At 39.2% G+C, this 54,804-nt stretch overlaps 5 protein-coding genes across 6 annotated transcripts in view; 3 read left to right on the top strand and 2 right to left on the bottom strand.

Annotated features, from left to right (window-relative positions):
* RB195_016803 (uncharacterized protein) overlaps positions 1–4,444 on the top strand; it is a gene marked incomplete at both ends in the record, with an annotated part of 5,409 nt that extends 965 nt beyond the window's left edge. Inside the window, 5 exons of the mRNA XM_064183510.1 lie at positions 1,142–1,298; positions 2,759–2,882; positions 2,960–3,115; positions 3,183–3,278; positions 4,211–4,444. Coding sequence (XP_064039391.1) covers positions 1,142–1,298; positions 2,759–2,882; positions 2,960–3,115; positions 3,183–3,278; positions 4,211–4,444 — 767 coding nt within the window. The remainder of the gene's footprint in view (positions 1–1,141; positions 1,299–2,758; positions 2,883–2,959; positions 3,116–3,182; positions 3,279–4,210) is intronic.
* A 22,892-nt stretch (positions 4,445–27,336) lies between these two features.
* Positions 27,337–27,796, top strand: RB195_016802 (uncharacterized protein; the record flags this gene model as incomplete). The annotated part of the gene is made up of 3 exons (XM_064183509.1): positions 27,337–27,420; positions 27,558–27,631; positions 27,733–27,796. The coding sequence occupies 3 exons, from the start codon at positions 27,337–27,339 to the stop codon at positions 27,794–27,796; spliced, it is 222 nt and encodes a 73-aa protein (XP_064039390.1).
* Positions 27,797–28,835: 1,039 nt separating this feature from the next.
* On the bottom strand, positions 28,836–40,150 carry RB195_016801 (uncharacterized protein; the record flags this gene model as incomplete). Of its 2 annotated transcripts, XM_064183508.1 has the most annotated exons (16): positions 28,836–28,931; positions 29,554–29,646; positions 29,936–29,990; positions 30,065–30,105; positions 30,481–30,549; positions 30,630–30,773; positions 30,873–30,984; positions 32,308–32,369; positions 33,630–33,779; positions 34,347–34,442; positions 34,545–34,638; positions 36,222–36,340; positions 36,841–36,945; positions 37,095–37,229; positions 37,303–37,366; positions 40,104–40,150. In XM_064183508.1, 16 exons carry the CDS (start codon positions 40,148–40,150, stop codon positions 28,836–28,838), a joined length of 1,482 nt encoding a protein of 493 aa, XP_064039388.1. The 2 variants fall into 2 exon arrangements, with proteins under 2 accessions (XP_064039388.1, XP_064039389.1); XM_064183507.1 differs by lacking the exons at positions 37,303–37,366; positions 40,104–40,150.
* Positions 40,151–44,048: 3,898 nt separating this feature from the next.
* Positions 44,049–45,409, bottom strand: RB195_016800 (uncharacterized protein; the record flags this gene model as incomplete). Its single annotated transcript, XM_013444861.2, has 3 exons — positions 44,049–44,408; positions 44,469–44,756; positions 45,188–45,409. The coding sequence occupies 3 exons, from the start codon at positions 45,407–45,409 to the stop codon at positions 44,049–44,051; spliced, it is 870 nt and encodes a 289-aa protein (XP_013300315.2).
* Positions 45,410–54,091: 8,682 nt separating this feature from the next.
* On the top strand, positions 54,092–54,584 carry RB195_016799 (uncharacterized protein; the record flags this gene model as incomplete). The annotated part of the gene is made up of 3 exons (XM_064183506.1): positions 54,092–54,111; positions 54,297–54,406; positions 54,487–54,584. 3 exons carry the CDS (start codon positions 54,092–54,094, stop codon positions 54,582–54,584), a joined length of 228 nt encoding a protein of 75 aa, XP_064039387.1.
* Between the last annotated feature and the right edge of the window lie 220 nt (positions 54,585–54,804).

Below are 54,804 nucleotides of genomic sequence, written 5' to 3'. Positions count from 1 at the left end.
ACTATTACTTAGGTCTAGAAGTTCTAGGATGAAGACAAACACATAGTGTTAGTACATAGTGATAAATAACATTAGTTCGTAATTTTTAGAGATTTACTACCACCACGTAAAGCGCATAAACTGGTTGTAAATCAATCTTTGCTTGAGGATAGCGATAGTTTTCATCAGCTGCTTTCATGTTCAGTCGAGCACCCCTAGTTAGGAGGGAGGAAATGATGACGGAGTGAAATAAATTGAAGATAAACCACCGTAGCTATAAGTTGTGTTCAATCTACAAAAAAATAATCGAAAAAGTGCTGCTTAAGTAACCGTTATTTCCCACTGTTCAGTAAATGCACGAAAATATGCAAATTATGAAAATGCAGAGGATTTTCTCAAATATGGCCGAGGTGAAGTGGATTCGATTAAGGCTAACCGCACAAGTTTTACCATCGCATCCCGTATAATCGTAATAAATTTTGATTTATACGGTTTTTGATTTATACTGCAGAATTTTTCCGGTCCTCCTATTAACTTTTTTCAAAATTCGACATAAGAAAACCAAGAAAAAAAAAACTTGACATAGACAACTAACAACTTGTTTAAGTTAGTTCTAGAAGAGGAATTTCACATTAAATAAAGTAAAATTTAGATTTTTGATCTAATTTAGAATTTTTTTTTGTTTTAAGTTTCGATAAGATTGGGATATTCCTGTTCTATAAAAGAGGAAAAATGGAGGAAAATGTACGACTTCGCTCTCTTCCCTCCCAAAAGTAACTAAGACTTGGTGATATTCTTGTTTTATAAAGAAGGAAAAATGAGGGAAAAATGTATGATTTTCGTTCTCTTCCCTCCCGAAAGATACAAAAGGTAGTAAGATTTGAAATCACTCCACTTCAGCTGAGCTGAGCCGTTTTCCAATTGATTATAGAAAACAAATTGTCACTACTTAGTGTGCAGGAAAGCTTCAATTATTTTCACGGTTGTATGGTTAATAGAGGAAAAAGCTTCCTGATAAATAAGTGAGCTAAAAACAATGAGAAGAAATTGAACATTGGTCGGGTAGAGATTTCATACGATATATAAATATATTTCTTCATTATACCTCCTATAGACCCATTATAGATTGATTATGATGTCTACACCTATTATTCTTTTGCAGATGTTCCGTTCAATTACAATCCTTGGATTATCGTTCCATTAGGTGGACCATCGGCAGCATTGATGAAATCCGGTTGTACTATCACTACCGCTATAGCTATCGATCGTGTACTAGCTTTGTATTTTCCCGTGCAGTACTATAAACAATCGAAACGATAGTAAGTGCCAGTGTTTATTTCTTTTTTTAAGGATCTTAAGAATTTTATCGTTTCTGTGCTGAGTTAAAACCGGTATCGCTTAAACTCTTAAACAGCATACCATGATGCGGAGAGAATCTTCGCAAAAAGCTGGAGATTGGGTGGTAGAAAATTTAAATTAAAATTTGTAATATTTGATATTTGGGAAAAAATGAGGAAAATGAACGAATGAAGGTAAGAATGAGTGTAAGAAGTTTTAGGAAACACTTTTGTGTTGAAGCAGTTAAAGTTTTTCAGTTGCTACCGTACTACATATTATGATATCCGTTCTCATCCCATGTAATCCCACCCTATATTTAACGTAAATGGCGGTTCAGTGCAAATTAAATTATTAAAAATTAAATTAAAATAATCAATTAATAATTAAATTATTAAATCAATTGAATGATTGTTTACATTAACATGAAATTAAAGCGCTTTTGAATGTTTATTATTGATAATTTAAAAAAAAAAGTCAATCCATTAAAAAATTTTATGGTTTCTGTGCTGAGTTAAAAACAGTATCGCGACAGTATAGTTAGAATATTTAAGTGTTTATCTTTTGTCAACCTAATAATTTGCAGTGATGCACTCTTTAGCGAAAAAAAAATTTCCGAATTATTGTGTTCTTTCTTTTCATACAGAGTATGTACCTTGTAAGTACTCGTTGCTAGCGGCCGACCTTACCAACCTGTACTGTATTCTACCGTAAGCACTGATGTAGTGAGAGAGCAGTTGAAAAAAAAAATTAAAGGTAAAATCACGGGAAAAAACTGATGCATTGTTCGAAAAAAAGCTAGAGATTTCGAGAAATTTCTCGCGTTCTACCATAAAACTTTTTCTGTTGTATACTACGTTACTAATCTTCGTATCATTAATTCCTTGCAAATGGAATTGCGAGAGTTCCCAGAAAAGAGGCTTGGAAAATATCAGGTTTGAAAGTATAGTGTAATCAACGATAAATTGTTTATTTTCTCCAAGTTTATTTTCATCCAAAGTAATAGGGAACATATGGAAAGGATCCGTGACCATTGAGCGGGGTTTCTTCAAGTCCCGAAATTTGAGACAAGGATCACATTTTTTTTGCAAGTTTATTATGACATAGAACTACTGCTTACAGTATAATTGGAGGGAAATAGCGAAATACTAATGAAGTACAGTAGCAAATACTTTTATGAATATGGTTTGTTTTGCTTTATTTTTACTGCAAAAGCCTTTGTCGATGTGCTAATTAGCAGAATTTCATGAAAGTGCTGTTTCTAGGATGTTATTAAGAGAATTCTACAGATAAAGGCGCGAGAATAACCTTGGCAATTGAATAAAAAGTTCATAACTTTAAAAAAATTGTGTTTCATTAAGTGATCATTGCCTGAATGATCCCTGAAGGTGTACTGATGTTGTTCGCTGATGCCAGGATACTTTAACAGCATAACTATTTTCAGTTGGTCCATCGCTGCATTCATATTCGCACTGTTTCTTGCTTTTATTGATTGGTTGATCCTACAACTTACCGTAACTATAGTCCCAGTGCCTGGTTGTAGTTCGTTTGGTTGTTTCACCAATACTGTAGGTTTATTGTACAATATTTTTATGGTGTGTTTTAATTATTTCTTTTTTTTTGCGATGGAATCTTTACATCTTAGGTGTTTCGTGCATATTGGGGCCTATCGAATATGATGATGAATTTGTTCTCATGCTTACTAACCGTGGTGATTGTTTACCATCTATTCAAGAAATCGCCTAAAGTTTCTAAGGCGGCTGAAGTTGAAAGAAATAATCGGAGCAAGATTGACAGAAGTGTGAGTTAATTTCTGGAGGATTTTTCTTCAACAGGCATCGCTTTTTTGACTAAACTTTTGATTTTAGGCTAACAGAGTTGCATTGTATATTTTGCTTGTCTCAGCATTAATTGGAGTTGTACCTGGTTGCCTTAATGGTGTTGGGACTATTGTCAGCTTTCCGGTAACTTACATTATCCTTAACAACGAAATCATGAGAACTAGGTACATAGAGCCATAGTCTAAATACACTAGCTGCCAACGCGTTCAACCGGGCTGACGCAACGCGTGCGCTATGAAGGCGGGCATTGGTGCTCTGATAAGCATATGAACGTAGTTAAAGGCAGCACTCCACGAATCTGAGGTGGTACGGATTTCAGGTGGGGTATTCGTATACGGGATAGCAGATTGTGAAGAGGGGATGACTCCGTCTATTTCTTCCTAATTGCCGTAAAAAACGGCCCGGAAGATACGCCTTCGGGCGTACTGGCGCACTATTTTCTACAAGGAGTTCGACTGGAGCGTGCAAGCCTTGTGCGGCGCCGCATCTTCCGGGCCGTTTTTTACGGCAATTAGGAAGAAATGAACGGAATCACCCTCCTCTCCACATTCTACTATCCCTTATAAGAATATTCTACCTGAAATCTGCACCACCTCAGATTCGTGGGGTGATGTCTTTAATATACCAAATACCAAATATCGGTTGATGACGCAGCCGGAAATCCCTCCCAACGCATCGCTTCAGACCGAATATTTGAGAGAGTAGGGTGAAAACAAGACTATCTGAGCTGCTTGGAGGGATAAGATTGTTTAGAACGTAGATGAGAAGACAATTCTCTCCTCGTGCTCAGTTCAGCGCTATACTTGAGTCAAGGCCACCTGAAACTCGATGCAGTTGCGTAAACGGCTGCGCTCGAAGTAGTGCGGTGGTATTTGACTCGACTATATCAAATGTCCTTGTGAACTCATATCACAATTTGTTTAATTTTTGGTTTCTACCCATCCTGCTACACAATTCCTGCTGTTCATGGATTTATAAGCGTAAGAGAGTAGTATGTAAGTAAAGAAACAAATGAATGAATGAATATTATTGAATTTTCTACAATTTGTATTTAGCTCCTTGCTGAAGTTTCCTTCTTTGTCGGCACGTGTGCAACACTATCCGGACTGTCTCATGCCTTCATCTTCGCTATGGCTCATCGTGAAATCAAACGCGCCATAGTGAAGAACGTATTCAGATTGGAAACTGGTGATAGATTCACTACTCGAGTGGATCCATCAAGTGTTGCGGTGGGAGTAAGGAGATATTCAAAGACGAACATCAATCAGAGAAAACAGTGTTATACGTAAATTTTTGGGAATTAGCAGCATTACGGTAGCTATATGAAACGGGTCAAAAACGACGTGTATCTTTGCATCACAATGCTTCTGGCTTTAGTATAGTGTTCTTATGTTATGTTTCTGCTTATTATGTTGATGTCCTAGTAAGTTGCTCCGTACCACATCTGTCATTGTCCTTGTTTGAATGATCTGTCTATCTGTCATTGATTGATGACTGATGTCATTGACTGTCTTGGTTGTGAAGGACCATAGTGTACTGTCCGCCGTCTACTGTTTGTGATTGCTAAGTGTGGAATTTCTTTGTGTTTATACAATTTCTATTATCCTACGATCCGTTTATCTGGATAAAAATAAACTGATGTTTGCATGATTAAATTTTAGACATCTTGTCGACGACATCTTCAGGTCCTAGTCGACCCATACCAACCGATAAATATTTCTATCTGTAATTGCTTATTGTTTTTTCTTGATTTGATTGAGTTGCAGCCAAGATTGGTATTGATCTTTTCCAACAGCTAACTGCTTATTGTTTGGTTTTCTGCTTTTATTTCTTCGTTGCTGCTGTATAAATCAGGGTAGACGGGCAGCCGATCGAACGCATAGATGAGTTCTGTTACCTGAGCTGTATGCTGAAGAATAACGGCAACTGCGATAGTGATATGCAGTATAGATGGGCTGAGGAATGATCTGCATTCAACTCCTTAAAGAAATTCTCGTGGTCTACCTATCCGCAATTCGCCCCAACATAATGTACGGATCGGAGACTTGGGCATCACCAACTACGGTGATGAAGAGCCCTGAATGCATGGAAAGGAAACTGCTTAGACGGCTGTTTTGCTACTTTTGGTCTACGGTATACCATAATGAAAAACCTTACGCGGAATTGAATGTGAGGCGGATGATGTGGGAACCATCAGCAGCTGACGTGACCGCCTAAGGTGGCTACAGAAAATCTTCCTTGCTTTGTCGGTTATGAGGATTAAAGTATACTGCCTTGTTCAACATGCTCTGGAAATTCTACTTGATTCAAGTTGGTAGGGTAACCTGGGGGAGAACGGGCATTTTAAGCTGAGGTAGTGAAAGAGAACCTGAGGACTCTCGGCGTTGATAAGTTCAGGCAAGACTTAAGGTTTCGCAGAATATGGAACGATGACGGATGGACTGATTCTATGCAAGTGTTTGCTGAAGATTAAGAAGGTTAGGTAGAGGTTTGCTCAAGGACCACACATCTCGACGAGATGCGAGCATCCGCGTCATTCGATAATATCAGTCCGCCGATTATGTAAGTCAAGTCATTACTGAAAAAAGGAACACCCAGCTTTGCGTCGCTATCCATTTCGAATCTTTTCCTCGAATACACAACTCGCCTTGACATTCCGGAAACTAATCTGTTACTATTGTAATGAACTAGGATTGGAGCCGACGTAAGCAAGGGGCAGAGCTGTGTGTGAGCGTTTGATGGATTGTCGACAAGCGTACATTGGTTCTAGGTTTTTCGACGGTACATCAAACGTCAATGCATTTAATACATCGAATTCTCCTTTCAATCACTACATATCGGTTATGGAGGTAGACTTATCATTTTTCGACACGTACTATGCTAACGTTCCAACATAACACATGACCTTGACGTCCTTCGGAATCTTCCACTTCTTCAATTCTTCCACAAAGATTACGTTGTTCACATTCTTTTAATCATGGGTTTAATCTTTTCTTGATACTTTATTTCCTTTCTCTCTATATCTCTCCTCTCTCTGTCTGCTCTCTAATAACCTTTTTTTGTTTTGATCCTTGATCCTCTTCAAAGTAATGTCCTGTCTATTTGTTGCATGAGAAACATTTCATTTCTGTGATCGATTCTCTCAATAGAACCATTGCCGCAGGCAAGGTATTGCGTTTTTCAAGTTCACCGCGGGCGTATTTTGGCTAAACAAGACATAAATATGAGTGGAAGTGAACTCGGAAATGAACAATCGGGTCAATACGACATGAAGCATAGTGCAGTTGCGTAAGCAGTTGTTCTTGAAGCGGCGAGAAAGCGGTTGAAATCGGGTTGGCACCACCCCGAACTTCAGCAATGGACATTGGTAACAGACATTGGTCCTCACTCGCGCTCCTAACTGCTGCGCTCGACCGCACCGCTTCGAGGGCAACCGCTTGCGCAACTGCACCATGCTTCATGTCGTTTTGACTACTATGATAACATGATTACAGCCCCACTGCGCGGTACCGTCCCATTTAAAGGCAGCATATCACGAATCTGAGGTGGTGCGGATTTCAGGTGGAGTATCCGTATACAGGGCCGTAGATTATGGAGACGGGGTAGTTCCGCTCATCTCTCCCTGAATCACTGCAAACAGCCGCCTCCAGAATGCTGCTTTGTGCTATGCCATCTATTGCAACGCTCCACCCCTTGCGCCGCCTCCGCTCTGCGATTCGTCGAAAACCAATTCGGACTGCCCCGATAGGCAGTAGAGGACGCTACACGTGCAAAGGTGGCGCGCTGCAATAGAAGACATGGTACAAAGCAGCATTCAGGGGCCGGCTGTTTGGAGTGATTCAGGAAGAGATGGGCGGAACCACCCCGGTCTCCATAGTCTACGATCCCGTATACGGATACTCCACCTGAAATCCGTACCATCCTAGATTCGCGGCATGCTGCCTTTAAATGACCCTCATTCCATCCTGTTCGTTTGCTTTCTCTTGTCCCTAGTGTTTGAGCGGACACGTGAAAAACGTATCGTATGATGTCGGAAATATTTTCTAGAAATATTCGTCGTGAAGTGGTACCTAAAACATGGTGAATTCCCCGCTTACAGCTAAAACCATTCAAAGGACTTCTTCCAAATTGACGGGTATACGATGTTTAAAGCAGTGTTTTCTTTGATTCAATCTTTGTTCAACCATGCATATTAGAAAACCTAATATTTCCGAGTTCATGAATTTTTCAGAAAACTACGAATTCGGCATATTCTACCATTACAGTAAACACAAATATACCTTTACGAAGATAGGCAGTGAATTGGTGAAGCACTCTGGATTTCCGAATGATATCAGCAACATCTTCTGTTTCTAGGAGTGGTCACTTTCTCGTTTGATTATGTGTACTGTTGTTTTTCTTGATCTATGAAGATTATGTTTACTCCTGTAGTTCAAGATTTTTGGAGTCTTGAAACCTCGTTACCTGTACTTTCTGTTTGTATTCATAAAATATTTGTGGATGAAATTTTATTAGACATCTGGCATTAAGACACTTAACGCCCGATTCAGAGGCCCAGTTACAGATTTTGATTGAAACGATCTCATCGTGACCCCATAGATGGGCGACTGAGTGTTCCAGGTAATTTCAGAGCATGATTCAAGTGCTCGTCTGAATCCCATCCTTAATCCGATCTTCGATCATAGAACATAACGAGAAATTCAGCAAAGGTGCTGATTTTGAAGTATTGGAGTAGCTTTCAAATCCAGAGATTTTCCGGATAGGATTCCATTGTTTTAAGATGAAGATTTCGACGAAAAAGAGTAAGGAGTTAGTGAGCAGTGAACAGTAAAGTAAATAATTAGCGCATGACACGTCCGTGGGGCTTCCCTGACTCAAAGGCATCACCCCTCGAATCGTGGTACGGGTTCAGGTGGGTTATGCCTATACGGAGTCGTAGATTATGGAGAGAAGGGTGATTCCATCTATTTCTTCCTATTTGCCGTAAAAAACGGCCCGGAAGGTACGAATTCGGACGTTCCGGGGCGCTGCAGTCTACGAAGAGTTCGATTGGAGCGCGCCAGCCTCTTGGACGCGCCGCATCTTCCGGGCCGTTTTTTACGGTAAATAGGGAGAAATGGACGGAATCACCCTCCCCTCCATAATCTACGACCCCGTATAGGAACCTTTCACCTGAAATCCGCACCATCCCAGATTCGTGGGGTGATGCCTTTCAGGTAGGTACTGTACTGAGTAAACTGAAACTTGTTCTACCGATCGAAAAAATTTCCGACACGTTTTTGTGACACGCAGGTCCCACTATCAAGTACATATATGTGGAACCCCGAATGTGGTCATTGCGAATGTTTTTTTTTACTCATTTCCACACAGTTATTGTTCTGAATCTTTGAAAATATTCAAAATTTGGCTAAAGCGCTATGTTTCAAATCCAGAAAGGATCGGATCGGATCGGATCACCGGGACAAAGGGTGTTTTTCTTTGCAAAACCGCAAGAAAACTATTTGCTGTGGAATAATCTCGTTTCTTGTCATTCTAGTAGCTCATTAGAGCTCATTTCTGTTTTCTGCGACAAAAGCTACAATCTCGATGTCTCCCGCTGAATCGTAGTGGGATTTCTGGATGTTTTTAAAAAAGTTACGAAAGAGACTCACGTTCTGCTAGTGCAGCACCTTATAGGAGGTATCTTTGAATTGTTCAGTATTTTTTAAAATAATATATCTATCTAACTAGAGGTCAGGTTTGAGTCTGTAAAAGGGGGGACTTTTTATCTATCCATCTCTTTATCCATCTTTTTAATTATCTTCACTCGTTCATTTGCCTCATTTTTTCTCGAATATCAAATATTATAAACTTTTTGGGGCGGCTGTAGTGTAGCGGTTAGAGGTTCTGCTTCCTGCACGATCGATCGGAGGTTCGAATCCGCCCTAGTGCTCACCAAGGCTTTCATCCCTCCAGGGTCGACAAATTGGTACCAGTCTCGTCTGGGAGGATAAAAACACTGAATCGACACATCGGCTAGCCACCGCAGGTCATTGTATAGGCCAGACACACGTTCGTAAACCTCAAACGATTCTGAATTGAAGTGAACGTGGTGGCGCATCCCATGCGGATTGATTAACGCCAGAAACTTTGTCCTTTATCCTTTAATATAGGATAACAAGTCTCGTGAAAAGTCAAAGTCATCTATTAAAAAATTGTGGAGCATTGCTAAAACAATCAAAGTTTTAGCTTTATAAACTTTTTAAGAAGAAAGTTTCCTATTGAATGGTTCTAAAAATTCTAAAAAAACTCTAAAAGTTTTTCTATTTCATCAAAATATTTGCGCGGTCACAACTGCGGAGGTCTCGTACTCCGTTTTCGTAGGTCACTCAAGTTTTTATAACTCTTCTTTCCGAGAATCTTGTAGATCAAGAAGGTGTGGAAGGTGGATGCTTATGCGCCATCACCATTGCCTCAGGATGCAGAGAAAACAATCATGGAATTGTACGAATAACGTAGTGTGGCTCCAGAAATCCATACTCCACAACGGTAACAGACGACCAGGCGTACACTTTGAGCACGTGTTGTTTCTTTGTCCTCTAATTCATCCGTATGTCCTGAATTTTACCCGATGATAAACTCCTGAATTGTTTCTTCACAGTAACCACCTTCGTATGAGAAGATAGATTCCGAAGTGAATCTTGTGAAACTGAAAAAAACCCTTGTGAAACTGTTGTTGTTACTGTTAAAGAACGTTGATCTGATTTGAGGAGATCATGAATGAGTTCCAATCAATTGTTGCTGATCGATAGCAAGTATTCGAACATTTCTGGCGGCACCGGTCACTTCGATTCCTGCAATTTCACCACAGGATTCATCAAACTCTTGCATTCTTACAGTTCCTAAGCCTTCCCTATATTCTTATCCTCCAATGTTGTTCACTAGATGGAATTTATCATGTTGTCCGGTTAAGTCATAAATAACTCCTGCCTAGGTGCGTGGTTCCCATTGTTATTGTTTACGCATACTATGGATTACACAAACAAGGAATTTTTGTTGTCGCTTCACAGGCGGGTGCTTCGGTAAGTCTAGACAGCAGTTCAGTGTTGTGCATGTTACTTTCTATTTTTTTTTGTTTTCCTTAAAAACTAAGAATTAAAAAATACTGAGATTCTTTGGAAATATGGACAAGGTAACACTCCTAAATCCTAAAAAAAGAATCCTAAAACCAGTCCAGCAAAAAATGTCCGGAATGTATGGTGAGGGAATGATATTAGTGATATATGATATATGATTAAAAATTGGTTTATCAAATTCCGACCGGGAGATCTGGCTTTAAAAACAAATCTAATCGGGAGGGGTAGGAGGGGGGAGGGGGGGTTCTCCGAGTTTTATAACGTTATTTTGATCCCAATATTATTTACTTAATTATTTATTAATTTGAAAACGCCCACGAGTGTGCCATGAAACAGAAAATAAAAAATAGAAAACAATAAAAAACAAATAAAAATAGAATACAGAAACAAGAAACATCTTAACTCATTGGAATTTCGCCAAAGTTATATGCAGAACGTTTAGCCGTTCACAGCACCTTTTGTGATGGGTTTACTGGTCATTCTCCTGCTGGAGAAGGTAAGAAATCCTCACAAGAGATCCTTTTCCCAAACCCAGAACGCTACAGTAGAGAAATGGTCAAATTTGAGTGACCAACTCAACCCATAACGGACGAGTCCATCAAGGGCCCAGGGCGAATGGGTGTGGGGACGTCAAGCGAAGCGGAAGGCCTCACTAACTTTGGTCGTCCGTGAACGGCTAACCACCACTAGGACCAATTAAGTAGAATAAGGACCAAGTATAGGGAAGAACTCGAAAAGGAACATATTAAGGTAGAATTCCAGTGAGATAGTGTCATAAAAGAACAACACAAAGAAAAAAGAAGCTTGACTTTGAGCTACAAATACGGATGGACCAATCCTTATTGTGGCCGTTGTTTGATGAGGAAATTGCTCGCACTCGCTGAAATAATGAACTCTAGCCCCTCCCCCTTCCCTCCTCCGCTTCATATCTAGAATATTGAGAACAATAAATTTAGATAAACTATTTTTTAACATCCTTGAGTTATTTGAACAAAATCCACGACAAAGAATGAGAGTCTTAGCAGATGAGCTGAATACGTCACAGTCAACTCTTTACCTCCACCTAGAGACCTCAAGTCTTAGGGTAAAGTATAAAGTTTCTGGCGTTAATCAATCCGCTTGGGATGCGCCCCCACGTTCATTTCAATTCGGAATCGCTTGAGGTTTACGAACGTGTATCTGGCCCATACAATGACTTGCGGGGGCCAGCCGATGTGTCAAGTCAGTGCTTCTATCCTCCCAGACAAGTCTGGTACCAATTTATCGACCCCGCAGGGATGAAAGGCTTGGTGAGCACTAGGGTGGATTCGAACCTCCGATCGATCCTGCAGGAAGCGGAACCTCTAACCGCTACACTACCCCCGTTCCAAAAAGTTTATAATATTTGATATTCGAGAAAAAATGAGATAAATGAACGAATGAAGATAAATAAGTAGATAGATAGAGAGATAGAAAGATAAAAAGTTCCCATCTTTACAAATTCAAACCTGACCTCTAGTTAGATATATTATTTTAAAAAAATACTGAACAATTCAAAGATACCTTCCATAAGGTGCTGCACTAGCAGAACGTGAGTCTCCTTCGTAACTTTTCTAAAAACATCCAGAAATCCAACTACGATTCAGCGGGACACATCGAGATTGTAGCTTTTATCGGAGAAAACAGAAATGAGCTCTAAGATTTGACATTGTTTCACGATCTCAACGGTGCATTGTGATGAATTGACACATTTTTCACAAATTTGTCTCTTTTTTTCCCCAGCTTTGTTATAATTTCTCTTGATTGCGCTCATTTTTCAAGAAACTCAGATATTCGAAAGTTTCAGAAGCTCATAATCCTCCTGGTGAGACATTTTCAATTAAAAATTCTGTTTTTCTCTGTGAAACGTTGGATCTTAGTGCTCATTGCGTTTACAGATCCTCTCTTCTATCCGTATTTGTGCGATATTCATCCAGTACCATCTTGATTCTATAAAAATTTACCTAACATTTTTCTATTTAATTATTGAAATTATTTATCCGTATCACTTACTTATTTATATTATTTGTTTATGTTATTCATTTATATAATTATTTCAAATTATTGTAACATTTGCAGTACATGACCAAAATAGTCCCTCCCGTAATTTCTTCTTTTCCTTGTTTTGCGGACTTAATGACCCACGAAAAAGTGTAACGTACACTTTACATCTAATGAAAACTGGAATTAGCAGATTAAATAGTGCACTATTCTTGACAGAATGATTTTAATGTTTGTTTTAAATGATTATGAGGACTACAACGGCGCTACTGTAAAAGTACACCTTTAGGTCTAAACAGGCAGTGGTTCATTTTGTAGAAGATATAATAAAATGCATAAGTGTATTAAATTAGTTTTTTTTTACTCTACGACTTAATATTTAAAGGCTTCACCCCACGAATCTGAGGTGGTGCGGATTTCAGGTGGAGTACCTGTATACGGGATCGTAGATTATGGAGAGGTGGGTGATTCCTTCAATTTCTTGCTAATTGGCGTAAAAAAAAACGGGAAGATGCGGCGCGTGCACAAGGCTGGCGCGCTCCAATCGAACTCGTTGTGGAAAATAGCGGCCCGATCGCTCGAAGCCGTATCGTCGTCCATGTGGTTTTTTACGGCAATTAGGAAGAGATAGACGGAATCACCGTTCTCTCCATAATCCACGATCCCGTATACGAATACTCCACCTGAAATCCGTACCACCTCAATTTCGTGGGGTGATCCCTTTGTGGACATCAATCAACTCGTTATGACGAGATCTCTCCAGCTAGCTTATTTTGAATTTGATTTGATTTTTGAGCATTTTGAGCATTGAAGAACTTCTTTGGGAGCATTTATTTTCAAATTACCAGCGGCTACAAATTACTGCATCAAACTCTGAGATTATTGCGATAACTGAAGATATATGACATTTGGTGCAAGTAAAACGAGAGAAACATAAATTTATTGTAAATTATTCGTAAAGTAGGGATTTTCGTGAACATTTTGGTACCGCACTCATATATAGGAAATGTTTGAGCTTTTCAACACTTAGTATCTAAGGGAAAAAATAATTTGTTCGTGTTTTCAAATGATCAAAATATGTAAAAAAAAACAAAAAAAAACGAAAAAAAAAAAACAATTATAGCAATAAACATGTGAAATCTTATTTCTACAGAGTCAGGGGCTTGCCACTCATCCTTCTCCTTCGTGTTGTATCTTTGGCATCAGATTCACGTTCATCTCACCGTTTTCTCCTCTTTTCCCTCTTCATTTCCTTTTTTCTTTTTCTTCTTTAGAGTAGATATTAGAGAGCGCTGGATTTTTCTGAATTTTCCGTGCCGGATGTGACACATTTCAATTATATTATAAGATTATAATATAATTGGATTATAAGGCGATTGTCGATTATAAGACTTCCCTTCCCAGTTAGGAAAGATTTAATGCGAAATTTTATCAGAGGAGCATTTATTTTCGACAACATTTTGGTTCTTGAGGCTTTTCTACGGAAAATACGAGGCTTTTTTGAGATCAAATACACAACTCTGCTGTCTTTCACTATTTAATCGATTTTCTTTAGTAGCTTTAACAACAACATGGTACTTTCTAGAACCTCGTTAAGATGCATCCTCGAAATCAGCGAATTTTCAGAGTTGAGGGCGGATTTTAAAAATCAAAACTAGCCTATTTTTGTCAACTTTAATTTCCTCCAATTAATTAATTAATTAATTTAAAGTGATAGAAGATCGCTGAGCTGGCTGGAATATCTGTGGTGTGCACGGAGAAAATTTCCATGGAGGTATGGAAAATTTTTAAAAAATTAAGGGAGTCTTGAAGAACGTGAAAGAAAACATGGAAGAGAATATTGAAGACCGGACTTAGCGGAAGATAGCAAGAATTAGAAAAATTAGAAAATAGAAGATTTTTAAAGGATTAGAAAATAGGACCTATGAAATCTTTTTGAATATCCTGAGCTACATAAGAGTTAGCATAAATATTTGTGCTATTTTCTTCAAATCAGAAAATAGAGAATAAAATAAATAAAGTCAAAGTCACTTTATTTATTTTATTTTCTATTTTCTATTTTTTATAATAGAAAATAAAATAAATAGAATAAATAAAATAGAAAATAAATAATCGTAAAGATTATTTAAATTTTTTGCCCCATTCACTGGCAGAATTGACTGACGATAGTTTGGGAGAAAGTCGTTGAAAACAATGGGAAGAGCTACATACAGTGGAGAGTTTGCATGAGGTTGTTAATTGATTTCAATTGTTTTTTTTTTTTGTTCTCAGAAAAAAAAGAAGACATCAATTTTCTTCCAACCCACGACAATTGGGTCAAGAGGTGTATGGATCCGTTTTCGCGCTGAGAATCCCCAATTTTGAAGTGCAACGTGGAGCGCGGAGCGATATTTTCGAACTGTGCTCCTTCTCCATGAACAGCAGCACACAATCCCAGTTTCAGCAGCGCTCCCATCGTCTCAGTTAATTGCATGAAAGAACAAATAGGTTTTAAAAAATAGGAACAAAAATTAGAACAGGCTTGGCACTCCATGGTTCTATGATCTGAAAAGAAAAGATGTCAAGAAGTTAAAATAACAGAATAACATAGTATATAGATATGTATTGTAGAGTAAAAAAATTCTCATTCGAGCGTATATAGTATTTTTTAAATATTTTTTTTACTTCGATGTACATCTTTCACTTGGAAAAAAGTGCTCAGAAATAACAGAATAACAGAGAATTCTCTTTCGAGCGGTATATAGTATTTTTTTAAAAATATTTTCTATTTCGATGTACATTTTTCTCTTGGAAAAAAGTGCTCACGATTTACTACAGAAAATTTTATTATCCAAGTCATTTTCCTACAGCGGCACTGATAAAATCCCCAAATTATGTTGTCACGTTTTTCTTCCACAAGCTAACGGGAAAAATGTTTGAGCTTTCGAACATTTTTAGTCTCTAAAGAGAAAAAAGGAATTTATTCGTGTTTTTAATTATAAAGGTATGAAATAAAAAAAACAAAAATAAAAAACAACAACAATAATAATCGAAATCTTATTTCTAGTCACGGGCTTGTCACCGGATCCTCCTCCTTCTCTTTCCTTCTTGTTGTATCTTCGGGATCAGAAGCACGTTCACCTCACCGTTTTCTTCTCTCTTTCGTTCTCTCTTCCTCTTTTTTTCGTTTTCCTTTTTCCCCTGTTCTTTTATCTCCGGGTTTCCATCATAAGAACGAGCTTTTATATTGATGAAATTCCATCCGATTCTCATCTGTGTCATATCATTTTTAATTTTTCAATTTCAATTCAAATTTTTCACGAAGACTACGGTGAGGTTAGCTGATGCCGCAATAATTCACAAAGATGCATATGGTCTTTGATTATGGCTCGCATTTTCGCTCTTCATCGTCTCCGAATCGTTGATGTGTGAAGTGCGATTGTAGCCGGCGACCAACGAATCATCATTCTTAGCGCGGCATCGCTCCGGTCCGCTTTTGCACAAAGAAAGAAACCACCGACCCCGATCAACTGACCTTTTTGTTTACCCGAGTACAAAAGTGCGACAATGAGAGAACGATATTCGAGCGCGAGCGATTCCGCCCCCTTCGCTCCGTTTCTTTTTTTTTTGTTTTTGTTCTTTTCGGTCTCAGAATTCCTTTTCAGAAATTTAATGCTACATTTTTAGTTTTTTCTCTGTCAGAAGAAATGATTCGAAAATAAAATAGCGTTGGAGACAGCGGTCAAGATTTTTCAAATATTAATTGAAATTTTCTTTGGTTCTTTCCTCTATCGTATGTGAGTCGGAATGTACTTTACAAGAATTTACTAAAATACGCCGACAATACATACATAGGAGTCCAAGAAATAGGTAGATCAAAAAAACTGGAGTGATCGTTTTGCACGACGAGACAACTTTTTACACTCGCACCAGAGTTGAAGCAAAAGTACCTACATTTGGTCACTCGAAAGCATGTACAAAAGTGGCTTATCGGGTACCCTGATCGGGACCGGACACCTTTGATCCATTAACTATCTGAATTTGTGGGGAGTGTTTCGTTTTCGAAGTGATACTTACATATTTACTTTTAATAAATAATTTTTCCTTCTAGTAGAATGAGATCTCTGAAAATTTCCTCAAACCCCTATTATAAATGGCTACTTTTCTCCCTTATAAAGGTAGATTCATTAGTATCATAATGTAAATAATGTAAAGATTATATTATAAGATTTATAAATAATATAAATAAGTATACAATATATTTATAAATATACATTTAATATATAAAAACGTTGACCAGTGAAATAAAAATGATAAAAGTTAGGATTGAAATGCAAATATCAATTTAAGCAACTAGCCACAAATGATTACATGGTATGCTTTAAACGAATGATTTTTTTGAAAATGGAAATTATCACCTACTAGAGTACTTACCTAGTAATTATACTTACCTAGTAATTTCCATGTTGTTATCGCACCTACGTCAATAAGTAGACGTCTTTATGTGTCATAATTCTGGGAAATTTCACACACATCTTACATTCATTATTTATTTTTCAACTTATTATAGTGAGGCGTGTGTATAACACGCATTCTCGGGTAATCTAATCAGATCCTGGCGTTCCTGACTTATCAGGATTTAATTTCTAAAATTTTTCATTATTTTATGCTATTTTATTTTATTTCAATGATTTATTTTTTTTTATTCTGGGAGTATCCCGTTTTTACAGTGATCTCTTGCAGAATACCATTAACTACCGGACTATGTACCTACAGTAATAGTAGTATGTTATCCAAGTTATTTCCCCAAGTGTGTGAATAAATAGGCCTCCACAAAGATGTGAATTACAATTCTTGGGATTCCCAATAAAATCTCCTGATCTTTTACTTTCTAACTCCATATAATTGACAGAATCGCTAACTTTGTTGAGAATTTTTCTCTTAATTAAATCTTTGGAAAATTTCGCAGCATTTTATTTCGTGAAATTGTGAAAATATCGTTGAGTATCTGTCCTTCCAACATTTTTTCCATTTATTTGTTTACTATTATTGTTATATTTATATATTATTTATTTACTATTGTATTATTATTATTATATTCATTTATTTACTACTATTATATTATTATATTATTTACTTATTTATTTACACATATTCCAATGATGCACTAGAAAAGAAAGACAGAAAATGGAACACACTTTGTCTGAGTCAGAAAATCTTATAAACAGAAAAAAATTTTATCTCTTTTCTTCTCTACCAATGCTTACGAAATTTTCACTCGTAAGGGTACTTCCATAATTCATTTTCAGGAGAGACCTGTGCTTCTTCCCCTTAAGCCTGTTACCCTCAAGATCCCCTAGATTCTTTCACGTTGTCCTTTTCACGGCGTCCTCGTCACATTGTTTTTTCACGCCTCTCTTCTGGATCATGTGCGTAAGACGAGTAATAGTTGGTTTTTGGGACGGGTGGTCGACGATAATCACATGCACATTCGCCGCTTCCTCCACTAATAAATGGTTTTTTGGGGATCATTTCACCGCCGGGGGGCCAGCTATAAACAGCACTAAAATCAGTGCTAAATATATGGATATGTCGCGGCGGAGGCGAACTCCCAATGTGGCCCACATGCACACTCCATACATCTTCTTCGCCAGAGTTGTTATTGCTCCGTGGTTGCCCCATAAATCTCCACTTATCGGCCGAAGTACGTGTAGAACCACGTGAATCACGTTTTATTTTTCGTCCGGAGGATTTTGATTGTTTTAGAAGTGCTCCACAATTTCTAGGATAGATTAGATGGCTTTGACTCCTAACGAGGATTGTTATTCTACATTAAAGGATAAAGAATAAAGTATTCGGAGTTAATCAGTCCGCTTCCGGATGCGCCATCACGTTTACTTCAATTCAGAATCGTTTGAGGTTTACGAACGTAAAGAGGTGCCTATAAATGTGTCAAGTCAGTGTTTTTATCCTCCCAGACAAGTCTGGTACCAATTTATCTGCCCTGGAGGGATGAAAGGCTTGGTGGCCGCTAGGGCGGATTCGAACCTCCAATCGATCGTGCAGGGAGCGGAACCTCTATCCGCTACACTACACTCGTCGCTATTCTACATTATTGTCATATTATTTATTATATTCACATTATTATTATTATTATTATTATTATTATTATTATTATTATTCCCATCTAATAGACATGTAATTTGATGCAGATACGAGTGAATACAGACGTAGAAAATAGTATAGATATAGATATTAAATGGATAAGTAAAGAATATATATATATATATATATATAAACATGGGCATTTCATTGCAAATTTCGAGCGAGAGAGGGTTGACTAAGGCCAAACACTTTATCCCATTTTATAGATATAGTTATATTTTATAGATATTAGATATGGTTAGTCACATAATTCTGGGCGCGTATAGCGCAGTCGGTAAGAGGTCCGCACACACGGTCGATGTTTCGAAATCGCACTAGTGCCAACCAAACATTTCATCCCTCTGTGATCGATAAATTGCTAATAGACGTGTCTGGAAAGTTAAAACACTGACTTGATCATCGACTGGAACCCGCAAGTCATTGTATAGGCCAACACGCATTCCAGAAGCCTCAACGAGTACGAATTACTGTAAGACGCGTTGGCGCATCCCAAGTGGATTGATACGCCGGAGGTTTTTATAATTCATGAAGGGTCGATATATGATCGATAACCTTGATCGCATTGTTTTCCGTCGTTTTTCGAAATGATCAGGTAAAGGCCAATAATACTTCCATTGCGAGCGTGCGAGAGTCGCCCAGTAGTTTCTCTTTTCGTGTGGGACACGAAGAGCGCCAAAGTGTTCTTTAAAGGACTTCGTGAAGAGCTCGGACCTCCTGGTCGGCGGTTTTCACGTAGAGCACTAAATCTTATTCTTTTTATCCGGTTGCTCATGGATTTGATCCGAATAATGTCCTTGAGACGCGCGTCACGTGTCCGATCTACCTTATTCTACTTTCTCTGGGGAATGTTGGGGTGCCTTGAAGGCATCACCCCACAAATCTGAGGTGGTACGGAGTTCAGGTGGAGTATTCGTATACGGGATAGTAGACTGAAGAGAGGGGGGTGATTCCGTCCACTTCTTCCTAATTGCCGTAAAAACGGCACGGAAGATGCGGCGCGTGCACAAGGCTGGCGCGCTCCAGTCGAACTCCTTGTGGAAAAAAGTGCACCAGAACGCCCGAAGTCGTATCTTCCGGGCCGTTTTTCACGGCAATTAGGAAGAAATGGACGGAATCACTCTCCTCCTCATAATCTTCTATGCTGTATACGAATACTCCACCTGAAATCCGTACCACCTCAGATTCGTGGAGTGATGCCTTTAATCTCCAGTCGTTGACGTCGGACAAAACTTTGAATCACATTCTTCATTTGTCTGAAGTGGGTGGCTCCTAGCATCACTTTTTCGATTGAGCATTCAATGACGCTGACCACATTTTCCTCCCGGTAGCGAAGTGCCCAGGTTTCTGAAGTATAAGTCAAGGCAGGAACTACGACGGTGAGGTGAGCAGAGGGTTTCTGGATTTCTTCACCACATTCTCGATGTCCTGATATGTTTCCCAAGCCGCTCGTTTTCTCTTACCCACCTTGAGGACCATCATCGTCCTTCATGCTCATTTCTCGACCCCACATATGCATAGTTGGTGAATTTGTTTCGTTAAACGTGAACAGTGGGGACATCCGAGACCGATTCATTTTTCATTTGCATCATGTTTCGCAGATTCTGCGTAAGTACGCCTAGCATTTCTAATTGTACGTTTAAAAAGTTTTTGTAGAATTTTTTTTTAAATTGTACTTGAGAAAGGTGTTGTAGCACTTTCATTATCCATATTCATTACTTCAGTCCCATTGCAGTCACCTCCACGATTACTTACTGTAGTTTCCATAATAGCTACCTATTATCTAATCTCCGGTACTTTTTCATGGTGCACTTTTCGCCTTTCTCCGAATCTCGCATAGCATTTAATGCACACGAACAATCAGAAATTGGGTTTTGAGGAGATAATGATGACTATAGTCTCGTAATAACTATCATCTCGTAAGTTCTTTTCCAATGAACGGATATTAGCTGAATTACCAGGTGGAAAAGGTGATTCTTTTGCAAGCGAATTTTTAATTTTTTTGATTTTTAGATAATTTTCGAATTTTAAAGTGCTGGGTTCCTTTTTTATATTTTAAGAGGTTTAAAAAAAATTGAGTTGCAATTTGTAATACTTTTTTTAGAATAAAATATTTAGTGGTGCATTTACCAGGCTGGATTTCAATTAGTCAAATCACTGACCTGGGTAGCGGCCGAAAATCAATTGACTAACGGTTTTTCGATGTTTTCTCCTCTGAAAATCGTTGAATCGTCAAAAATTTAAGAAGTGAAAAATGAATATTTTCAGTTTTTTTTGGAAATATTACTATTCCTGAAACAGCAAAGTAAACATATTTTTTAGAAAAGGTTTCCAATACCAAATGACATCTCTGGTACAAGTTTGGAGACGATTCAGCGATTTTCAGAGGAGAAAACCTCGGAAAACCGTTTGTCAATTGATTTTTTGCAGCTACTGTACATACCAGTGGATCTCCAGTTATCTGTGAAAATATTACTTTGTTTGAGCGAACTTGGAAAGACTGCTCTCTCTTTTTTTCAAATATTTACAATAGAAATAATAGAAAAAAACGCTATGCAATATTGCAACATTTTTTCTTTTATTATTGTATGTATGTATGTATGTATGTATGTATGTATGTATGTATGTATGTATGCATGTATGTATGTATGTGAATGTCATGTATGCATATGAAAAACTTGAACCGCCGCCTGACTAAAGCTATCTATAGATCCGGAAATAAATTTTTATTGAGATAAATTTGCATGTTTACATGAACTCGTCCGGAATGCAAATCGTGTTTCATGGAAGCATCAGTGCTCATAGCAGTTAGCATAACACATATATATACCAAAGCTCAAAAATCTCTAACAGAAGCTTTAGTCGGGTTCCTGGAACTTATTTCACGTCTCCAGATAAAATTGAGCAATTTTCTACACAAAAATCATACCTAACAATGATCAGAATTGCATTATTTATTTTTATTTAATATTTTAATTATTTTTTAGACAAATTTTATTATTTCTTAAGTATTAGGTATTAAGTATTCTTAAGTATTAGTATTTTTTTAAAAGTATTTCCTGAATGAGCACCCTATCAATGAGTGTTTTTGCTCTTCTTTTTTCTTCAGTCTCGTGGACTCGTGAACCAGTCTCGTGGATTCATATACATATGTAGTCATCGTCAATATTTGACCAAAAATAAAATAAACTAAATAAATTAAATGTTTTAACGTTTCTTAGATGGGATCAATTAAGTTCCGGTTAGCGCATCTCCTTCTTCAAATGTATGTAGTAACGTATTCTGATGCGAGGTCTCTCTAGGAACATCCCATGGAATTCAATTTAGAAATTTCCGTAGCGCCCTCTACTACTAGCCTAAACTACCCGCTCCTCAAATTTACGTATATGTATAGCGAAAGCATAAAATGTAGTACGATGTTCCTTTTTTCCGGGAAAGTTTTCCTATTTTACGGCATAAACAGAATTTTTCCGAACTTCCTTCTGCTACACGCCTTCAACAGTGTTCGTTAATACTTTATATAGTGGTATCTCAAAATTGGGTAATTAAACCATAAAGAAATACAAACATAATGACATAACATAAAAATACGAACAAAAAAAAACAACAAAATAAACTACTGTTGAGGAAAAGGACAAAAGAATGGGCCCGTCTTCCTAATACTGAGAATCTAACGGTTTGAAGATGACTACTGCTGTAGTTTTTTCTGGTTTTCTTTTTTTTTTCTCTCATCACATCTCCACACTCATCAACATTTGAAAATGAAAGATCTCACTAGGATTTCTCCTGAGGAACGTGTTTTTAAACGAAATTTTCGCTCTGTCCTAAAGTGTAATTTTCTGGAACGTTTTTTCTCTATAATTGGCTACTGTGATGCGCATATGTATGTATTTAAGAGCTTTCGATGCGCTTCGTTTTCGCCGGCTACGTAACAAAATAAGATTTTCCACTGGGACAGTGGATGAATGCTCTCTTGATAGAGCTTTGCTAACTTCGCGTCGGCCACCGACTATTTTTCTTTCGCTTTTTTTCTCGCTTTCGAGTTTTCCCCGCCTTTTCGTATAGAACTCTTCTATCTTAGATATTTGAACATTCGCAGCTAGGTCTTTGAACAGTCTGGATTTCTCCATGTACGATTTCCCATAAACCTCGTCATGGTGAAGTTTCAGTATTTAATTTCTTTAATTAGGAATTCTCAAGGACACGAGGTTATTATCATTCTTCATTTGTGACTAACATTTCGGCAATATCGCCTTCTCCAAAGCCCCGAGGGGGCCGATGGGCGGAGGTGGTGAAATCGGATGTGGATTTATCCGATCCAACGCGATATCTGCTCAACTAAGAAGGTCCTAATTAAGTAATCCGCATTTCCTTCTGCGTACTGCGTTGATTTTTTTTTGCTAAGAAGAAAATGAAAATTCATTAACTGCACCCTTCAAAGTGGTCATAGCTGGAAAAATTATCGATTTCTTTATTTTCTTATTTCACATGGGGGGAAAGTTCCAGAGAACACATCGTTCTATACTAGTTGCTATAGCTGCATGTACTAATTTGTAATGAAAATCCGTAGCAGAGTAGACGGTCGCAAAAAGTGGTTAATTTCCTTCTACAAAGAGCCTTTTTATAATTTACCACTTTCACGTGACGTGTCACAGATTTTTAATTTAGAATTTAATTTTAGATTTTAAATAGAGGGATTTTTTTGAATAGAAATTGCCGGTGAACATTAAAACTTCTAAATTATGGTGAATGCTTCCTTTGGGATCGAGGCCAGTCAGAGTGAGTGAAAGAAAGGCTCTTTATTAGTTTATCTGTCAAATTTATGCATTATCGCATGTAATTCCTGCAATAATCGTAAATTTATGATCGTTTTAGAGTCGCGCTTTTGATCACGATCAACTATTAGTTATTTTATGAGTTTCTAGAGAAATAATGCTCATTTTTTCTCATCTTCTTTGAAAAAAAAAGTTATATGGTAATCAATAATAAAGTAAAATAGTGATAGTAGTAATAATAAACGCATAGTTATATAGCATAAAAAAGTTATATAGTCGTGAAATCCGGTTTTGTTGAAAAAAACTTCTTTTAGAGGTGCATTTCCTTTTTTTGTTAACAATAAAGAAAACTTATTTGAATTTTTTTTTAAGTGATATAACGATGAATTTGATGATTACTTTTGTAGCTATAGTACTTCAAAAAAATTTTCTCTCAGAAATTGTTTTTCAACATTCTCGTTGATATCATATTTTAGCGTTTAAATGAATTAATATGTATTTATATGAACTATTTAGTGACATGATTAAGGAAAAAAGAAGATAACGGAAAAATTCCTGAATTCTCCCATTTCTAATCCAGTTTATATCATGTTTGTTCCATTGGTATTGTTGATGGTTTGTTGTTTTGCTCGCATAATTAACGAGTACGTACTTATACCCCTACTCATCTATTGATATCTAGTGGATTTTTTTTTGCTCGGTGAAAACAACAACAACTACTACAACAACAAAACAATTTCTTCCAATGAAATATTCCTTTGATCACATATCATCTTGATCTTCTTGTTAAAAAATTTCGGGGAAAAATAGGATAATAATAGGATACTCATAATTTATTTCTTTTTTTTTTACAGGATGGGTACTTAACGGTCCTGGGTTATACCTCAGTGATCACTCAATTCATCCGTGATTTTATACATTTCACTCCTGGAACCTTTCACTCCTGATTTCTTTCTTTTTTTTTGTTGCACAGAGCACCGAAAATACGCTTATAAACCATTCTTGGTGATGGCCCTGCCAAGAAGAGTGTGCATCGCCACTCTGAAGTACTGTAGTGCTCGTCAGAAGAGAGTCCAATACATTCTTCCTCACTCCCTTCAACTTGGAAATTTAAAAAGGAATTTTCTTCCTTTGAAAACAAATATAGAAAATAGAAAAATGAATACTTTACACGCTGGTCCACTATATGTACATTTTGAAGAAAGATCTACGATTACATTTCTGGTTGTTTGCTCCCTGTTTCGTCCAGTTTTCAACAGAATTTGAACACGGTTGCATGGTCAGCTAAACTTCCGCTCATTTTTTATGGTCGATTTGATTTTCCGTTCCGAATAGACACATTTTTTCTCTTTCAAATCACTATATGTGTTCGCGTACTCAAAAAAGAAGAATTTGATAGGATTTGTTTGAAATGGACCGATTCTACATGACCTACGACTGATTTCTTATTATTTATTAAAACTTGCTCAAAAAAGTAAAAACATGTAGCTCTGTCCTGATATTTTATAGAATGGCACTTCTCTGAAAAAAATTGAAATTTTTTTCTCTTTAATGGGATTTTTTTGTTTGTTTTTGGAATGAACAGCAGCTTTACACCGGAGGTCTAGGTGCTATTACTATTAAACTACTATTATCATTACTGTTTAACAGAAATGAAATAGTTATTCAGTCGTTACTAACCGAATTAAAATAAAAGTTAATTAAAAATATTAAATAAAATAATAAATAATAAATATTAATAAATAATTATAATAGAAATGATAGAATTGTGTAAACGTTTTACGTCCATCATAATTCATACTTCTATGCAAAGCTGTGCAAATTATTTCCAGTCTTGAGACCAGCAGAAAATTTTCTCGGATTATGAAACTCAGCAAGCATTCTGTGAAAATCTTACATAATAAATTTGCATTAAATATGAATGAGGCGTGAATTGAATCCTAGTAACAAGCAGCTGTTCACACTACTAATTTTCTGGAAAAAAAACGATGATTTTTTCTCCATAATTACAAGGAGATGGAAACGCTCCATAGATTAATACACCTTTCTCTACCACATATCCATACATTTAGTATTTGTGGACAGTGGTGAAAAAAAATTGTCCTCGACTTCTGAATTTGTAGAACGTTGTATATCTATAGGACAACGATTCACGGTTTCTTCAGATTCATTGTAGTTTTATGCACTGCAAGTACTCATGCATGAGAAAGAAAAGGCTTTGAAAAATCTCTTTTCATGGTTTTTTTTGCAAAAAAATTTCAAAGAATCTCCATATCTTCCTCCTCTTAAAACCTCGTGATTGTGAACTGAATTTATGTGTTCGAGATCGATGTTTTCTTGTCCCAACGAGGATTTAGTGAAATTTTTATGCTGGTCTGACGTTTCGTACAATCTCGAATTTGTTAAAAGTCTGAAAATGGTCCGAGATTTCTGATGCTATGTATATTCCATGAAACTCCTCCTTTCTCCTGAATCCGCTGACCTGCTAATCCTGGATTATATCACTTTACGTACAGCAACAGCATGAACACCAAACAGGAGGGCAAACTGACCAATCTCACCGGCTAGCGGGACTGGTGAACCATCACGTTCTTCCAGATCGTCACCTTATGAGATCTACACACTGTGCTGTATTCTTAACTTAACAGTACTGGTGTCTGGATAACGCTAAGGAACTGCATGTGGGACAATCTTATAGCTCAGAGAGTGTTACGAACCGCAAGAAGTCATTGGTAATTGATAAGCACTCGTTTTTGTTATTCATGCCCGAATTTTTGAAGGAAATCCACAAAGCTTCCTAGCAAATAGTTCTTTTTCATACGTTAAATTCATGTGCTCTATATTTCGAGCTCATTTCCAAAGTGTCACTCATGTCCCATTGTCCCACCTCTAATGGTGTCGTCAAACTTTCACGTCTCGTTCAAGCCACCAGCGCTTTCATACGACGTTCAGAATTTTTCCAATTTCCCCAGTTTAAGCGGCATTGGAAACTGTGGAATTTTTCTGGTAGATTACTCCGATCTTCGAGCATCTTCGAACAATATTTCTAGTAGATTTTGCTTCTCGCCGAAAATAATATCGTACACTTTACTTCAAACTCATTTTCATCATTTTTCTCAATCCTGTGCCGCCCTAATGGTGTAATGGCGGAATCCCACTCCGTTCACCAGCCAAATGTGCCTATCGTGCAGTCCCCTTCATGTGGGAGGAATTGCAAGGATGCTGAGCCTGCTTATCAAAAAACGCGGTGAACGTAGACTTGGGAAGGAGAGGGTGGTTCTATTCGGGTTAACTGTGGCATCAAAAACCTCGACCCATTCTTCAGCCTTCGATAAAGATGAGGTTCTCAAAACGTCAGGTCCCATCAGTTGCGCAAGTTTCATCAAAACCTTGTTGGCACAACAAGAAAGCCTGAATATCCTGGAAATTTCCTGCTCTTCAGTCCGATTCGATAAATCCTGTCCAACTATGTTCTCGATATACTGTCGCCACCGAACATGTTCAACCGAACCGACGCGACGCGCTCGTAGCGCGAGCGGTCATTGTTGCTCCGAGGAGCATATTAGTGTAGTGTCACTGGTCGGCGGTTTTTTCAGAATGCTAGGGAGCCTCTCTCTCTTTTTCTTTTTCTTTCTCTCTCTCTCTCTCTCTCTCTCTCGGTTGAACGCATATGGTCGCAATTATGTCTCCTTCCTGATTCTTTGTTATTTTCTAAAAAAAAAAGTTTCACGAGCAAATCCTTATGTATTGATTAAAGGTAGCATACCACGAATCTAAGGTGGTACGGATTTCAGGTGGAGTATTCCTATACGGCATAGTAGATTACGGAGAGGGGGTGATTCCGTCCATTTCTTCTTAATTGCTGTAAAAAACAACCTGGAAGATGCGCGCGTGCACAAGGCTGGCGCGCTCCAATCGAACTCCTTGTGGAAAAAAGTGCGCCAGAACGCCCGAAGCCGTATCTTCCGGGCCGTCTCCTACGGCAATTAGGAAGAGATGGACGGAATCACCCTTCTCTCAATAATCTACGATCCTGTACACGAATACTCCACCGAAAATTCGTACCACTCCAGATTTGTGGGGTGATGCCTTTAATCCACAATATCCATTAAATCGTCCTGATTAAGGTAAATGTCGCGATCTCGCGTTTTGGTATTCACGTTCATGGCGCTCTTCATCCTCGCTGCAGTGGTCGATTCCGCTACAATCGTTCGAGTTAGTTTTCCTCTCTCTCGCAAAGAAAAAAAAAAGGAGAATGAGAAAAACGACTTCGTAACCATAGATTTCTTTTTATCTCCCATAAAAAAAAACAACTTGGCTACCATAATTTCCATATTACATAATTATTTCAGCGTAGCATCCCAGAAGTTTTCAACTCACCTTTTCATGTTCTTGGAAAACGGAATCAATTTTATGGATTGTTCAAGTGAGTGATCTTATAATGTGAATCAGTCAGTAGTGATGTGAATAAAATACGTTGGTATTTTATACTAGCACTGCCCCTGTGTAATACAGGGAAAATTCCAGGAAACTGAACTATGATTCCGTTAAACCGGCTTTTCTTCACGATGGATTCGGATGGCATCATTGAATGGTGGAATACGTTACGTATTTTCGTTTACGTCTCCTTTCTTCCTAATTAAAACGTTAACACATTCATGTTTATCACATATGATGTGATTTTTTTCGGTGAATGAATGTTAGGAAAATAAATGTACGTGTTAACACTGTCCTCATGGTGCAACGATTGGGAGTTGGGGATCCGTGGAAGCCAATTTTTCTTTTAAATTTTGCAATTCTCTACGGGACTACTGAATTGTTTAGGATAAATTAAAGTCACTGGCGTATCAATCCACTTGGGATGCGCCAACGCGTTTTACTGGAATTCGTAATCATTAAGGTTTTGGAACGCCTGTTGGCCTATACAATGACTTGCGGAGGCCAGCCGATGTGTCAAGTCAGTGTTTTTTTGTCCTCCCAGACAAGTTTGATACCCCAGAAGGTATGGTAAGGACCCCGGCAGGATGAAGGCCTTGGTGAGCACTAGGGCGGATTCGAACCTTCGACCGTGTGGCTACAACGGACCTCTAACGGACTGCGCCACACCCGCCACTACTGAATTGTTTAACATGCTAAGTATTTATGTAGCATCCATTCAGCATATGAGTCGGAACCTTTCGATTGGAGCGCGCCAGCTACGTGCACGTACCGCATCGTCCGAGCCGTTTTTTCTACGGTAATTACGAAGAGATGGACGAAATCACGCTTCTCTCCATAATCTACGATCCCGTACACGAATACTCCACCTGAAATCCGTACCACCTCAGATTCGTGGGACGATGCCTTTAGAGACGGCACGTCTCGGATGTGGATGAGGGCAACAATTTCAAGCACCTTAGGCGATACCTGCCGGTCGATTAAGTCAAGTAAGTCAAGTAAGTCAACTTATTTTAGTAGAGACATGAAAAAGTATCGATGCGCTAGATAAACAACGTTTGTAAATATTGCAGAAAAGAAAACGTTATGAAAACATATTCGTATTATTCGATAGAACAACAACGTTTTATGAACAAATTATTTATTTAAACATACATTCAAGAAAAAAAAAGAAGACAACTTAAAGTGGACAGTTAAATCTTAATCGTCGCATTTGTTCCTTCATTAGGTCGTTTTTCTTTGCTCGTTAAAGTTTTCCTTAGCGTTGTTTGTGTGATTGCTTCACTTAACTAAATGTGCAGAAGTTATCTCAAAAATTTCATTGTGAACAGTAGAATCTCTCTACGAAAGAATAAATTTACGGATAAAAGCTCACGAATATAAGCTCAAACACGTCCATTCCCCCCCCCCCCTCCAATTATCCAGAAAAAAACCACGTGGGAATTTGGCATGTTGAACGAATTTTCCTACGACGCACCTAGTAACGTTCCGCGCTGCGTCTACCAGCGGGCGCAAGAGACAGCGTCAGCAGCCGATTGTTAATCCGCTCGCTCACAGAACATGTGCCTGTTTTCACCTATGTAACACGTTGCTTGGTGCGTTGTAGGAAAGTTTGATGAACAACAGCGTTTCCCACGTTGTTTTTCAGAGGAGTTAGGGAGAATTGAGCGCGATTGCATTCATGCTCGTGATCTACGCTCCTAACTATGCCTATTCGTTGAGAGATGTCAATATCCCAATGCCGTGGTATGCTAAATACTTCTTAGGACATAGTTCCAGGAAATTAAAAAGGAAGAACGTCTATGATTTAGCTTTCTTTTTTTGAAAAAAAAATAATTGTTCAGTATACAATATTTTAACCACTCGATCGAGAAAAATAATAGATCATAGAAAAATAATCATAGTGTATACCTTGCCCTCTTCTTGTTCTACACCATGACTTCTTTCGACTCCTGTCATCGGTGAACGTTTGTGACCGGAACTCATAGGATGATTCGGGGAGTCCTTCAAAAGTTCTTTAATCATCCGCTGTTAATAGGCAAAAGTACAGAGAATATCTTCATATAATTGACGCATTATATAGCCTTATTGAATATTTATTTGTTTGTTTATTTATTCAGATACACCAAAAAAAAGAGAAAAAAAAAGAAAACACCTTTCTCTTACAGGGAACATTTTTACAATAATCTTTTCCCTCTCTAAAAAAAAATAGAAAAAATGTATATATTGTTAATTTAATCTTATTATTAATATATTAATACAGCCTTATTGAGGACAAGAAAAAATTGATCACCTTGCTAGCAATTTTAGTAGGGGTCAAATCAACAATTGCTCTTTGCATATATGCCCTAAAATAACTTCATGTTAAATTCTGTACACTCGAAAAAGAAAAGAAAACAGAACAGCTTCATATAAAACAAACTTTTCTCTGCTCTTCGGATGGCTCATACCTGTACCACTCATCTGCAAAAAAAAAGTCATAAATTTTTATGATACATACTAAATGTTGGCAAATTTTTTGTTGTCAAAAGCGGTTTATTTTTAAACGCAACAGATTTTGAAGCCCTTTTAAGTTCAATAGTGTCAGCCAGAATGCTACTATTAAATAATTCAAGAATAGAATTCGAAAAAATTAATAGAAACACAAAAAATGCAAAAAAAAATGCAAAAAATGACGCGCAAAAAAAAAGATCGCAAAAATCAATCTCATATCTCGCGACCTACGTCCATACTCTTATATTTTCGTGGAAGCATACGAATACCGTCAATTTTGTTGCCTTTAACGTACCGAGCAGAGGTGGAACATTAGATGTTTTTAATGCTTTAGTGTCAACTCACCGAACTCCCTGCTTTATTTGATTTTGGTCGTTTTTGTAGACCATTTTGTGAACGACGAGTTAACGATTTCTATAAGAAAAAAAAAACTGTTGTCGAAACTCTTTGAAGTCAATTATTCTCAGAGGTTTTTTTTTTTTGAAAACCGCTACTTTATCTGTGGCACCAAGTGTTGGGTTATGTGATGAGAATGATGATCCTGGAGCAGGTTCTGTAGGTGATGAATGAATTGCTTGTCGAAGTGTTTTTGCTGCATGTAGTAGCATTTCTTTGCTACGTCGATCCTGTTCAATCCCCTAGAAAAATGAGTTCAGTAACGTTTCGAAAGTTGGAATGAACGAGAGAAAAAATAAACTAATAAGAAGATAATTACTAAATTTAAATACGTTCGTTACCTCGGCGCTTCTCTTCCGCGATTGAGGTACGGTAGCTACTCGTGGTGTTGCTTCAGCACCTCTGGGCACCACCCACCGAGATGGAGTCACTTGAGTGGGTTCCGGTCGCAGCCTGAATTAACGAAAAGCCAGTGATGTCATCCAGAATTTTCAAGTACTTGACCCCTTTACAGCTTTAAATAACTTAGAACAACAGAAAAATGAAAATAAACACTTCAAGTTCCCGGATTAAGTGAACTATTAGGCCAAAAACCCTTCGGCTCTAATATTTATTACTACAATCAGTAATCTTAGGAAAATTTTCAAAACTAATGCTGGCAGTGACCAAATTTACGGAATAACAAACAATAATGGAAAATTTTGTCAAGAACATAATTTCTCCAGATCATCCCCTCAAATTTAAAAGTCAAATTTTATTCCTTGATGTCAAGGCGGCCACAACACACAACACAAGCGGCGCGATGGAGCGTAGCTGTTGGGAACCTGTAAGGATCATCGCAACGGCCACCCACCTCTGCCGTTCACCATGGTCCCACCTCGATTTCAACCGCTGTCTCCACCGGCACCGCTTTGAGCGGAACGCAGCCGCTTACGCAACTATCCGTGCTACATATCGTTTTGACCCCAATATTTGTTCAAGGACGACATATAGTAGGGTCAAAACGACATGAAGCACTGTACGCAATTGCATACGCAGCTTCTCTTCTCTGTAGGTGTTTCGGTGGGGCGTAGGGGCTAGAAGTATAGTGAAACCCTTGCTGGCACCATACATCGCTGTAGTTTCCGACGGTCCCAACTCGGTCCCAACTGCTGCCTTCACCGCGAAGTTTAGGGGGAGTACGTAAATGCACCGCACACTACACTCGTGATTCATCTCGTTTTGAGCCGACTATACCTAAGTGGAGATGTGGGGAATCGCCTCAGGCGATGAGATCATCTTTCAGCCGATTATGTCAAGTAAATCGTTACCATTCGTTTAAAGGCATCACCCCACGAATCTGAAGTGGTGCAGATTTCAGGTGGAGTATTCTTATAAGGGTTAGTAGATTATGGAGAGGAGGGTGATTCCGTCCATTTCTTCCTAATTACCCTAGAAAACGCCCCGGAAGATGCGGCGCCGCACAAGGCGCGCTCCAGTCGAACTCCTGATAGAAAATAGTGCGCCAGAGCGCCCGAAGCCGTATCTTCCGGGCCGTTTTTTTTACGGCAATTAGGAGGAAATGGACGGAATCACCCTACTCTCCATAATATTACGATCCGGTACTCGCTGGTGAAACTTAACATAGGCTTCACCAAGGTGAACCTTAACATTATAACTGCGAAGCTAAGGCTATTTTCCCACGCTTGGTGCAAGTATTACAATTTGTTTACATGTTTCACATGGTTACAAGCTAATTGTTTTTGAAATAATATAAATTCAAATCAATAGACATACAGCTCGGAGGTTCTTCCTCTCCTCGATAACAACATCGCTTGTTCAGCAGAAATTGCTTGAATCTGTAACATTAACAGTACATCATTAAAAAGAGAACTCTTCCAAGCTTTTCATATTCATTTAGCCTGAAAATTATACAGTAACCACCTCAGATATTTTATAATAAAATATTAATATATACAACCCGCCAAGCTATGTTGGTACTAATCAACATAACTAGACCGCTAGCTATATTACACTAATCAATATAACTAGACTGAACGGTTGTTCAGTGTTGTTCTGAAAATTAACTGGAAAAAATTAACTAAAAACTAAAGAAAATTAAAAAATATTAATTAATTAAATTAAAAACTCAAAATGAATTAAAAATTCAGAATGAGAAACCAAAAAAAAAACTATCCTATAGAGAAAGAAATGCTCTTTCAAAGAACTTGTTTAATAACGCCAAAGTCTTTTTTTTTCTGTACGTGAGCTTAAGTTTAAAAAAAGCGCCATTACTTATGCATTAACCTAATATTTCAATAGCTACAGCGGTTTTTATTATGCGTATCCTTGAATGTAATAAAAAAATAAACAAGTACATAAGTGCATAAGTATACAAGTGTAAAAAAAATGATTTCGACGGGACTAGTTACTCCGACACTTCGAGATGCACACAAATTTTGAGGACATTTCTGTTTTCCTTCTTCCTCTACAGTTTTCTGGCTCTTTTCTGATGGAAACAAGAAGTAAAATTATACGAAGTGTGGAACTAATCATGCTGAAGCTGGAGAAGAACGTTGAGTTCGAGGATTCGCATAGATTTCCAGAAAATGAGGAGTTTTGGGCTTATTTTCATTTATTCTCCAACGTTTTAGCATTCCTTAACATCTTTCTGATTTACAGATAGCAATAAGAACATTATGATTCGTTTGATGATCTGCGATCAGGGACAATCTCACAATTTTATCGATCGAATTAACGATTGTTTCACAGTTTTCTCAAAGTCAACACATTCACATTGAGCTGTCAACGATATTGTGAGGGCGTGACAAAAAAACCACTACAGTACCAAAGTATTTTGTTGTAGCTAACGAAAAAGTTTGAAATAAGCCAATAATAAATGCTATATGAGCGAACGAATGGGTCCTAAGGTGAATACCGTCCCCCTCTGCTTCTGCGTAGTGTTTGAAAGCCATGATCGATCGATCATCGATCGTTGTGACGCAAAACGATTTCACTTTTGAATCAATTCGCTATTCGATAATCATACATACATCCACCGGAAATATGTACTGTTTTTCTTTACATGGGACCCTGGTGGTGAACAAAGATGAAATAACCTTGTATGCTAATATTTTCAAATCCAACGCATCCACATTGAGTCGCATCTCCAGACTAGTCCCCTCTACATTTTCTTGTAAATTTTCCAAACCTTTCACTATCCATATCTGATCCATACATCCGTAAACTATGTAATGATGATCAGTCATCTGGAAAAAAAATGTTGAATTTTGAAAAAGCTGAGAAATTCGGTGGTATTTTCAAACTTTAGGTAATAGTTGCGTGATTCCCAAAGCACCCTCGTCACGTGATTCCCAAATCGTTTGTTCAGGTTCTTATTTTTTCATTCTCTTAAAATACTATCCAGAGAAAATAAGATCTTAAAGTGACGGATCGCGCACGCCTTCAAAAAAAGTCCAGAATCAAAAGTGGCCTGGCATTATAAGCACTTCCTGAGTTTTCCGCCTTGCCTGCCTGATTTTCAGGTTTTGCACTCACAGAAGAGAGGGAAGAATAAACTGTTGAGGATCCTATAGCCCTCGCATTCCCCTTGAGAGCGTAAAAATCTCCGAGTGCATGGTGGTTTCAAAATCACAAAACAATCGTCAGAATCTGATCGGTTCATGATCACCGATTGATCTACGTAATCAGTTTCAGAGCGCGCGGTAAGTTAATCTCTTTCTTCTTGCGATGGCGCATCCGCACACTTTTTTCTTTCAAATTTCTCTTCTTCTCAAATTTTCTTTCTTTCATTTATTTATCCAATATTCGCATACCGTTTCTAGTCGACATTTTATTTCATGTAATAGCCAATCCACTCGTTTTGAACGGGACCCTACTACTGGAGGTTCCTTTCGTATTAAGTCGATAAGCTGAAAGCTTGCTGTATTACTAGAGGCGACGTTTGCAAATAAATAAATAAACAAATAAATAAGTAGTGAAATATGGGAATATTCAAATAGACTAATCCTAGCCTCGAATGCTCTTCCTGTCTTATCGTAAACTACAGTGAAGCTAAGTATATTTGGAGATTCTGGTTCCAGACTGGTCGGAATTGATATGGGAAGCCTAAACAAAGCAGAATTATGGGGAAAATTCTTATGAGGTTGGTATCAAATTATGTAGCGATCATCCTGGATCATCATCATGAAAGAACTCAGTTGCAGGGAGAATTATCCAAAATCTTAAAGGTATCACCCCGCGAATCTGAGGTGGTACGGATTTCAGGTGAAGTATTCGTATACGGGATAGTAGATTATGGAGAGGTGGGTCATTCCGTCTATTTCTTCCTAATTGCCGTAAAAAAAACCAGCCCGGAAGATGCGGCGCGTGCACAGGGCTGGCGCGCTCCAATCAAACTCATTGTAGAAAATAGCGGGCCGGAACGCTCGAAGCCGTATACTGCGGGCCGTTTTCTACGGCAATTAGGAAGAAATGAACGGAATCACCCTCCTCCCCATAACCTACGCCCCCTATACGAATACTCCATCGGAATCCGTACCACTCCAGATTCGTGGGGTGATGCCTTTAATGAGAGTAGATGAACATTAACTGCTACTGCTTTATAACCAGGTGCAACTTTATCAGTAATCTTGCAATGATAGCCTATGAATTTACATCTTAGTGCTTCCGTTCGAATTGATTCATCTTCCTTTCGTGAGTATTTTTAAAATTTTGCAAAATTTCGTAGTCGGATCAAAACGATCGGAAGCCATTTCGAATCGTTTCATACGCTCGAAGTCGCACCCCGCGTACCTAGCGGCCGCGATCCAGCTACGACCCTCACTCGTCCTTGCAGCTCGTTTGCAGCAAGCGAGGGCCCCGGCTCGATCGCAACCGTTGGTTCCACCACCCTGTTTCGACAAAAGTACAAAGTATACCGGGGTCAAAACGACATGAAGCACGGTGCAATTGCGTGCGCGGCTTCTCTCACGGCGGTGCGGTGGAGCGTAGCGGTTAGGAACCCTTACTGGCACCACCAGTCGTTGCAGTTTGCGATGGTCCCACCTCGGTCCCAACTGGTGCCTCCACCGCGTCGTTTCGAGCGCGTACGCAAATGCATCCAGCTTCATGTCGTTTTGACCGACCATACAATTTGAGGTCAGGCACAGTAACCGGCGAATATTGCGGCGTGAGGTATATTGTTTCATGCGTGCAGTTGCACATGCCATGTGGACACTTACGACGACATGAAATAAATAAAACTACTACGAATCCAGATGCTAACGGAAGTGCAAAGGGCTTCAACTGTTTTGACTCAACGTGTTTTGTCCTCGTTTTATTGTCCGTAACATGACGTATAGTTGGGGAGATAGGTTCACATACGGCTATTTCACACGCCCTTTTCTGGATAACTAGGGGGAACTCGGCGTTGTTACGTTCACATCAGTGAGCTTCATTCCTATCCCCATCTATTCCTAGTACTGTGCATTGTCAAACGAGTCATCAGTGAATTTCTATCCAACATTTAATTTCTAAGAGATTTTCCTAAATACATGCGGGAATGGATGTCAAACATTTTATAAAGGCTTGGCACATCGGGATATTTGTTATAAATTTGATTCCACCCGTATTTACATGATGGAAATTAGATCTGTTAGAGCTCCTTTTTATTTCTAACACATCAAATAAAGATTGTAGGATGTACTCACGGTCTGCTGGGAGTTTTAGTGATGACTTTCTTCTTCCTTAACATCACCTTGACTCCACTCGGAGCCGTTCCAGGAACAGCTCCAGGCGTTGCTTGCGGTGGACTTTTAATGACAAGAACCTGAAGTGCGCCTACATCTCTGACTTACTTTCTTTTAAAGGTAGCATACCACGAATCTGAGGTGGTACGGATTTCAGGTGGAGTATTCATATACGGGATAGTAGATTATGGAGAGAGGTGCGGCGCCGCACAGGGCTGGCGCGCTCCAAACGAATTCCTTGTGGAAGATAGTTCGCCGGAACGCTCGAAGCCATATCTTTCGGGCCGTTTTCTACGGTAATTAGGAAGAAATGAACGGAATCACCCTCCTCCCCATAATCTAAAACCTCGTATACGAATACTCCACCGGAAATCCGTGCCACTCCAGATTCGTTGGGTGGTGCCTTTAACGGAAAATTGCCGGAGGAAATTCAGCTCTTCTGACTTTTGTTTAAGTGCAGCAATAAATTTGCCACCCAGTGACTATTTGGCCATTATGACTATTTATATCCTCAGTTCTCCGCAACTGTTTTTACGGCTTTCGGGATTTTTGTTTCCAGAAATTTTTCCCAAACATTAACCTCATGACTGCATCGACCCAAAGCGTACGCATCCATTTCCTCTTTTTTCTTAGCGTCAGCATGTTCTTCCCTGGAGGATAGTTTGTCCTCTCGTCCATAGAATGTCTGTAACACTTCTAGCCAATGAAATATCGTCTGACAACCATCACCGTACTGTTTTGTAGGATTTTGAGACTACCATAGCCGCAAGAAGTAATAAAGAAGTTACGTCCTTTCATAATCGACCATATAATAGTAAACTTTAAAAAAAAAACCTTGTGTCTTTCCATCTCGCGAGCCACGTATGCAATACACACTGCAATTGCAATGATAATTGCCAAGCCGAAGGCAATCGCTGCAGGAACCCAATGTGGAAGATCAATCGATATTTCGCATACGCCGTCACTCATCTGAAGTTTGCTTCCACGCAGACACCGTATTCTAATAGTTTTTCTAACCAGATAGAATAGTTGAACTGCTCACCACATTCCAATCGTTAGCTTGTATAAAATGGATGTTACTCGTATAAATGGGGAAAACAAAACAACTGCAAATGAATTGTCACTCTTATCTGCACTTTCTGATAACTGTGTTTATCTGGACCATTCAAAGCCCACATAGAGGTGATACGTTCTGAAATATTCAAAATATAAGGCCAACGCTGCTGCGGTCCCTATAAGAAAAAGAACTGGCAGGATAACATGTTTGTCTGGTTTCCATGATAAATTAAAAGTGCTCAGCACCTTTCTTAAATAAAATTTGCATCAAAAATCCCCATCATTACAGTGATCACGTTTGATGCGTCTGACTAGTATAGTATATATATACAGTACATATATATAGTACAGTATATAGTCGGGTTAAAACGACATGAAACACGGACATTTGCGCTAGCGGTTGCGCTCAAAGCGGAGCGGTGGAGCGTAGCGGTTGGGATCGTGTAAGGACACACCTCTGCTTTTCGCCATGGTCCCACCTCGATTTTTTTGTCTCCACCGCACCTCTTCCGAGCGCGGCCGCTTGCGCAACGATCTGTCATGTTGTTTTGACCCAACTATAATAAGGTCAGAACGACATGAAGCACGGTGCATTTGCGTACGCGGCTTCTCTCGAGGCCGTGCGGTGGAGCGTAGCGGTTAGGAGCGTACGTGAAGTCTTGCTGGCACCACTCATCGCTACAGTTTCCCATGCTCCCACTTCGGTTCCAACTGCTGCCTCCAGCGACGTTTCGAAGGTGTAAGAAAATACTCGGTGATTCATTTCGTTTTGACCCGACAATACATGGGTCACGTAAAATTACTTTTGTCACAGTTCGGAATTAAATCGCGCAAGCTTCGGCGTCAATTAAAAGTTGAAACTGAAACTCTTGGAATGTTAGCTGTTTAGCTAAAAGTTCTTATTTGAAGCACAGCCTGTTGTTATGCTTTTATCCGCAGTTCGTGCAGTTAACTCTTAGGCCACTGAAACTGGAGTGATCAGAAGAGCTGCACTTTAAAGGCATCACCCCACGAATCTGAGGTGGTGCAGATTTCAGGTGGAGTATTCGTATACGGGATGGGAGACTATGGAGAGGGAGGTGATTCCGTCCATTTCTTCCTAATTGCCGTAAAAAACGGCCCGGAAGATGCGGTGCCGCACAAGGCTGGCGCGCTCCAGTCGAACCTCTTGTACAAAATTGTGCGCCAAAACGAATGAAGCCGTATCTTCCGAGCCGTTTTTCACGGCAATTAGGAAGAAATGGACGGAATCAACACCCTCTCCATAGTCTCCCGTCCCGTATACGAATACTCCACCTGAAATCCGTACCACCTCAGATTCGTGGAGTGATGTCTTTAAGCAGTGATCCTGGTTCCTCAGTATTTTGCGGCAGGCGTTTTGATCCGTGACTGTTCTGCATTGGAGTGATATTGTATACGATTGTTCTTACGATGACATTTTTTGACTATTTGTGACCTCATGATTTGAGTAATTCTCTTGTGGAGTCTTGTTCAACCACATGTACCTTTCCGAAATGAGGTTTATCCCTTGGAGGGTGGTTTGTGCTCTTTTCTTTCTAAGCTTTCCTTGAATAAAGAGTAACTTATCCATAACGTTTACTTTTTTGTTGTAATGGACGAGGGCTTGAGAAATAGCCCAACACTCTGAAAAGTCGCCAGTTTTTTCATAAAAGTTCGGAAGTGCTGCTTGTAGGGTTTGTTCCACCTGAGATCCTTTTTGCCGGCCCACTATGGGTTGTGGACACTGATGGGTATTGCAAACAAGGTAACATTGAATTATCCCAAATATCCCAAATACCTTCTTCAACTCTGTCATAAATCTCGCCGTTTCTCTCTTAATTTTCTTCATTGTTGGTGTCATTCATTTTACAAACCACAATACAAATAAAATATACAAATACAAATTACATATACGACAATTTGACTACCTCGTTCTCACACATGTTTTTTATCCAATCAAGACATGGTGTTGATATAAAAATTGGTTTGTTCGCCATCGCTGGCTGTAACTGTGATTCCTCCTCAAATCGATCAATCTCGAGCAAATTGAGGAGGAATCAAATTCTTTTGTTCGTATTTGTTTCTGCAGTTTTTAAATTCATCTCTTGCTTCGTTATACAAATCTTCTTGGCTCTCTGCTTATATGAAGTATTCCCAACAGCCGGGTGTTGAACTTTTTAGGGCTGCTGCGCTGACTCTCATTTGTATTTGATAGAGATAGTGTGTCATCTCTTTCTTCCAGCATGTGCGAATGTGATGAACCTCGCTTGAGCTACTGTAACTTCGACGGAGATTATGTCAACTATTTGTTGAAAGTAGTCTGCGTTCTAATTACGTTGCAAGGAGAACTATTTTACCCAGTTCGATTGGGATGAATCTGATGCGATTCACAGTCTTTGACCGTATAGAATCACCTAATGAGCTGGTCTCTTTCGGTAAGGACGAAATATTTGACTCTTCGACACGGGAGATGTGGCTTTGGTTTTACCCGATGCACCAAAATGTATTGTATGCTAAGACTTGGGAATCTTAGCCGGCTTCGATCCATTAGAATACAGGTGCTTCAGACTTGGATTTATTCTCTCCAAGAAAGCAGACGTCTGCACGCTACCAAAACGATGTTATAAACCTCATCCTGAATCACAACAGAAGAGTCAGACCCATACGCAACTCGAGTGGCAATGAGCTCTCCGATAAGTGACAATCATCTGATACGTAGGTTTAGATCGATTTGCTTAAGATGTAGGCAAGTTAGTATTGATATTTCTTTATTAACTAACAGCTAACCTTTCGGCGTTATCGCCTTCGTCAAAGCCGGGAAAAATTAGGATCATTAGTGACTTAACCTCTCAGGTGTCTCATTCCCCTACAGAAAACATTCAAACGAGAAGCAGATTCAAAGGACAAAGGACAGTGGCTAACGGCACCTCATTTGCTGAATTTGGTAATATAACCAGTTACAACTCAAACATCGATCAAAAGCTACGTATTCAACATGCCAAGATCCAAGGACACTCGAACATGGGCACTGCTGAGATGATAAAGGATAAAGGATAAAGTTTCTGCCGTAAATCAATCCGCTTGGGATGCGCCCCCACGTTCACTTCAATTCAGAATCGTTTGAGGTTAGCAAACGTATATCTGGCCTATACAATGACTTGCGGTGGCTAGCCGATGTGTCAAGTCAGTGCTTTTATCCTCCAAAACAAGTCTGGTACCAATTTATCGACCCCGGAGGGATGAAAAGCTTGGTGAGCACCAGGGCGGATTCGATCCTCCAATCGGTCGTGCAGGAAGCGGAACCTCTAACCGCTACACTACATCTACCCGCTGAGATGATAGTTGTTATTTATTCCATTTTATTTTACCATTGTTATTTTTGACCTCGCTCGCAGTCGTAAGTTTGTTCGTCTTGCTGACTGGTTTTTCCTCGGTCTTGTAACCAAGATTGGACTACAAGTGACTAGATATCCACTGTGACTTTATGGCACACCCCAAGACACTGGTATTATGAGGCCGAGATGATGAAGTCTCGGAGGGATTTATCCTGAGGTGGGAAGGGCGTAATCAGATCCCTATGTGGCTGATTCTCTGCAGGATCTCAGAAACGTAACATAGAACAGCAGCAGCAGCAGCAGAAAGGTCAGCAGAGCTACAGAAGGGAATCGGCGGCTTTGGGAGCACAGTGATGCACACCTTCTTGTAATAGAGACTGTGCAAGTGGCAGTAGAGCGTAGCTGACATGGATGGCGCTGTTCGCAATCGAGAACCGTAGAAATGTACAGGAGTGGTCGTGCGCTAACTGTGCCCAGTGGAGAGGCTGCGAGAAAAAGTTTTGTAGACGCTTTCAAAGCCTTGTTTACTCTTATTTGGACAACACAATGTGTTTCGATGTTGAGGTGAATACGATAGCCGGTCACCTTTGCTGGAATCTTATTTCCTGCTTTGCAAAGAGAAATGAAGAGACACGACAACCCTTTATAGGGAGTTGAATCCTCTTATTAGCTCTCTCCACAAATGAATAAGGGGCGTGGTTCACGAGTTCAGGAGCAGGATGACGCTGAATTTCCCACATTAATGAGGAAAAACGCACGTGAAACAACATTGTGGGATCCCGTCTCCCCTTGTTTGGGTAACGGATAAAGACCAATCCGCAGTGTATCTACGATTGTTCATTACTGTTCCGAACGCCTTTTCTGGATTATTAGGGAGAATCAAACGTGATGATGCCTATACTCGCTGACTGTACAGTTTTCCCTGTCTATATAATGATATAACGATTGACAAATCCTGACTATTTTCTGTACTTCTTTTTTCCAACACATATCTCTAAAACAGAGATAATGAAAAGTATTTGACTAGGAATCAAGGGGGGGAGGGGTGGGAATGAAGGAAGGAATAATTTTTTGAACTTTCAAATAAATAAAAAGTATTCGACGAGGAAACAAGGGATTTTTCTGAACTTTCAAATACCCTTTTGAACAGGATTCCTCGATTCTAATTGTCTTTAGCAAAATCGCTGCAACCTTCTTCCGCTATTGAACAATTTAATCTTCTTACTATAGCTATAACTTGATTTTGTTGTTTTTTGAAATTGAAAAAAAAAATTGGAATTTCAATAACTAACTTTTCTGCTCACCGTTCCCGAACATCATGTAGCGAATTGCTTCAGTTAACACAACCACAAAACTTTTTCGGTTCGGAAAAATCGTTCTGTTCAGTTCTACTTATCGTGCAGAGCTGACATTACACCAGCTATGTAGCGGAATAAAACAATTTTTGGATCTATAAAGAAGTGTAGCTGTGTGACGGAAGAATTCCATTTCTTTTCTTCCATGACAAATTAATCATTCACGACAAGTCTCATATCGTTGTTGACACGTTCCATTTCTGGCAGAAACAAGCAGAAGCAAAAACGTCTCCCGTTGATTCATCCAGAATCCTTGATATTCTCTGCTCAAATGACGTAATATCTCATGGAGTCGAGAATGAGCGTCCCAACGTGGAGTTTGAAGTTAGTTTAAGGGCAGCATACCACGAATCTGAGGTGGTGCGGAGCTGAGGTGGTGCGGATCCGTATACGGGGTCGTAGATTATGGAGACGGGGGTGGTTCCGCTCATCTCTCCCTGCATCACTGCAAATAGCCGCCTCCAGAATGCTGTTTTGTACGACGCCATCTATTACAACGCTCCACCCATTGCGCCGCCTTCGCCGTGCGATTCGTCGAAAATCAATTCGGATTGCCCTGATAGGCGGTAAGGGACCCTAAGCGCGCGAGGGTGGCGCGCTGCAGCAGAAGGCATTGTACAAAACAGCGTTCATGGGCCGGCTGCTTGCAGTGATTCAGGGAGAGACGAGCGGAACCACCCCGGTCTCCATAGTCTACGACCCAGATTCGTGGTATGCTGCCTTTAATGAGACACAAAGGCGGCTGGAGCTCGATTTTTTTTTCTTGAAAAGTATAAAGGGTTTCTTAGCACGTTACTGTTTTGTGAAGTGAAGTGGTGTTTGTTTGTGAAATGTTACTTAGTCTGATTAAAAGAAAATGATTTTGAAGGAATCTCTAGAATATTTTAAAAAGTGAAATTAATAATTCTTCCAGTGGTTCTTTTTTTTTCGAGATCTCGCTGTAGATTCAAGAGAACGCTTCAACTTGATTTGATCAAGAGAAAAAAATCCTCTGAAAACAATTTTCGTTTAAATATGTGAAGGAGAGGTGACTATCAAAGGCTGCTCGGGACAAGGACCATGAAATTTTCTACAGTATTTTATTATCACTATGACCGGTCGTATCCTGACTTTTCAAACTATTAAAAACATGTTTCGGCTTATTTTCCAACATTTGTGTAATATTTATATGATCATTGAAGATTTTTCGCAGGGAACGGTCCTATTATATGTTTTAGTGGTGAATAAATGCCTTCTGCGAAAGCGTTTGCAATAAATGCCTTATTGTCGGGGGTTATGTGAAGATCAGTGAGATCCTTTCTTTCTAAAATTGGATTTCTCTTCTCCAACGTAAAACCTAAATTCCACGAATTCACGAATTCGTCCTAATTCCATCTCCATCCTTGTTTGCAACATTTGTGATTTCTACTCTTCCAGAGATTGTCGGACATTTTCTCCATTTTCATAAAAAACTGCTCTCTTGAAGCGTTATCCTTTGAAAATTAGAACATAGAAATCAGAAAGTCACCATTTATCTTCGTGAAACGATTAAAATTGTTGTATGATGGTTCTTTTCGATCCCAGGTCCCTCTGCAAGACGGGATTTTGAAGTGATAAATCGATCGTTAAAAAAAAAGAATTGGTTTCCATTTGCAACACTTTGTTTAAATGGCGAAAAAAAAAGCAGCGAATCGGTCTCACATTACTTTACATCCCAAGTTTTTTTTTTCGAAGCAAACAAGAGAAGCTTACTAGGAAATAGACAGACGATAAGACCCTCCCTAAACCTTAGAAATAGGGAGTTATGAAGATAAAAGAGGATAGGAATGTCCTCCCTGAAAAAAATGCATCTAACCTTCCCTATTGCCAGAGAGAGTTGAAGAGTTCAAGCTCTAACGCAGACTTATCCATCGAATATTGCTGTTACGTACTGCATTTCATTTTTTTTCTATTCCACCATAAAATTATAAAACAAATATTTCACCGAAGCTACTATGATTTTGCTAGAAAAAATGAAGAAAATCCTAATTTTCGAGAAATTTTTATATACAACAACAGTATTACTAATAGCCTGGTGGAGTACGTGCAACAGGGCAATGATCGCATGATCCCTTTGCTCCATCCTTTCCGGGAGGACCTTGTGGTCCATTTTCACCATTCTTTCCGTCCGGTCCATCTGCTCCAGGGCTACCTTGCTGTCCAGGTTGTCCGTTTCGTCCGGGCTGCCCAGGTCGACCTTCAGGACCTGGAGGACCTGGAGGCCCTTGTTCGCCTGGTGGTCCCATTTCTCCCGACTTTGATGGAAGAGTTCGGACAGTGCCAGGCTGACCACGTGGTCCTGCTTCGCCGTCTTCGCCGGGGGAACCTGGCGCTCCACGGGGTCCAGGTGGACCCTGATGACCAGGTGGTCCAGCTGGGCCTCTCTGAAATCAGAAAAGAAACTTTTCATCTTCCTAAACATTATTGTGCTTTCGTGCACCTACCTCGCCAGGAGCTCCCATCGGTCCTGGTGGTCCCATCGGTCCAGGAACTCCATCCGGACCGGGCGGTGATGGTTCACATTCAAAGCAGAAGTCCTCCTTGCTTGGAACAGCGGTTTGACTTGGCGCATCTGGTCCAGGGATACCTGGTTTACCCGGCTTCCCGTCGGCTCCTGGTTCTCCATCATCTCCTTTAGGTCCTATTGGTCCTACATCTCCGATACCACATGAACAGCAGAGTTCCGGATATTGACGTTTTTGACGTAACGCAAGATTGCGGAAGCTTTCCAGCTACAATAAAGTTAGTCAGTCCGATTAAATATTTGTCACATTCCTGTTCAAATTCTCAAGCGAACGTGAAGATCACACTGGTCGATCACGTTTCTTGGTGGCTACGATTTGATCAAGTGATTTTTCGCACTTTGCAAGAGAATACAACAATTATTCCTAAAGATTGTTAGTACGCAGTGGTTTCGTGAAGGAAAATGTTGAGGAAATTTCCTGTTTGAACTACGGTAACGCAAAGGATTGTAGGAAGAAGAAACGAAGAATGCACTGGAACAGTGTGATTAACGCAGATAAAGTCAGAAAATCTAGAACTACTGGATATAGCATTACAAAGAAATAATTTTCCTAATGGTCAAATCCTACGGTAGCTGAGAAAAACTATTTATCTCTGTCTATCATTATTTCGAAGTATAAACGACTAACGGCACACATACCTTCGTGTATTCTCCACGCATTCTGGCGTTTCTTGTCCGACAATAGGTGATTTCTTCTTGAATCCCAGAATGAATAGTATGCATATGCATACAGAGCATAGGTACAGCAATAATCGCAGTTAAGGTTGCGATCGTAGAGACGGCGACACCGACGAAAGCGAATCGTTTAAGGCTTTCGTGCTCCGCCGACGTTGTCGTCTTACTGTATTTGCCGCCGTCCATAGTATGATGTGTGTGTGTGTTGGTCGACGTGCGAACGCAATCATCTCCACCGATCGTTAGGCTTTTATAAGCGCGGATACAGCGTAACCATAAACGGGGGACCGCCCAAGCAAGATGGTTTGACGACTCGACGAGGAATAAAAAAAAAGCGTCGGGTGCCAAAACCCGAATTGCAACCGACCCTGACTAAATGAGATTGACTACTGCCTCCAGGTTAGATGTTTCGATTTGTCATTTGAACTGTTGTGTTGCTAGTGAGACGCATTGCTAAACATCACCATATCGAAAGTACATGTGCGGGTTTTTTTTTTTCATTTTTCCGCGAACACCTTTTTGCAGAAGTAAAAACGAGTTTCACGGTCTTAGTCGCTTTCTGTAATGTTACAGTTAGATGGGGGTGATAAATTCCTAGCAATTCGTCTCTTTAACCGCCTAAAACAAAGGAATTCCCTCTGAACACTGAACTGAACAGGCTGAACATCTAGCCAAATATTAGCTTTCCTGCAAGATTGTAATTATGCAAAGAAAAAAAATTTCTAGAAAATTTCTAATTCGAGAATTAGACCGAAGACTGTTTTTGCCTCATTTCACTAGGTGATTAATCTTAATTCGTTCAATTTTAAATTTTAATTTATTCTATCATGCACTAAGTATTACACTACTCACTAATCCTAATTCGTTTTATTTTTATTTTTAATTCTAGTTGTTTAACTAACGGGTATCCTTAACTCCGACTGATATCTCTCAGAATATGTTCTAACCGTACTGAACGGTTTCTGAGAATTTCAACAAATTCATATCAATCGTTTTCAAGATCGATCAACGAAAATGTATTGGTTGGTGTTTAAGTAATTAATTCCATGAGAAGAATATTGTTTAACTAAGTGGCATCCTTAATTATTTATTATTGTTAATGAATAATTGGAGACGCCACACCTGCGGTCATGCTTATCTTTTTCCAATGAACGGGGTTTCGGAAAGTTTGTTCTCATTAATTTTTCCCGGTAAGGAAGAAAGGCTGCCTGATGAAGGTTCTTTTAATTCTTTTCGAGCACACTACAGTACTTCATCACGTCTTATCTACCACGTTTTACGGTAAAGAACAAGTTTCAAGGATTTTTTTTGTTGCAAATACAGTTTTTTTTTGCGAGATGAGTACTGTTAAATGACGACAGAAATAAGAGTTTATCGACTGAAAAAAATACTCCAAGTTCTCACATCCTTGTCTTTTTCATGTAATCGTTTAATATGATTATGATTTGAACTTATTTATAAGAGTAGATACTACTCTGTTCTTCGTTTACCTGTAAGAAAGTTCCTCCCACGCCTTTAATCTTCAGTTTTTCTTTTTTTCCGTTTTTTTTTTTGATATAATTTCTTTTCCATCATGGTCATCCTTGAGAAATGGTTATTTATGTGTGTATGAACGGAGCACATACAAGAAACAAATAACACGAATGGATATCATAAAAAAATCAATAATATACACATACATTGCTCAATATAGGCAATGAAACCTCTAATTAGTTGTTTGTTTAAAGTCATCACCCCCCGAATCTGAGGTGGCGCAGATTTCAGGTGGAGTATTCGTATACGGGATGGGAGACTATGGAGAGGGGGGTAATTCCGTCCATTTCTTCCTTATTGCCGTAAAGAAAGGGCCCAGAAGATGCGGCGCCACACAAGGCTGGCGCGCTCTAATCAAACTCCTTGTAGGAAATAGTGCGCCAGAACGCCTGAAGCCATATCTTCTGGGCCGTTTTTTACGGCAATTAGGAAGAAATGGACGGAATCACCCCCCTCTCCATAGTCTCCCATCCCGTATACGAATACTCCACCTGAAATCCGTACCACCTCAGATTCGTGGGGTGATGCCTTTAACGAATCCGCTAATAGTTTCCTTGAATACCGGAAGCTTAAAGGGAAGGGGAACCTTTTCGTCCCTATAACTGGTCCTCATTATCTCCTTGTGATGGTTAGCCTTTCAAGAATAGCAAAGATAGTGACCTCTTCCCGGAGGAGGAGGTCTAGGAGGTCCCCCACCCGTTCTTCCAAAGTCCCTGACTGATTTCTCCGTTCTGAGTTAAGTTGGTCAGCAAAACCTTGGTATCCGTCTATCTATTGTAGCGTTCTGGATTGTGGAAAAGGATCCTGTGTGAGGATTGCTCACCTTCTGTAGCAGGAGAATGTCCTGGCTGCCAAACCATTACATAATGTGCTGTGAAGGGGTAGTCTTGCTGTATAAAACATGTTCGAAATTCGAAATTGAGCTCTGTACCTCCATATTTCTGTTTTATCGCACACCTGCGGGTGTTTAAAGAACACTAGAGTGGATCCCAAGAGATGTTAAACGCCCTCGAGAGAGACCGCCGACGAGATGCGGTGACGTGTTCGCTGCACGGATGGACTAGCTGAGAGCTCTGCTGTATACGGCTTAAGAACCTCGTCAATGTCACTCACGAAACATGGGGACATCTTGGATGACAATGGCAAAAGAACGGAATGAGTGAAAGAGATGCTGGAGCCCGCACCTCTAGTGAAGACGGGCCATCTAATTATCTAACCAAGTATGGATATTTTCAAATAAACAAATTAAATAATCGAGTAGTCCGAGACAGCTCTGTCATCGAAAAAGTACTGCGTTACTGACCACCCGGGAAGAGCAAGGACAATCTTAAGAGTTGGATCACGTGTTATCGATTTTTGGACGGAGAAGAAGTCAGAGATTTTCAAGCTAGTATAATGTAGATAAATTAGTAAATGTGATTTAATTAGCAGTTAGTCAATTTCGAAAAGCTATTCAGTGTTTGAGTTTTGGAAATACATCAATATCCTTTTTTTCTTTGTCGATGAGCACTGAACCATTGATGGTAGAAGGATCGCTTTCTGGAACAGCATTCTTTTCATTTTAAGCCAAACTCAAGAGATTCAGGAAGCGGAATCCGGGAATAATTGATAGCTAACCTTCTGCTCTGTTGCAGAACTGCTTGAACATGTTAACTTCTAGTAATTGAAAAGATGTTTTCGTTATGTTTCCTCTATTCCGACATCCGAGCTGTGAGTAAACCGAGTAACCTTAGATCAAAAAATGCTAGCTTACAGATACTACCTCTAGCACTTTCTGTACACAGTATACCTAACTATCTTCTGCCACAAAATATGTCTCCGACGGATTGATCCATCGGAAACCTTCGCATGAATCCTCGAGAATGAAATTCAAAATATCATTCGGAAGAAAATGAGCCGCTGATTTCAAATATCTTTGCAGAATTTGGCTTCGACGAATGTGTGGCATGAAAATAATCAAAGTTTCCCAACCTCCTTATTTTCTTTCTTCTGCAATCCTCCCATTGGCATATCTCGTGGATATATCTTCGTAGAAGGTAAATGTGCTTCCTCGAAACTCCATACTCTCCCAATAATTCTACTCTGCGGTTCTGTTTTACCCTTCGGGAATTTGACGGTTCCGATCTAATTTCAGCAACGATGTTTATCCCTGTACAAATATATGAGGGTACACATTGGTTGTCCACAGTATATTCGTGAAAATTTCCAATAAATTAAAAGTTGGATCATAGGTCATTTATGAACTACTGACGGACTTGCGGTCATAACTTTATGTCGCCTCTGAAGGCAGAGTCTCACCAAATTGACCAATTGTTGAGGGTATCTCCACGGATAGATAGAGAGTGTAGGGTAGGAAGTTAGATTACGAGCATCATCACTTCTCCTGAACAAGAAAAGGCGTGTGAAAGAAACTGGTTTGGTCATATCTCCCAACGATGCAACATATTACGGGAGACAGAACTAGGGCAATCCGCAACGCGCTTTCGATTCTGCGGATGGGACAACTTCTGCTGCTCGGTTGAGTTCATTAGTTGAGGCCCAGATGCTGGACGGAGATGCCCGCGTTCTAACGTGTAATAAGTTGCATCGTTGGGAGACGTGATCACACAGGATTTTTTCGTATTCCTGTCTCTGGATTGGTAGAGGTAATTGAGCGTGATCACACTTCGTAGTCCACTCCTTTATCTCTTTCTATACGTGGGGAGATCCCAAACTTCAGGATACGTGACTTAACACCGATCACCATAACAGTTTGAAGGTTTTTCCACGTACTTTCAACACTTTAGTCAAATTTGCCTTTATATTTAGATGTGCGTAAGAACCAATTGTGTAAAATGCACTATACACATTAAGAGTACCAACATTTAGTGGGGAAAAAAACGTAGGTGTGTCGTTAAAAATAAATGATGAGCGAGAAGAATCTCTAAACTGCCTCTGCTAACCTGTAGAAAGTTTAAAGTTGCAATGATAACGTATTCTTTGATGAATTACTCGGAATTGCATGTGAATGATGTGCATGGAAACCTCTACAATGCTGTGGTGGTTTCTGGTGCTCTACGTGCCGGATAGAATTCGTTGCTTACCTAGCACCAAAAAATTTTTCAACTTCTTAGAAACTCTTCATGCAACGTTAATGTGTTTGCTCTTTTATTTATTATTGAACTATGCTGTGCTGGTTTCTGTATGGATAGTTTCAGTTATATTATTTTTTTTTCTTTTCATATACCATTCATAATTAATTGATGACAAAACGTTTTTTCGTCTGACTAAAGCGTAACTTGGAATGTTTACCTTATGAGAAAAGAAAGAGAAACCAAACTGAATGATAAGATCCTCAAATAATGTGCAACCAACTGATCGTATTTATACACGAAATTGATTGCAACCTGTACTTTAATTCACTTTTAAAAAAAGAAATTCAACGCAATTAATACAACACAACTTAAGAAAAAATTATAATCCATATGGAAAAAACACGACACAGGAAAGAAATGCACGCTTTTTATGCCTTCTTGTTATGTCAACGAGGTTTATGTGATACTTCATTATTAGCCTCACGTTTCGACAAACTCGTCTTTGTCAAAGGCGTGGAAGTGGTTCGAGGTGTTTGATGTCATGCATATCCCACCAAACTCCTCCTTTCTCCTTGCAAAGCCTCCATATTGTTCTAAATAACACCACAGAAGACCTCCAAAAGGAAAACAAACGAACCACTCGCACCGACTAACGTGGCTGGTGGATCACCGCGTTCTTATGGATTGTAACCAAGGAGAATTAGATCTACACACTGTGCAGCATCCTTAAGTATTGATCTCTAGATAATGTTAGAGAACTGCATGTGGGACAAACTCACAGCTTGCAGAGTGTTACGAACGGCTTGAAGTCATTGATGGTAATTGATAAGCACTCATTCCTGTTATTCATGGCTGGATTCCTGACGGAAATCTAAAATGCTTCCAATCCCTTCCTAGCAGATATTTCTTTCTCGTGCGGTGATATCGTACACTTTATTTCGAACTCATTTCCATCATGGTTCTCATTTTTGTGGCTTCCTAAAGGCGCCGAAGTTCAATAACACCACTAGGGCGCCCTTAAAAATGAGAAGCGTGATGGAAATGAGCTTGAAATAAAGTGTATGATATTAGCGCACGAGAAAGGAACATCTGCTAGGAAGGCATTGGAAGCATTCTGGATGTCCGTCAGGAATCCAGCCACGAATAACAAAAATGAGTGCTTATCAACTACCAGTGACTTCTTGCCGTTCGTAACACTCTATGAGCTAAAAGATTGTCCCACATGCAGTTCCTTAACGTTATCCAGACATTAGTACTTAAGCATAGTGCACAGAGCGTATTCTAGCGTATCTAATTCGCTTTGGTTACAATCCATAAGATCGCGGTGATCCGTCATCCTCGTTTGTCGGTGCGGCTGGTCAGTTTGTTTTGTCTTTTGGAGGTCTTCTGTGGTGTTACTTAAAACAATATGGAGACTCTGCAAAGAGGGAGGAGGAGCTTGATGGGATATGCATGGAATCAAAGACCTCGAACAATTTCTAGGCCTTTGATAAAGACGAGTTTGTCGAAACGTGAGGCTAATAATGAAGTATCACATAAACCTCGTTGGCATAACAAGAAAGCATAAATACCGTTCCCAATCCCGAGTTTTCAAGAAGAGAGGGCTTGGATATTATTGGACAATATGTATGCTATTTTTCTAAGGAGTGTATGCAAACAAACATTTCATTCTTTTCCTACATAAAATAATTGTGGTCACCCACAAAATCTGATGTTTACTCTAGATATGTTGCCCATAGGTAATTCGTAGATATAGATAGAAAGCCCATAGATGATGCTGAAATTGTTTAGCTTAGTTGTTTTCGTTATAATCTTTGTTCAGAATAAAAAGAAGCTCGTTAGAAGACCATTGTCAAGGAAAAAGAAATGAGGACAGCAAAAAAGCATGTGTTTTCCGGCAAATATGAAAGCGGACATAGGATATTCTAGGGTTGCCGTCCTAATGATCGTTGCAAGTCATGCTGTACAAAATGGACCGAGTTTGCAGCATTACACTTCCATATCGTCGTAAAATGGAAACAATGACGGAAGAGGAAGTTCTCCTCCGAGTTCTCCAACTTCTTAGCAGCCTCTATGTAAAAAAAAAAGATAAATATCCAACAGTAGGTGGATATAGCGCAGTGGATAAGAGTTTTGACTGCGACACAACGATCGACGGTTCGAAACAGCGCTAGAGAGAACTAAGCGTTTATTCCTCCGGTGTCGATAAATTGGTAGCAGCCTTGTTCTCAGGAGGATAAGATACACTGTCTTGACACCACTCCTGCAGGTCATGGTGAAGGTAAGACACCTCAAACGATTCTGAATTGATATCGAACGTGTACATGGATCCCTACGGGGATGAATTCACGATGTGAACTTTATCGTTTATCCTACTCCAGTACGACTTTGATGGTGGTGTCAGATTCCACACGCCGTGATCATAACATCCTTTGTAGGATCGGGATAAGAGCTTAATTTTCTCGGTGAAGCGACCGGAGAGGGTCGGTCAAGATAATGTAGGCCCGGTACGATTCACAATTTCGTGAAAATGAATGGGATTTATCCAAGAAAAATTAGATGAAATACCCAAAAATCCAAATTCATCCAAAAATTTAATCGAACGGAATAGAAGTCAGATCCGCATCTTTTTCGTCTTCTATCGAAGAATTAGCAATTTTAGTGTAGATGCATCCCTAGGGAGAGTGATTAACGCCCTCCGCTTCCTCCTGCATCAATGCATCTCAGATTCTCAGCGCTAGAGTACGTACGGGTCACGATCGTAAATATGATTGAATACTTTAATGGATAAAAATAGTTTTTTTTTCTGCTCGGAAAATTCCAATTTTTTTTTCTAAACCAGAAACGATGTTAGTGGAATAAAAGGAACGCTGAGAAGCGGTTAAGAACACGAATGAACATAAAATAACGTAGCCGAATAACAATGTTATGAAAATGAATGAAATTTATCCGAAAAAAGTTGAATTAAACTTCATCCAAAAATTTAATCGAACAAAATAGAAGTCAGATCCGCATCCTCAAATAACGTAGAACATAGCGCATAGCAGTTGGCTAGAAATACGCCATTCTCCGAGTTAAGTTCTGAGATTTTTAAGGTTCATTTCTAGAGGTTTTAGTGTCCAAATATTTACTCCTACTCCTTCCAGTAAGATGATCTTTTCCCAATTTGATTTATAACTACGAACGTTCGAACGTGTCTGAATAATTTTCTACGATGATCGATGGACAATTGGAAGTGATTTAATTCAAATACGACTCGGCAACATTCGGTTTCACTCGTTTTTTTTTTCAATCGTTACGTGGCCAGCGATAATAATGAACGAAGTACAAAAGAGTAGATGTAATTCTCAGTTAATTCTCTTCTGCTTTCTTTTTCTTTTTTTGTTGAAATTAATATGAGAAGACATATGTTACTTTATGTAAAATTAAGAAATTAATCTGAAGATGACAAAGATACAATTTAGAAAATAATAATAGAATAGATAGAAATAAAATAGATGATAATAAATATTTATACCGAGAAAATTCATGAGTCTACTAGTTTCCTCATCTCTCAGAACTCTTAGAATTTGGTTTAAGGTGGGATCATCGGTTTGAAGTCAAAGAAGTTCAAAGATTTGTGAATACAAGAACGACACAAACACAAATTATCTCACATTCACATTTTAATTAATTTCATTTTGAATTTAAAAATAAATTTCACTCTTCAAATTGAGTCCTATTGTACCCGAATATTAGAAAAAAAAATCTAATGTTAAAAATTTTAGCAAAGTTAGACCAGATAGATTGAAATGATATTGATGAAATAGTTCAGGTAAATTTCAAATTAAATCCAAAAAATAAATTTTAAAATTTTTCCCTCGCTTTCCTCGTTTTTTTTTCTTTTTCGCTGCAGAGATTTCTACGGAACAAGACTCCAACTTTGGCCTGGACTTCTAAAAATCCGTTTATGGTTTCAGGGCTCAGCACCTCGATGCAAGCGACGATGTGAAAGTACGGAAGGATGTGCAGGATACGGCACAGGACTCCTGCTCCGCCCTGCACACTTCCTGCTTGACCGATCATATGACATCCTCGGATTATTTATCCGAATTAGCGAATTATTTTTTTTTTCCACTACTACTTCGTTTTTGGTTATCTGGATTTTTTTCTGGGAATTTTACAAAACCAATGCCCCCGCTAATATCACGACGACTGCTGAGGTCAGCCAGAACGACGTGAGCCGTTCTGATTCCTGATTTCGGTGGTGATGTCTCATAGAATGGTAACTTGTTCTGGACGGTACTTCCACTTCTACTTCCAGAGGAGACTGTAAATTTTTTGAGTTTTCAGGCTCAGACGAAAACGACGACGAAATCTACACGCGCTTGAAGGAAAATCTTGAAAAATAAATAAGAATAAACAATAAAAACCAAAAATAAAAATAAATAGATACAAAGAGACCCTAAAAAAAACACCCCTTTCAGGAATTCTAGCTTGTTATGCACAGATCCACGCAGACGAAACCCGTTGAGCACAGGAATCACTCGTTCTATAAATGATGTCGCCGACGCCGGTTTCGTGTCTCACAATCAACGTAAGCTTATTAATTATTTTATACGCACGTGATGAATCAAGCGCCAAAAACAAAATCCACTATTTATGAGCAACTGGTAGGTTCCGTTCAAAGTTTCTTCCTGGTTTGCAATGCCTCACCCAAGCCGGCGCCAGCGCCGCCACCATCGCCGTCGCCGCCGCCGACGAGAAACCCATAAATGCCCATTTCAATTTGTATTATGTACAGTTGATGATAGTTCTGATATGTAGTGACTTTTTCTTTGGCGAAAAGTGAACGCTTCCATAGGATAGGAATTGCTAAGCTGCTTTTCACGCAGTAACGCCTTTGTGTTGTCGATTTGATTGCCATAGCAGGGAATCAGGGGGAAAAAAATTGTAAGTGATGTATTGGCGTGAGATTCAGCAGGCGCGGGAACC

The sequence above is a fragment of the Necator americanus genome, chromosome II (genome assembly GCF_031761385.1).
Source record: "Necator americanus strain Aroian chromosome II, whole genome shotgun sequence".
NCBI lineage: Eukaryota > Metazoa > Nematoda > Chromadorea > Rhabditida > Ancylostomatidae > Necator > Necator americanus.
The sequence above is the reverse complement of the archived record's forward strand: the minus strand, read 5'-3'. Positions and strand labels throughout refer to the sequence as shown.